The sequence below is a fragment of the Anolis sagrei genome, chromosome 1 (assembly GCF_037176765.1).
Source record: "Anolis sagrei isolate rAnoSag1 chromosome 1, rAnoSag1.mat, whole genome shotgun sequence".
NCBI classification, from domain to species: Eukaryota; Metazoa; Chordata; class Lepidosauria; order Squamata; family Dactyloidae; genus Anolis; species Anolis sagrei.
Window position 1 is genome coordinate 101,484,462 of NC_090021.1, and position 72,089 is coordinate 101,556,550.

At 38.7% G+C, this 72,089-nt stretch overlaps 1 protein-coding gene across 3 annotated transcripts; it reads right to left on the minus strand.

The window, feature by feature from the left end:
- Nucleotides 1–9,697: 9,697 nt before the first annotated feature.
- MANEA (mannosidase endo-alpha) lies at nucleotides 9,698–36,557 on the minus strand. Of its 3 annotated transcripts, XM_060753054.2 has the most exons (6): nucleotides 36,309–36,557; nucleotides 26,126–26,696; nucleotides 24,729–24,838; nucleotides 22,631–22,707; nucleotides 20,511–20,554; nucleotides 9,698–18,837 (listed from the first exon to the last, which is right to left on the minus strand). In XM_060753054.2, exons 2-6 carry the CDS (start codon nucleotides 26,661–26,663, stop codon nucleotides 18,833–18,835), a joined length of 774 nt encoding a protein of 257 aa, XP_060609037.2. In that variant the 5' UTR covers nucleotides 26,664–26,696; nucleotides 36,309–36,557; the 3' UTR covers nucleotides 9,698–18,832. The 3 variants fall into 3 exon arrangements, with proteins under 3 accessions (XP_060609037.2, XP_060609034.2, XP_060609035.1); XM_060753051.2 differs by having other exon boundaries at nucleotides 9,698–20,554; XM_060753052.2 differs by lacking the exon at nucleotides 36,309–36,557 and having other exon boundaries at nucleotides 9,698–20,554; nucleotides 26,118–26,204.
- Nucleotides 36,558–72,089: the final 35,532 nt, after the last annotated feature.

Below are 72,089 nucleotides of genomic sequence, written 5' to 3' on the forward strand. Positions count from 1 at the left end.
AGCAATAGAAATAATATGATAGGTATTTGAAAGAAATATTAACATTACAGCAGGGGATGGGGGCAATTTGATAAACATAACCTCTGTCAAGGGAGCCCCCGGTGGCGCAGTGGGTTAAAGCACTGAGCTGCTGAGCTTGTTGATCGAAAGGTCGCAGGTTTGATTCCGGGGAGCGGTGTGAGCTTCCGCTGTCAGCCCTAGCTTCTGCCAACCTAACATTTCGAAAACATGCAAATGTGAGTAGATCAATAGGTACCACTCCAGCGGGAAGGTAACGGCGCTCCATGCAGTCATGCCGGCCACATGACCTTGGAGGTGTCTACGGACAACGCTGGCTCTTCGGCTTAGAAATGGAGATGAGCACCACACCCCAGAGTCAGATATGACTGGACTTAATGTCAGGGGACTACCTTTACCTAACCTCTGTCTATTGGTAGTCAGATGGGCCCACTGGTGCTGCAGTGGGTTAAACCACTGAGTTGCTGAATTTGCTGACCAATAGGTTGGCGGTTCAAATCTAGGGAGTGGGGGGAGCTCCTGAAGTTAGGCTCAGCTTCTGCCAAACTAGCAGTTCAAAAACATGCAAATGTGAGTAGATCAATAGGTACTACTTCTGCAGGAAGGTAACTGTGCTTCAAGCAGTCATGCTGGCCACATGCTCCAAGTGTCTACAGACAGCTAGTTTCGGGCCAATGGAAGACAGAAGTGTAATCTAGTTTTGATCATTTGATTTGTACATGGTGATTATTAGGGGGGAAATCAGTCTTCCAATTTTAGGAAATCCTTGTGGTTTGCCAAATGTGTTTATTCTTTAATAGTTATGTCTTAGATAAAACTTTATCCTATAATGAAGACAAGGTGCATTGCCCTCTGAAGCAATTCAATGGGTTGGGATGAAAGAACGGAAGAAAGAAATGTTTCAATGCTTCCAATTCAATTTTACACAGTGCTCTCTGGACACCCAACCACATGCAAAATTACTTTCAAACTTCTCAAATTCCCCACAATGGGCATACAAATTGCCTTGTAGTCCCTGCCCAGCATGAATGTAAGTGTTGTACAAAGTTCTTACTATTTCAAGTAAGCATATTTTCTTTTTTGAAAACAACACATTTTATTCTGCATTACTTTGGAAGCACCAATTGAATGAAAAGGGTTTAACTAATACTTTATAGACTGTAAAAAAAACAAAAACAAACCACAGGCAGTGTATAGTGCAGTGATTTTTAACCTGTGGGCCGCAGACCACCAGTGGGCCAGGAGGATTAAAATATCCTTCCTCTTTATTTATTTTATTTTATTTCCACTCCTTTGTGCCACTTACAACTCCTTCCCTGTCTCTGACCATGGTATATGTTCTGTATCAGATACTAGAACTGATGCGGTCTATCCAATGCAATTTTCTGAATAAGCCCCCAAACCAAATCTAAAGTTGACCAAAACCTGATTTGTAACCCTTTTGGTACTAATGTTGGAGAGTGGTCCCTGGTCAATGTGGTCAAAAAAAGTTTGGGAACCACTGGTATAGTGGTAGGCTTATTACTGCAGCTTCCATGAGCCTAGTCCCTGTACTTCGAAACTGAAGTGGGTGAATTATAGCTCTCCAGATGATGTTCAACTATAATGTTCATCATCCCTGGCTTTGTTGGCCAGGGATGATGAGAGCTGAAGTTCAAAAACATTAGGGAGTGGGGGAAGGTTGTCTATATTTGCTTTAAATAGTAGATTCTGGCAATTTAATCATTACTAGGATTGCAACATGTAAGGAAGGTTTTTAATACTTTCATTTTTCAGGGTCAGTGGCATATTTGTTGGTTATAACTGGGGTTTTTTTCTGTCTTGAAACTCAATGTGTACCAACAGACTAAGGCCTCTTCTACAGAGCTGTATACAATCCACATTATTTGCTTTGAACTGGATTATATGGCAATGTAGACTAAGATAAACCAGTTCAAAACAGATGTGGATTTTCTGCTTTGATAACCTGGATTATCTGGCAGTGTAGAAGGCATCCAAGGTTCTCATATCTCCTTGGTATAGGGACCTCTTTAGATAGTTATCAGGCTGTGTTTATTTAATTTTAGTTGTTAAGTTATAATTTGTGTTTATATGTTGGGTTGTTTAAATTTTGTTATTATTGATGTATTGTTGTTTTATTCGGGCACTGAATGTTTGCCTTTTGTTTGGAATCCGCCCTGAGTATTATTATTATTATTATTATTATTATTATTATTATTACTACTACTACATAGGAGACATTTAGTTTCCAAGATGCAAAGAGATTATTTTACTTCTATGCTATGACTCCCACTCCTTCTTGATGTTTGATCCTAGTGTGAAGGCAGAAACCAGGTTCTTTAAAGAGGGTTGAGGGAATTTGTCTCTTAAGTGAATTTCAAATCTTTGCTTTACTTTGATTTTCTTTGAGGATAGTTGCCTTTCTTTCATTTATATTTCATAATTTTGGTTCCAAGAGAACTCAAGATCTTAGGAGGCCAAGTCCTCCTTAACATTCGAAGTGCAGAAGGGAGATGAGCAGTTAGAAAGCTCACAGCGCCGTTCTGAGATCCAACAATACATTGATTATACAAATTAGGTCTCACGCTCAGAATGTAGTGGGAATTCATAATGAAGGAAGAGGGGGAAGGCATCATGTCTGGATAACTATACAGGTTGCTTGCAGATAATTGGTATAATTTCACTTCAGTATTGCAGAACTAAATGGTTTTTTAAAAAAAGTATAATGGAGTGCACCTCTGCCTTCCTCTGTGAATGAGAGAATATGACTTGCACAAGGTCACTCAATGGGTTTCCATATCTGAGTGGGGATTTAAACCCTTTTTTCCAGGGCCATAGTCTAACATTCAAACTACTACACCACACTATCTCAACCTCAGAGGATGGCAAAGGCAATCTCTCTCTGACAAATCTTGCTGAGAAAAGCCAATGAAAAATTTGTTTTAGGTTCACCATAAATTGGAAGAAACTTGAAGGCACTACAAATGCAGTGCACAAACCTTTTTAGATGGGGCCATATTCTACTAATTCATAACATTTTACTAATAGCCCTGGTGTCTGCATTTGCATCTTTTGGGTACATTTGCTTAGATATTATTGTTTTCTGCACCTCCTTTTCACTTTATTGTAGTCATAAATGCTTTGAAGATTTTGTAGAAGTAGTTCCCAGTAGACATGGGTCTGAAATGTGTCCCATTTGTTCCATGCGTGTTTCTGTTTCATTCCATCCATTCGGATGGCATGAAACGGAAAGGCCCCTCCTGAAATGAAAATGCAATCAATATGAAAGGCAGGCGGGCCTGCTTTTTGGATGGATTGTGTGGGGCCTGGCAGAGCCTACAACTGAGCGCCGAGAAAGGAGTGCTCCTTACTTGGTGCTCGGCTGCAGGCGGCCTGGAAGGGCCTGCAGCCAATTGCCGAGTGAGGAGCTCTTCTTACTCAGCGTTCAGCTGCAGGCCCTGCCAGGCCTGGGCATGTAGGCCAGGAAGCCTGCACCTGTAGGGCCAAAGCACCAGGGCCTACAGGTGCAGGCTTTGGCCATATGCACCTCAGCCTCACAGGGCCTGCAGCCAAGAGCTCCTTACTCAGTGCTCAGCTGCAGGCCCTGCCAAGCCCGGGTGCATAGAAACAGCCCAAAGCCTGCACCGGTAGGTCCGGGCGTTTTGGTCCTACAGGTGAATTCCTTCCCCCACCCAATAATGAAAATGAAAATGAAAAACAAATATCCTACCTCCCAATTTTGGGAGGCTCAGGCAAAAACAGATTGGGCCTCCCATGAAAGCCGGGAGATGAAACAGATCAAGGTTAAGTCCCGAATGCACATGACTAGTTTGCAGACTGTGCTCCGGAAAATCATGAAATTTCTTAGAAGCTTCTCAAAGGTGCCTGGATCAGTTCATTCATCATGTGCATCGTTTCCCAAAATACGTTTTTGCCTTTCAGACATTAGACAGAGAGATGAATCCAGATGTTTTGCTGCCTGAGACAGTGGATAGGGTGTTTTGCCTCCATATTCCATATGTAGAAACTGACTGGGCGTGGACACTATATCTTCCATACTGCCAGTGAAAATAGTGTCTTCCCCCACCAAGCCTGAGAGAGTAGGTTAATTTAAGAGATCCATAAGAGATCGATGATAACTGTAGCTGTTTCTCCAGCAAAGAGGAATCTTTGCTGGAGAAATAGTCAAAGATGGAAATGGAAACCTTTGTCTTTGTTTGTGTATTGTATGTCATTGTTGTCACTGTATAAAAGGCATTGAATGTTTGACTATATATGTATATACTGGGGGTTTTTTTTCCGTGTCAGGAGCAACTTGAGAAACTGCAAGTCACTTCTGGTGTGAGAGAATTGGTCGCCTGCAAGGACGTTACTCAGGGGACACCAGGATGTTTTGATGTTTTTACCATCTTTGTGGGAGGCTTCTCTCATGTCCCCACATGGGGATCTGGAGCTGACAGAGGGAGCTCATCCACACTCCCCCCGGATTTGAACCTGCGACCTGTCAGTCTTTAGTCCTGCCGGCACAGGGGTTTAACCTACTGTGCCACCAGGGGCTCCTTGTATATACTGTAATCTGCGTTGATTCCCCAAGGGGAGATAGAGCAGAATATAAATAAAGTGTATTATTATTATTATTAGTTGGAGCATCCAGGAATCCATGACCAGTGCCCCCCAATATCTGGTACTTGAGGCAATTGCCTGACTCTCCCTAATTGTAGCACTGGCTATGAAGTCAGAAGATCTGTAGGACTTAAGGTCAGGGCGAGTATGTATACATGAAATGGTTTAGTCTCATCACAAAAATAGTAATGCTCATTTTATCTGCAAAGCAAGCTGTGTTCATATAGCCTCAGGTTTTTTAAGAATTAATCAAAATGCCATATTAATCTGTGTCTTCAGAACAGGCACCAGAATATTGAATTTCACTGGGGAAAAATTCTAGGATATAAGAACATAAACTCCCTTTAACTCATGTCTGTATTGGGTTTACAACGAGCAATTTCTCTACAGATCTCACAGGAAGACTCTTGCTTGCTTTTGTGTGTGTCAGAAGCGACTTGAGAAACTGCAAGTAGCTTCTGGTGTGAGAGAATTGGCCAACTGCAAGGATGTTACCCAGGGGATGCCCGGATGTTTTGATGTTTTACCATCCTTATGGGAGGCTTCTGTATGTAACTCAGAATAAAGAGAGGTTACAGTATTATTTTCACAGCCCGAAAACCCTACAACAACCCAATTATTTTCACTGTTATCAAATCACCTGAAACTAATTTCTCAAACTTGCTAAAAAACATTTTTATGGCATTCCATCCCTCTTTCCTTTAGCTTTGAATAAAATATCTGACTGTGAGACTAGAGGTTTTATTAAGCCTAGCAGATATCCAACTAACAAAGGTGTTTACTTTTAGAGATACCACTGAAGCATGGAAATACCTGCATTTGCAAGTCTGACCCAAGCCTCTAATGTAGAGGAAATGACACCTCCCTGCATTCAAATCAAATCTTCCATTTACGCTCTCCCAGCTGAGCGCTATTAATACTCGCAATAGGGCAACATTTTAATTTTTGCTGTATATTTCCCCTGGAGCAATGGAGTCCTTGATTTGTTTGCTTGTTAATTTTATTTTTTCTGAATCATCTCACTGCTGTGTCAGGAAGCCAGAGATTTGAGAAGCCATGCTGTGTTTCCATAGCAATGGCTGGAGTCTCGATGCATGGCTCGAAGGGCCATATCCCAGTCAGTCAGCCATGCAGTGCACATTCCCCCCTCCTTCTCCCTCTCAAACATACACATAAACATATATACATCAGTTGACTTTATGTAAGAACAAGAGGAAAACCCTCATAGATGGCACAATCGAAAATGCAATTTTAAATTCTTCATTCTTCCACACAGTTAAATATCAAGGATTGTCTCGGATGTTGCAGTGCCTGACTTGAAAAACATAATATATTCCATGTACAAAAATGACCAGATTGATTCTCAAATCTTACTTTTGCACAGGAGATAAGATAGCATCTTCCATGACACCAGAAAATTGCAGACTAACTTAAGTGTTGCAATGTTGCAGACTGTGCAACACCCACACATTGATTGGCTATCTATCCATCAGCATTTTCTGCCTGAGGCAGCTGTTTCACTCTGCTTTATTTCTTTCTTTACTGACTTACCATATTTATACCCTGTCCTTCTCACCCTGAAGGGGACTCAGAGAGGCTCACATACATAGGCACAATTCAATGCCACATAAACATACATTTGACAAAATAACATATATATTAAAAACAACTGCTAAAACATCTTAACAATTAAAATCTATTCACTGAAATCATGTAATCCAATATCATAGTCTGAGGCCATTCTAGTTGTCATTGCACTATTTCACGTTCACTTATTGCATTGCAAGATTCCTATCCAAACGCTTGGTCTCCACATACACATTTTAGCTTTTTTCTGAAGGCCAGGAGAGGGGGAAGACCTGATTTCACTAGGGAGGGAGTTCCACAGCCAAGGGGCCACCACTGAGAAGGCCCTGTCTCTCATCCCCAACAACCGGACCTGTGGAGGTGGGACCAAGAGCAGAGCCTCCCCAGAAAATCTTAATCTCCGAGATGGTTCATAGAGGGAGATCCATTTGGACAGGTAAACTGGGCCGGAACCGTTTATGGTAGGAGGTAGGGCTGATCCTACTAGGAGCCTTCTACACAGCCATATAACCCAGGACATCAAAGCAGATAATCTACAATATCTACTTTGAACTGCATTATCTGAGTTCACACTACCATATAATCCAGTTCAATGTGGAATTTATATAGCTATGTGGAAGGGGCCTCAATGTAGCAAATCAGTTTCAAATTTAACATAAAATGAATAGAACATGTCAGAACCTTTCAAAGACTTCGACCCCTTCTACACTGCCATATAATCCAGATTATTGCATCAGATAATCCACATGATCTGCTTTGAACTGGATTATCTGAGTCCACACTGCCATATAATCCAGTTCAAAGCAAATAATGAATAAGGTTGAGAGAGAGTATGCCAGTATCAGCCCAATAGCAGTGTTTTTGAACCTGGTTCTCACCAGACCAACTGGTGAGCCCCGGTGGTGCAGTGGGTTAAAACCCTGTGCCGGCAGGACAGGAGCGACTTGCAGTTTCTCAAGTTGCTCCTGACATGACCAAAAAAACCAGACCAACTTTATCTACATGTCTTTGTTCTAATTTTGCACTGAAGAACAGCATACAGTTAAGACTTCTACATTCATGGAAGCTAGGGGTTAAGGATCCCATGAAAGCAGAAAAAAATGAATTGAATGTATTGTTGAAGGCTTTTATAGATGGAATCACTGGGTTGTTGTACGTTTTTCAGGCTGTGAGGACCTCACAACCTCTGAGGATGCCCACCATAGATACAGGCGAAACGTCAGGAAGCAATGCTTCTAGAACATGGTCATACAGTCTGAAAAACCTATAACTCAGCATGAATTGAAAATTGCTGTTTTTTCCTGTGGGAGTACCTCTTTAGCTACCCTGGGTCCTCTCATGCAGGAGGATCTAGAGATCCTCAGAGAGGTGCCCTCACAGGGAAAAGTAGCAAATTTTAATTCATTTTTTTTTCTGACTATGGCAGAAGACTGCAGAAGTTGACCATATAATCATGCTGGAAAATCAAGAGAATCCTAGAGAGGAGTTCTGAGTCTGCTAGTGTGACTGTGGAAGACTTAAGCAATTCCTAAAGAAAACATTTTAATTCAATCTGCAAAAGTCAAAACCACAAATGTAGAAGGCTGACTGTAATTAATCTTTGCTGAAGGAGAGCTTGAACTGGGTTTAATACCTTCTAAAATATCTGTAGGTCACAGATTCTCTTCATGATTCTGTAGGTCACAGACAAATGACCAAGTTGCCATCAACCATGCTGGGATCAAGGGATGCAATGAGCTGTTTTCAATGTCAATGCATTTTAAAAACCAAGGCTATTCTATTTAGCATGCCAGAGCAGTTTCTTTCCTCTTTTACCTTTGCAAACATTCCATCTCATTTAGTTGGACGATTTCAAAGTATGAAGGCTGTCCCTCGGGAAATTATCTCCCACAATAATAGCATTACCCATTAGGAAGTTTTCCCTGATCTTCCCCCTACGTTTTCTTTTTAATTTCACATATTAGATTCCCATATAATGCTATTTACCTCCGTTCAATAATTCACTGTCATTTTAATGTGCCCAGGTATATGCAGACCTGTTTTTCTCTTTCATAAGTGACAAACAAAAGGTTGGGCACATTTAAATCCATTCTTCCCGATTAAGCCAAGCTGACAACCCCCAGCTCCCTCCAGTCTCCCTGTTTTTCAACTAGTGAAGTCAGCTTGAAACTTCCAGATATATCAGTGAATTATGTCATCTAAATAGCGCATCATTTGTTAAAATTGTCAAGCCTTGCACTAACAATTCTTAACTGAATTCTTTTCTAATGGTCTTAAGAAAGAAATCATCTACCCCCCATATCAAACAGGTCTTTTTTTAAAAAAGAGCTTATGTCAGTGGATCTCAACTTTTCTGATACCACAACCCCTTGTGGTGACCCCCAACCATAAAATTGTTTTTGTTAATACTTCATAATTTTAATTTTGCTGCTGTTATGAATTGTAATGCAAATATCTGATATGCAAGATGTATTTTCATTCACTGGGCCAAATTTGACACAAATATCAGATATGTCCAAATTTGAATACCGGTGGGGTTAGGGGAGGGATTGATTTTGTCATTTGGGAGTTGTAGTTGCTGTGATTTATAGTTCACCTACCATCAAAGAACATTCTGAACTCCACCAATGACGGAATTGAACCAAACTTGGCACACAGAACTCCCATGACCAACAGAAAATACTGGAAAGGTTTGGCGGGCATTGCCCTTGAGTTTTGGAGTTGTAGTTCACCTACATCAAGAGAGCACTGTGGACCCAAACAATGATGGATCTGGACCAAACTTGGCATGAATCCTCAATATGCCCAAATGTGAACACTGATGGAGTTTGGGAAAAATTGACATTGACATTTGAGAGTTGTAGTTGCTGGGATTTATAGTTCACCTACAATCATTCTGAATCCCACCAATGATAGAATTGGGCCAAACTTCTTACACAGAATCCCCATGACCAACAGAATACACTGTGTTTTCTGATGGTCTTTGGTGACCCCTTTGACACCCTCTCATGACCCCCCCCCCCCCCAGGTTGAGAAATGCTGGCTTATGTGATAGTTACTTCTGTTGCTTCAACCTTCATATGCAGTTTCTCTTATACATGTATTACTGTTATTTCCTCTCTGGGTTACAGGACTCCTGCCCACTATACTCAAAGGTTCTTTAATCTGTCACCAATACGGTATATCCATCATTGCCCAAGTTTGCATTTTTTGTGTGGCTAGTTTTTTTCTTCTTCCTTCCTTTTCTTCTTCTCTTGCTTTCCCTTTTATTTTATTTTCTTTCTTTCTCCCACCCCCCTTTCCTACTTTTGTCTGTTTTCCTTCCTTTTTTTGTCTTCTTTTTCCTTCCTCTCGCTTCCCTTCTTTTTCCTTTTTTCCATTCCCTCACACCTTCTCCATTTTTGTTTTTCTTCCTTCATTCACCCATTTCTAGGAAGCTACTTTAGATGAATATTACAAGGCCACAAAATGATAGAAACACATCTACTTTATTTGTTAAATATAGCCTGGAATTGATGCAGTCCTTAGTTCAAGTTTACACTGTAATTACACATACATTATGAGATTACAATTCAAAGATTTTTATGCAAGATTTTACCATTAAGTGCATTTTATGTAAATTATATTTCCTGAGACATGCAGAGTGCTTTAGAATTCTAGAAATTGAACACAAATTGTAGATATCAAAACATTATACAAGTATCAGTGGTAAGTATGATCAGTGGTGCACAAAAAACGAACACGTAAAATATATTAGCTCTGTAATATTGATAATGTTGCACAAAAACATGATACAACAAATGCAACTTGCATTTAAAAGCAAATATCCTTTGAACAATATAATGTACAATCCTAAAATATGTTTATAGAGCCAATATTAACTAAGAAATAATTTTATTCTTTTTGAAGATCAACAGTTATAAATGAGAGAGAAACAAGTGGAAACATATCCAAAATGAGGTTTTAAAATACAAACTTGTAATGTTATGCTTCTAACTGGACACTGCTAAAATTGTGAAGGTGACACAATTTGTTTCGGTAGCTTGTAGGAGAGGTAGGAACACCATCAAGCCTCAAAGCAGTAACTGTGCTAGGCAACTGACATCCATAAGAATAATCTCCCCTTCAAAAATTCTCTAGTTATCACTGAGGGGCTGAGAAAAGTTCAAGTAGTTCAGTGGAGCCACCAAACCCTCAGGATCTCATTATAAAATCTGTAAATTCAGATTTCCATGAGTTACATGGAAATGCTTTTACATATAGGAAAATAACTGGTATGAGAATCATATATGCATTTTATGTGCCTTGTTTGTTAATGTAATGTACATGAAGTCAGATGTGTTGTCTAGAATTTTGCAATCCTAGGAAACCATGTATGTAGTGTAACATTTTAAAAGTCTTCAGGAAATCTTAGGCATTATCAAATCTAATTCAGCCTTAAATTAAATTTCTTATAGTAGCATCAACCACATTCTTTCAGCAGTCTCGTCGGTAAAAATCTTCAGTCTTTACTATTTACACGGAGATCCCAATCCTTAAATTTAAATGCCATTTAACATTTGTTAAAACTCCCATCTCTCTGGGACACACTGAATTATTTGTAAATGATGCATATTCTCCAGCAAATAGCTGTGTCAGCTCCCTCCTTATTTTCTTTCTTAATGCCTTAAATTTAAAAGCTGCCAATACAATCCTATCAATGTTTACTTAGGAACAAGCATTCACTATAACAGACTAAGAAGTGTAAAATAAGTTTAGTCTACTTTTACTAGATAAAGTCCATAAAAAAGCTAATTCCTGGCGGTCGGTAAAAAACATTGCATGGGAAAAATCCTACATGAGGGAGACACTTTAAAATGCAAGGGTAAACGGTAAGTAGCTTTTATTTGACACCATTCTTTGGTTCCCCATTGAGATTTCGGAAACGTAGACACTGAGATTTATTCAGCTAAACCTATAAATTGTTTAAGATAAGAAATGTTATTGTTATACCCATTGCCTTTGTTTTTAAGGCACATAAACTGAACAGGAAATACGTGAAAAGGGATTTCAAAATAAATCTATACTACTATGAAAGTCAATAAAGCAGATAACTTATAAGATTAAACTCTAGTTCAACCTTCTCATGCTTCACATGGTGTATTCAGGTACAGGTACCCAAATATAAAATATACATTTGGCTCATCAACTGTGATTAGTGCATATTATTCCCTGTAATATTGAACAGAAACAGAGGCCTAATATTCATCCGTGACACTTTTATAGTAAACAAGTGATCTTAACACACCTGGTCCATTTGCTGTTGATGTACAACTCGCATAGGCTTTTTACTCAATGATACATACCACTTTACAAAGGTAAGAGTATTGGCTATCCAAAGAAAACAAAACATTTATAATTATTAATTACATAAGGAAACATCTAGTTATATGTGTTATATGTGTGTGAGAAAAAGAGAGAGAAAGAGAAATGCTCTCTTAACAGGGAAATGCATTGCAAATACAACAATAGATAATTTAAACATTTTGAAATACTCAAATTAACAACGATGCAAACTATTATCTGTAAAGCAAACTTTGCCTCTTTTGCTGAACAGCACTATTTCAGACTGCTAGTTAGCAAACTAGGAATATGTGTGCACTCACAAATAATATCTACTTCCTCCCAACTCCCTACAAAACCTTTTATATTAGTTTGAGGTTCAGCCCATGTTTGTCCTTAGAATCCCAGCTTTTAATAAGTATGAGGCTGTTTAAAGCACTGACTCAATTACAATCTGAAGCAGTACAGTTCTGCAAGTGGTATCAACTGTCGCATTGTTTTACAAGTTAAATCATGTAAGATGGCTAATTTTACATTTTGTCTTGGAGCTTTAATTGGAACACTAATTAAAGAATTGGTCATGCTTGTAAATTTCCATTTATCAGCTACTGAAAATGGTGCAGTAACATTCTGCCAGTACCTACTACTATAATGAACATCATTGTGAACAAAATCATGCATTCATGTATCTGTATTCAGCTGCTAATTCAGTGATATTCCTGCACAAGACAACATGTAGCAACTCTGTCAATAGCTTTCCAATTAAATGTCAGTGGATTAATTTCAATCTCTGAAATACAGGATATGCAGACAAGTATAAAGAGAGAAATAAAATATTATGGCAGAAATAATAATAATAATAATAATAATAATAATAATAATAATAACCTCACCAAATAAAAAGATGATAATTGCAGTCATTTGGAACTTTTTTATGAACATAATTATAAGTCTTCATCTCAAGCATCAAGAAAAGAAATAAACTTACATATATCTTTCCCAGTCAGTAGCAATATATGAAAATGTCTACAAAACCAATTGCACTGTCCTTCAACAGGATCTTATACAACATATCAACTTCTAATTTAATAAACCCATGAAAGATCTTGTTGCCCAATTTTGTAAACTGTACATGTTAATATCAAGCTGGATGTCGAAATCATAGAGTTGGAAGAGAACTCGTGGGTCGTCCTGTTCAACCCTGAACATGTTACGTTCAAACTGATATGTTTCTTCACAATATATTCTTCGTAATATCTCTTAAATAGATCAATAGATAAATAGATTAGTCCCAAGAAGAAAGTGGTGGTTGGTTGGCTCCATAAAGCATACAGTAGAAAATTTAGCAGGCTTTGTGAATATCTACAAACATTTTAAGAGCAGGATTAACTAACTTAACTTGTACGTATTTACAAAGTTATTTTTAAATGGGGAGGTTTTTCAGCTCATTACTGGGGAGGGGGAGGCAAACAAGTGACTGTAGCTATTAGTTTTATCCATTTTTTTACATAACAGAAACTCATTTGCAAGACACATCACACTTCTTGCTGAAATATTGCACAGGCAAAAATATCTTTAGATAGCTTTGACAGTTCAGCTTCTTAAAATGTGATCAAAATAATATGTGAAATAATAAACTCACAACTTCACAAACTGAATTTAGCAGCATCAGCATGAGCAAACAGTTCACAAGGAAAGGGATCAAGTCTCTCTCTTAAGATATTCAACATGCTTTTTCTACTGGAGCTCAAGTAAATTATTTGAAGAATGAAAGACTATTAAATAGTAATATGTACAAATATACATACTTTTAGAACTTTTAAACAACCCCCTCCCCAAAAAAACCCAGTGTTTTCGAATTTATTTTCCTTTTATAAAGTATTTTTGTGCCCACTTCGCTTTTTCATTTTAAAGGTGTACAGAATTGCCTTTAAACATTATATCCACTTATTGATGTTAATGCTATGCACATTCATTAAAAAAAATCTTTTTATATAACAGGATTACACAAATAGTTTTTTCTTAAGTACGTAAATTAAAAAGGTTTTTTGTATGCCAGACCTTAATACATTTTTGAAAACCTTTTATTATACCATTGACTGAAACAACTATTCAGATACTTACTTCATACAGAAGAAAGAGAACTGAAGTTTTAAGCTCATCTGCTATTTGTAAAAACCTGTCACCTTATAGCGGAGTCGTTAAGCTCTGAATCAACCAATCTGGAATGCAGGTTTTTCTATCTTGTTGTCACTGTGTGACAGCGGCTTACTATTATATGACTCAGAAAATGATGTCTATTTCTTAGCTCCTAGCCAGAAGTATTAGTAAAATCTCTATGCAGGTTTTTAAAAGATGACTGAAGCCAGAGCCAGACTTATAACTGACTTGACCCTTTTCCAAAGAATATTAACCAATGTTGTTCAGAACAGTTGCCTGTCAAATCCATTACAAATCTAACAATGTAGGTGACTCAATTGGTGCTATATGAATAAATCTTCAAAGGTAATTAGTTTGTTTTATATGCTTTCCAGACATGTACTCCTTCGAATTTATTTATCGAGGAATTCAGTTTTTTGCTTAAGATCTGACACAAGCGCTGCTGAGCCTATCTGGAGAACAGGGTTCAGAATACTAGATAGTCTTGAATACTAGAACATTTGGTCTGAAACCTGCAGCACGTTTACCACTCCATTAACAGGGATAAAAATGCATGCTATACATTATTCCGCACTGAATTTCTGCATGGAAGTGTCAGAGGTCTCTGCTTTCTACTGCTTGATCCACAATTCAAACATTTATTGCACACTAACCACATATCCAGCAATAGGAGGAAAGCTCAGGTGGCTTAGATTGAGTTCTACCTATTACGCTGGAATTGCTATACAGGTTGAGTATCCCTTATCCAAAATACTTGAGATTTAAAGTGTTTTCGATTTTTGTTTTTTTCTCTCCAGATTTTGGAATATCCCATTTGCAGATATGCGCATAATGAAATATCTTGGAGATGGGACTCAATTCTAAACATGAATTGTGTTTCTGTTTTGCAGGCACCTCATACACATAGCCGAAATGATAAATTATACACTATGTTTTGATTATTTTGTTTGAGAAACAAAGTTTGTGTACACTGAATCATCAGAAAGCAAAGGATTCACTTCTCAGCCACTCATGAGAAGAATGTTGTATTTTGGAATATTTCAGATTTCAAAATTCTGATTAAGAGAATAACGCTGAGACCGGTTGCTATAAAGGAGCAGTATACAGAATACATTTATTCTCCAGGAATCTTTGTAGTCCCTCAACTCTCTAAGCTTCATCTAGCAAATCTGGCAGCATGCTGGTATTGAAACAAAACCTTATAGTTTTAAGAGTGATACTTTTTGGGGGGCGTGCCACCAAACTTTGATGGAAAATTGAGAATCCCCTTTAAATCAAAAGGAAAAAAATTGCAGAAACACAGCTATATAACAGTAGTGCAACCAACTGCCAATTCAGATTGGGTGGGAATTGGAAATATGGAACCTTTGAAACTGCTCACTTCTGCTATAGATTGAAACAATCCCATTGATACTGCTGTCTTAAAATGAGTGTAAACTCTCTGCTACACATTAGCAGAGATTGCAAAGAAAAGTCAGAGACAGAAGAACTAGGTCATTAAAAACATACTACTTCAGCAACCCCTGCTTTCAAGACTCCAACTTCTGAAGGAAAAGGACTGCCACAAATTCTTCTGACACCAGAACTATTTTGCAGGTCTCCTGAAGCCTGGAGTGTACAGGAGAGAACAGTGCTTGTTTAACTGGAGTTTTCTTTGAAGTCCAAACTGTATCTGCCTACTGGACAAAAAATACAAGCCACTTTTCACTTTGAGATGCAGCCTACCACTTTTCAGATGCTGCAAGTACTTAACTCAGTTTGATCCCAGCTCTGAGCAGGAGAAGTGAAAAGACAGAAAAAGGTTTATAAAAACCTTAGGTTAATGTCACTCATTTGATCAATTGTATCATGTATATGCAAACACTCCAAATCACTGTATTTATTTCTTTCTGGCTCTTGCAATAGGCTGTTCTTATAATCAATTTACATAGTAATTAGTAAAATGATAAAAGTAATAAATAATAATCAACTTGACTTCTAGAAAAGAATGTTAGCAAAGCTCTTTGATATCACCTGTGAAACAGTATGTTTTACATTTAATTTAAAAACCTAGCACTGTTGTCTCTATTTATTAGCTCAAAAATATGGTCAATTAGGAATAAATAGAGTGCATAAAAGAGTTTCAGTTCACCATCCATTTGACTTGCTACAGCTTTTAAGATTATATAGCAGGGAAGTAATCTTCATCTCTCCCTGTTCCTTTAATGCAAGGAAATACACAACAATGTTTTTGGATTTAATGATATCCATTAATAGTGGTTTCAGTCTTTGAAACATCATATGGCCTGAGATCCCAGTACTTGATCTTGACCTTTCTCACCCTATTTTTGCTCAAATTTTGAAATCAGTGTCTAGAGGCGTCTTACAGTTTTTTACCTGTGTAAGTCTTAAAGGGTGGTGACAAGGAAGGGGAGACAACCTTTTCAATTTTGGCTCCTGTTTGTAGAAGACTTTGTCCAGTTAGTCTACTTAAACCTTGATGTAATATTTTGGATTGAAACCATTCTGGCTGATGTTTCTAAAATGGCAGCCTTATGACAATTGTTTATCCCTATGTTTCTCTTGTGTCTCTTTTTCAGTTTTTATCATTACTATTAATGTAATTTTATAAGGCTTTAAAAATATCTCAGAGGGTATGTCATGAATCTTTTACCATGGCTTAGAAGGCAGGGATGTTAATATATTCAGAAAAAGCAACCATGTAGTTCTGCATTTGTTATTTAAAAAATGGCAGTGATTAACCCACTTCAGTTTGGTTGATGCCCGTCAATCTGTATTTTTAAAAGAAATAAACCCTCCACTGTCAATTTTTGACAAGATCTCTGGTAAAAAAAATCACCGAATATGATTAATTTCTATTTTTAGGGCAGCAAGAAAATATGGATTTCATCTGCATTAACTCCTAAAGGATTTGTCAGTAGCTGAAAGAAAATGAGGGGTGGAATTTGCAGAAATCAATAGGATTTACAGTATAATTTGTTCTTTTCTGGATTCTCTCTCACTTCTTGTTTTTACTTAGTTGGCCTAGCAGGAGGAAGAGGAGGAAGAGGAGAAAGCAGTCTCAATAAATCTCTTCCAGATTATTCATATGACATATACTTTCCTGGTCACCCTAAAAAAGACAAATGCCAGAGGAGAAAGAGAAGCCTCTAGCAAATCATTCTTGGAGTAGTCATACTTGCAGCTACCAGTCCAGGAAAAAGGGGAAAGGCTGCAAAGAAGAATTTTTTTTGGGTCCTATTATGTTTCTGACAAGGTCATCAGAAGACCAATGACTGGAACCTGGATTTAAGAATGGGTTCCAAATAAATCAGATTATCTGTTACTTTCTAAAGAAAGCGATTTGGTTTGTCATTGATGTTAAGTGCCTTTAGGTCAACTCAGATTTCTGTCAATTGCACTCTAGTGGTTCCTTTGACAAGATTTATTCACAGGTTTGCTGCTGCCTTTCTGAGGCTGAGGGAATGTGGCTTGCCTAAAGTCATATGTAAGTTTTATATGACCAAGCAGGGATTTAAACCCCGATATCCTGGAGTCCTCACTCAACACTCAAATCATCACATCACACTGATGGTTTGCAACGCCCCGTTCCAAATCATGCAGTGGGAAGAAATTTTTATCCATTGCTAGCCAAATGAGAAAAACACCAGCCCTCCTTCATAATGAATACTATGTGTTGTAATAAAGTTCTGAAAACTGCAAAACCAAGCTCATGAAATATACATTGAATTATGCTGGAGGGTTTACTATTAGTTTTGTGTGTCAAGGGAGCTCAGTGAAGAGGCACTTTGAACTTAGACATCATAAGGCACTCATTAAAAAACCACATCCTATAGTCTGTTATTGAAAAGCACAGATACTCTTGTAAAACAAGCCTCTGTACTGAAAAACAGGATTTGAATGGGACACTAAGCCAAAAAATGGCCCATATATGAAACTTAAGTCCAAGCCAAAAACTTTAAATTCCAAAGATTTGTTTTTTGAGTTACTTTTTTATTAGTATGCACTAGGATGGGACATTTTAGACCCTGTTAAAATTGAACAAACAAATCTACTTCAAGGTAGAGAAAGATGGAGTATAAATAGGGTAAATAATAATAATACTGATTTCTGCCTTTGGATACTCCGCCACCCCTGCTGTAACATAGAAGGGTATATTCCACGATATTTTTCTCTCTCTATCTAGGTATATCATGATAACAGTGAAGCAGATGACATGTGCTGCAATTGTCAGTGGGCTAATTCCATTCTGAGAAAATTAACATAATTTCTTCCATTGGGAAGACAATGGATTTCATCTGTATCAGTATATACTTCACAACATAAGAGGTTCTTTGTTTTATTTTTATTCTGCCTAATTCTTTCTCATTTGAGAGTGTGGGTGGAATATGTTTGATTTTGTAACACTCCTTTGGATATGGGGTATTTTTATACTCCACAATAAACTGAAATTCTCACTGGGATCAAAATACACCCAACTTTTAAATTCCTGTATATGAAGCTAAATATATTTATTATTGACATCATTTTAATAAATCACTTTTGAGACATTACTCAATGGCAAAGAGTATATGGGGCATAGATATGAGGCAGTTGCATGTGAGCAATCTTCCACCTAAATATTGAAACAGCACACTCATGGAAGAGAAGATTGAACTGCTAGTATAAATCTGAAGGTGCTTCAATCTCTTTTAATAAATCTGTGCCAACAAAGATTGTAAATGAAGAATGTGCATGTATTACTCTAATATGATTTTGGCAGCTTTAATCTAGGTTACTCTCCATTTATTCAAACTAACTATCATCATTTTAATGCTTTGTACTTTGACCACAATTTCATATTTTTCCAGAAGATTAATTTTTAGCCTGCTTTTTAAAAAGCCAAATCTTGCTAAAACATGTTCTTCTTCTCTGAAAATAATTCAAGTGCCTAATAAACCTGTTAATGGCTGCTACGTTTGCATCTTGTAACATTTCCACTTCAGTCCTCACCCACATGTCTCAAATGCCTTCAAATTGGCATCTTGTCAACAACCAGGGAACTAACTTATTAGGAGCTGCTAACCTGTGAGGGAACATTTTCTCCTCTTGTGTAGAGCAGGGATCCAAGCAGGTTGTCAGCCTAAACTAAAAAGATATATTTTTAGTGGTAATAAATTATTTCTTCTTAAGGACTTAACTCTATTTGCTAGTTCTAGTTATGCTAGTTAGTAGGCAAAGCCATTACATAAAACTGATTGTTTGCTTCAAGTTTTAACATGAGGCATGCAACATTGCCAAATATTTGCTTTTAAAAAGCCTCACTAAAACTATTAGTAACTATCAGTATCACAATTTCACATCACTCATTTTTACCAAAGTAAGAACAAACTTAAAGATAACACTTTTAAACCTCTATGTAAAATATACACTTTGGACACCTAGGAAATATTAAAAATACACAGCATGAATATCAACCACTAATTTTGGCTGTATGCACCTAAAAGAACAGGGCTGGCACAGGAAAAAGTCTGTGCTCTTCTAGGGCTCCAAGTTGAATTTTAAGTGGCTCTTGAGAAAATCCTACTGCATTCTGTTCTTTACCATCAAATAAAAGCTGATTTGTAGTTGTTTTGATTAGTAGACTTCGAGAACTAATCAAATATTCTCGACAGAGTACCCGAAAGGACATTTTTCTTCACAGTCGTTCTGAAACCTGATCCAACAAGTTGCCACGAAAGGGTTTTTAGATGAACACCAAAGTTTTAGTGTCTGGCTACATCTACTCATATTACATTGGAAACTGCTTCTAAATTTGCTTAACTCTGAGAAGCAACTGGAGGGTTCTCTTCTAGAAAAGAAACACTCAGAAGCCTAGCTGCATGCAGAGAGCCTATATAATCAACTGGGTTAAAAACCCAAAATATGAAATGGAAGTAAGTTCTGTATCATTCCACTAAAATAATTAATCACATATTCTTGTGGTGTACTTGAAATACGCAGAGTATTAGTATGTACAGTATTGTATTGCTACCAGGATATTCTCCATATAATATAAGAAACCGAGGAGTTAGTATTGCTTGCTATTGTCACTTTTACTCTTTTAGTTCTGTCTTAGCAAAGCGATAGCAATAGTGCAGGTGCCACCCTCACACATCACAAAGCTCTCAGTTTACCAGTGAGACACAGGGAGGGGCTCATTGTGGAATCGCCAAACGCAGTTGCATCTCATGTAAGCCACTGTTCCTTCTCCTTGCTATATTCTTCAGACCACTTTCGAGTGAGCTCCAGATAAATATTTGGTTTATGCGGCTGATAGTCTAAATAAGCTGTCTTTCCGTTCTTCTTTGGAATGGCCTTTTCAATCTGCGTCCCTTCATGCCATTCGTTAAATGAGGTGATGGAAATTATTTCAGGCCGCACTAGTAGCGCTGCGCTGAACGCTGTCTCATAGTACTTGCCGTTGACACGGTTCCGCGTGTTGTGGTTGTTCCAGGGTCGGATGCTGGTGTCTATGTAGCCCGGACCCACGCTTGGAATAAACATTAAGTTTTTGGTGTCACAAAAAGCTTTCAGACTGGGCCAGTTGTGATGGCTTGAGCCGTAAGAGAATCCATTTGTGGCAAAATATGTATAAATTCCATCGAAGCCACTTCTATAGACTTCATGCTTGTGTTTTTCTTCCACAAGAAGGGCAATGAATAAGCTATCATAAGGTGTGTTTCGGATACTTTGGGATCCTGATATAGTAAGCAGATTTGCCCATATTTCAGGAATTGTTATGTAAGAATCATAAACATAAAACATGGGAAGGGTTCTACCTGTGCTGACTTTGTGTCTGTAAAAAGCTGGATGGCTTCCATATCTACAAAGCAAAGAAGATAAAGAAGTAAACATTCTTTCTATTACTTTCAAAGTACTAGAAGCTGTTGTTTAAACCCCACACTCTTCCATCTGAAATGTGGAATCATCACTAGCATTAGAGAATAATTTATGTTGTCATATAAAATAAATTCTAATTAAATAAGTCTTCCTCATTTAATGACAATAAAGTTACTCTACTTCTAATTCACAAGTCATTATCTTTCACCTACTGTATTTTCCAGCATATAAGATGACTGGACGACCTCCAAAATTTCCAGTTAAAATATAGAGTTTGGGATATACTCGCTGTACAAGACTACCCCTCTTCCAACGCACACCATTTTTTAAAAAAAAAAAACCCCAAAAACCATCAGATTTGATATCAGTATGATAATTTTCCTATTACCATATCTCCTTCTCTGCCCCTCAGATCTTGCGCATGCGCACCTGTGCTGCTTCTCTGCAGTCCTCAGGAGCGAGATCTGAGAAGCAGGGAAGAAGGTATGGTTATAGGATACAAGGGTGGGGCAGACGGGTGAAAGAGGCATGCTTTTCTGGGCACAGCGCCGCTCTATCTCTTTTTTTTCATACACCAGGCATCCCAGATGCCTGCAGCTTGCTCTGCCCTTCATTTACACCTTCCCAGTGAGGCGCCCCCTCACCTCATCATCAGGACTGCGTTAAGCCACTTGTTCCCATGAATCCTGGTGAGTGGATTTTCTTCTACCATACTTGTACAGTGCCGCCCATGCTGCTTTCATACAGTTGCCGCATATGGCGGGGATGTGGCCATGGCCATTTTTGTGCTTTTCCCACCATATGCGGCAACCGCAGATCCTCCAATCTGGCTCAGAAGTTTCAGCACCCACCCTATAAGACAACATCCAGCATATAAGACAACCCCTGATTTTTGAGAAGATTTTTCTGGGTTAAAAACTAGTCTTATACGCTAGAAAATACAGTAGTCCAGGCTCACTAGAGATCAGGGAAGGCAGATAACATGAAAGATAATGATATATAAATACAACAATAAAAATACCAAATGTTGGCTTTCAACAAGAAATTGTTAATGTGATTTAAGTGATATTCTGGTCTGTGTACAACACCTAACGCAAAAACACACAAAATGCAAAATGAAGCAATGAGTGATATGGATTTTCAGGAAAAGGGGAAATGGAAGGTTTTCCAGAAAATTGTCCAATGGTCTATGATCAGGTTCAAAACATTTGGTTTTAATACTGCTTTCAAACACATTCAAAGATTTATGTAGAAATTATTTCACTGGAATATTTGTAATTGAGTACGAGAATATTATATACGTCCTTTATATTTGTTTAAAAAAACAACTGTAAGAATACTATGGCTAAAATTCTGTTTGTAATTGTAAGTCTGCCTTACATTGTTGCAATTCACAATTATTCAGTAACCAAATGTCCTCCAGAAAACATACTTATTCAGCAGCACATTCCCCTGCAACTCTGCCATTGAAAGGGGGTGAATATTTCATTCCACTAACTATGTATGGCACGGTTTACATTTTGTCTTGACTACTTGGACTTGTGACTGATTGAAATGCAAAAGATCTTATGAAATAGAAACAAACTTAGCAGTGCTTCCACTGTTCCTTGAAGCACTAGGCTTGTCAATACCTGTCTTTGTAGAATATTAACTAGAAATTCCCATTCCATATCTACCCTATCTCAATTTTTCCCCTATGACAAAAACTGAGTGTGGAAGTTTTACCTTCACTCCTAAGAGGGTGTTTTATGCCTTTTAAAATTGTTGCTTATTAAAACTCGCCTCCATTACTGATGTTTTTTGCTTGAACAATAGATCTGGACCAAACGTGGCACACATACCCATCATAACCAACTTCAACATCTGGTGGGGTTTGGGGGCATTGACAGATGACGATGGGAGTTGTAGTTTACCCACATTCTTAAGCATTTCCTAATGGGATCATGCATAAAATCTAAAACACAAAAATCACTAGTTCTAATGTTTATCATTACAAAATTCCTAACTGGAGTATCACCAGTTTCCTAAGCTAATATCAAATACTTCTGAAATTTCTTACTTGTCTATGATGTATTTTATATTGGTGTACATATTGCGATCATCTCTGTCTTTGTATGGCTCAATATGAAAAGTGATCTGAAAAGTGAAAACATTGATAGATTATTTTTAAAAAGAAATAAACTTGAAACAGGATATCACAATAAAATTAGCACTACCCAGTTTATTCTCTCTGTTTATGAGGTTCAGAAAAAGAGGTGGCTTGAAAAAAAGTCTTTCTGGGAAGTGGGTTTAGGGGAACTGTGGCAAACCTGCCCTCTTACACGGTCTCTATTTTTTTAGGTATTCTCATTCTGTTTCCCCGGAATCTATTCAAAATAGCTCAAAATTATTTTCAGTTGCCCAAAGTGGAATCCCTGGTGGCACAATGGATTAAGCCCTTGTTCCAGCAGGACTGCTGACTGAAAAGGACAAGCCTCCCACAGGATGGTAAAACATCCAAATATCCCCTGGACAACATCCTTACAGACGGCCAATTCTTTCACACCAGAAGTTTCTCAGTTCTGCAGTTCTGCAGTTTCTCAACTCACTCCTGAAACACACACAAAAGGCGTGGTGCCCAAAGTGACCACCACACTGACGCACCACTCCCTTGTAAAGCAGTCAAAATCAGGAAATATCATCTTACAGATTTTAAAAGTATACCTCATCCTAGTTTATAGAAATGCAAAAAGACTTTGGAGAAAAATCTCAATGTGTTCAGGGTGGCTAGGCAACTGCTACTTCAAAGAGAAGTGAAAGTCCATTCATGCAGTAATCATCATCATTATCTTTATTTCTATCTATTCTATTTATCTCTCTCTCTCCCCAGATGGACTCACGGCAGTTACTGGATGTACTGTATGACTTTGGCTACAGTACGAGCCAATATACATCTATTCAGGGAAATCTATTTTACTGCAAATCAACCACTACTGCAAATGGATACAAGAGGGGGTGGCAACATCTTGAAAAAAAAAAATAAAGAACAGAACTGATATAATCTCATAATCCCTAAAAAATAATAATACTGGTATGGTATGCTACCAAAAATGACATGGAAAAATCTCATTTGCCATATACTAATAGCACAACCTGAAGGACATCTACTTGAAACCAAGCACCACTGAATTCAAAGAAACAACTCATTGAATTTAATGGCATAGGTAACTGTGTATAACAATGTGCATACTGGAATAAGTTCTCCTGGGACTAATGGGACTTGTCTCTGATTAGATATGCATAGATTATACTGAAGATTGCTTTCATGTTTCAAAAGTACAAGGTCCTCTATTAAATTTGACCAAATGGACTGAACCGCCTTGGAATCAATTTGCATATTGACAACCCCATGAATTTGGATAGGGTTTTCTTAGGCATCGAATACTCAAGAGGTGGATTTGATAGTTCCTTTCTCTGAAATACAGTAGTTTCCCATTCAAGTATTAACTTTATTCATCCCACTTAGCTTCCAAGATCAAACAAGATCCAGTGCATTTTGGATATTTAGACTTCACAAAACATAAACCACAGGTTCTTAAACTTTCAAAGCAGAGGGCCGGTTCATGGTCCCTCAGTCTGTTGGGGGGGGGGGGGGGGCTGGACTACAGTTTTTTAAAAAAACACACCATGAGCTATTTCCTATGCATACTGCACATATTCTTGTTTGTAGTGCAGAAAACAAAGAAAAAACAATACAATATTTGAAATGAATAGCAATTTTAACTAATATAAACTAACCAGTATTTCGATGGGAAGTGTGGGCGTGCTTTTGGCTGATGAGATAGTCAATTTAATTAGGATTGCTGTTGCTGTCTGCCTACAAACTGTTTCTGACTTAGGGCGACCCTCCAAGTGGCCTTGGAGGACCACATCCAGCTCAAAGGCCTTAATTTGGGAACCCCTGACATAAACATTTAGCACTACACAGCTAAAGTGCTTTTGCTGAAATGAAAAGATACATGACAGCAACGTCCATGGTACAATTCTATATATACTGTATATTTTTCTTGAGACACATACCTCAATACATTCTGGGATAAACTGATATAAGACCACAACCTAAATTCTGTTAACTTAATATACACATTTCATCTACAGTTTTATCAGATGAAACTGACCTTTAATTTGTACTTATCTGCAATATCCAAAATAGTTGGCACCAGAACATCAGCAGGTTCTCCGTTTTCATCAGCCATATTGGGTGGATACCAAGAAAGAGCCAGCACCCCTAACAAACAAAATATGTAGTTACTTTTCCTATGTTACAGGTCAACTGGGTGCCTATTGGCAGGGAAGGGGATCCAGCAGCTATAGTGGCCCTGTTCCATGTGCAGAAACTGCCTTGGGTGGAAATTCTATGGCAGTGCCCCCACCACCACCAATATTTGGAAGGCATGGACCTTCTGGTATGCCAAAGTAGAATTCTTGCCCGGGGGGGGGGGGGGGGATATGTAGTATATTAACCTCATCCTGAGATTTATCCTCAGGTGGATGAATAATGGGACAAGTATACACATCATGCCTAAATCTCTGGCTTGGGGCTTTAATGTACAGAGAACACCAGAGAAGAACATGTCTTCAACAAAATAATTCCCAGAGTCACTTTTTTTGGTGAGATGGTAAATTTTTCAGTCACTGGCATGCGCACTTCTAAGAATGTATGTAGAGTCAAGAGGTACTGATTGGGAAGGTAATATATTTCCATATAGGCTTAGAGGCAATGTTGGCATTTTGTCATGAAGACCTGGGTATATTGCTATATCTTAAAAGCGGAGGGAAATAAAAAGGTGTGTTTCAATAACTGAATAGTTGCCATATGTAAAGCTGCCTTGAGTCCCCTTCGGAATAGAGAAAGGGAGGATACAAATAAGTATTAACTTTAAATAAATAAATAAATAATTTACAAAGATGAATGTAGAAACATGGTACTTATTGTCCTTGGAAAATCATCAGCAAGCAATCCTTATGTCAATTAAGTTCCTCCCAACCTTCCCATAAGCCAGTTTAGAAGATGGGCATTCAGCCTAGTGACGGACAGACAATAAAGAGTGGGAATGGGGAACAAATCTGTTGTTAAGCAGAGTGGTGGAGTGAGGCAGGGCAAAAAGGGTCACAACAAATTAGGATCTGCAAATTTGAATGAAAATACAAACTCCACTTAACACAAGCTGTGAGTGATAAACCAGCTTCAAAGTATTGTCAGTGTGCAAAGAAAATATGCTTAGCAAGTTAGTTTGGGTTCAAACATATTAACAAAACATGGTTTAGCTAAAGTCACAGGGCAAATCTAACATAACTAGATAATTCATAAAGTTACCTTCTGTATGGTTACCACAAGACATTTTTTACTCAGCCCCTGAACAAGAGACAGTTGTGATTTAATGAAGAATCAGATAACAGATGGGTGAAAATTAATAGAGAAATAATAATACAGGAAAAAATCTTCCCTTATAGCTTCAATGTATTGCAGAAAATACAGGAATTTACTGAAAATGTCTCAAAAATACCTATTTACCAATGGAGGCTGAGCGAATCTGCCTCATGTGAGCATCAATGACAGTAGGATCTCTGGAGCTATATGGACCAAGTTCAGGATAGAAGCTAGAGCCAATATCTTCTGGAGGCGTGTGTCTTCCTTGTGGATAACCACTTGCAATTTTGGGATCCCAGTGTGTCAGCAATGGGTGGTTCCAGTGAATATATTTCCCATCAAACTGTGGAGTCCCAAACCAGCTATAGTAAAACACATGGAAGTTGTAATTTGGAGACGGCAGCTCTTCATCCACTCTTCCTGTTGGCATTTTGTCATTCATTATCGGAGAGCGTGCATTTTTGGCATGTGTGAAGCTATCTTCCTTGGCTTCCTTCTGTAGACTGAATTTATTTTTAAAATATTTTGTTTGCTGCTGAAAATCTGGCAAAAGACCAATACCAAATGGATCTCCAAATCCTGCTCGTTCAGGTCTCAAAGTTTTCAAGGCCATCATTATGGAGCAAATAAATAAAATAAACAGCAACAAAATGACGCATGTTCTCCGGCGAAATCTTGCCATGATGTCATGTTAGTTCATGTAGGAGGCTTCTACCTGTCAATAAGCAAAATAAAAATAAAAGTGAATACTTAATAATCTTCACAAGAAAATCTAAAAAGGTTCAAACTATACAGATACGAAGAGATGAGGCAGCTCCTCTTCACAGGTTGCAGGTATAACAGTGTAGCATAATAATGATTCTAAAGGTAACAAAATGGGAAGGGGGTGTGCAAGAAGGCAACTGAGCAGCTTAAATGGAGAGAGGCCAGATAGCTTCTTTCTTGATTTTTTCTTGTGGGGAGGCAGACCTTTTTGATCCGAGTCTTAGATAATTAATTTCAGGGATGCTTGTATCTCTTTTGCCTGTACTATAAGTACTCCCGCTTTGAAGTTCAATGCCATTTTGCTTATTATATTGGTAATTCTTTTATGCCTGATGATGGGAAAAACAGGAATCAATGAATCCAACGTGTGTTCAAAAAAAAAAAAATCACACATACTTTGCTACTCCCTCTGTTGGTTTCAGAGGGTACAAGGTAGAGAAAGAGAAGGAATTGTCAGATCTTTCTATCTCCTCTAGGGAAGGTAGTTCTGTTAGATGGATTACCACCTAGAGCAGTGGTTCTCAACCTGTGGGTCCCCAGGTATTTTGGCCTGCAACTCTCAGAAATCCCAGCCAGTTTACCAGCTGTTAGGATTTCTGGGAGTTGAAGGCTCAAACATCTGGGGACCCATAGGTTGAGAACTACAGTTCTAGAGAGACAAGAGGCAAAGGTAACAGATGCAGATGTTTTTTCTCTATTACACTGGCTTAGAAAACATTTACCCAGTTGAAAAATAATGCATATGGTCAACCCGTGAAAACATTAATACTAGAGATCAGAACTGGTACACATTAGCTTGAAATGTTTCGATATAAGTTGTATATAAATATGTGTTAATAATAAAAGAAAAACTAAAGTATAACCACATTTTTTCTGACTCTAAGCTTAAGCCAGCATGCACTGGATTTCAGGCAAAATTTCTGTGATGCCGAGAACAACATGTATAAACACCTGCCCAGATGCTTTTTATTGGGCAAAAATATGATAGCTGGGACCCTATGCTGGTTGCGCACCGCAGGTCAATATTCATGAAGGAAAGATGTGCATGAGACAGCACAGTGAGTGAGAGACGCAGCTGCGAGAGAGGGAGGAGGAGGAGGGGTCTATGGCTCACATGTCCTGCCCTCCACTGTTAGAAAGCGGGCGGGGAAAAGCAGAAGAGGGGAAAGGGGGAGGGATCTGGTTCCTGCCGCTCTGTTCGCACTAGGGCTTTGTAAATACCTTCCCCGGCTGCCAGCACACTTTCCGCCCTTTGAAGAAAGCAGCCCCAGCAGCTGGGAACAGTCCAAATGGACTTCCCTTCATATTGTGCAACTAGTGTAGGGTTCATAGGGTCCCAGCTATAATACTTTTGCCACTTATTGGGGAGCAGAACTCATTGGCTAGCAGTCTGTCAATTAGTCCCAACTAGAATAGACCCATTCCAAAAACTGCTGAATGAGGAGTCAACACATAGGTAAATTTCACTGATTGAAAGAATCTGTTCTACATAGGAGCAAGAACATGGTTTAGGCCTTTGTGAAAAAATATACTGTCTCAGGATGCAACTGAAATCTATAATGCTCTGGCTCTCCTGAGTTTCAGATATGTATCTATGACTAAATAGATCTTTGGGATATTTGTTGTTATTATTATTATTATTAATGCCCCACTTTATCTCCCCCAAAGGGACTCAAAACAGCTTAGCATAAAAATGATAGCACCGCATTTAAAATATAAAAATATTAGAACAGAATTAAATATAAACAGTATTGATTCACAGTTAAAACCATTCAAACATATTTGATGACAGTATTATGTACTGTCATATGTAAAATATGCTGAGTATATTCCACAATAAAACACATTCAGAAAAAATTGAAATTTAATACCAAATTCTTATTCCTAGTCTTAGAATTATTTGAAAAATGCCTTATACACTATCTTATATCGACTCATACATAAGTCATGCTGTATTTAATGAGACTTACTCATGACTAAATGCTGTAGGACTACAGCTTTAGCCTCGGGCTATCAAAATAAGATGGAGATAGTGGGTATCTATACATATAATAAAAGTCAAAACTTGTATGTGGCGGATGTGTGGCGGTGTGGCGGGAGGAGTATGTGCCAGCGTTTTGATTGGCCAGCCTGAAAGTTCCAACATTCGGATTGGCTGCCGCAGTGGTGCTATTTGCATATGGTCTCTGATTGGCCAGCTTCAAGAGGAGCCCCTGGTGGAGAAAAGAGTTCATGGAAGAAACGGGGACATGAGAAGGAAATTTGCATATGGTCTCTGATTGGCCAGCCTCAAACCCAACATTCCGAGATGACAAAGAGAGGAAAGGAAAGGCCAAAGGGGGCTGGGTCAGAACACTCCCAATACAGACCGAAATAGGCACACAGAGCCCCCATGACCCACTCCACATCCTACTGCAGTTTGGAGGAGGATGAACCATGGATGATGGGACTTGCGGTACCATCACTCACATTCTGAGACCGCTGTTAACCTCATCCAATGACTGATCAGGACCAAACTTGGCACATAGACCTCTCATGCCCCACTTTACATCCTGGTGTGGTTTGGTCGGGGATAGACCTTGGATTATGGGACTTGCAGTACCTTTGCTCAATTCTTGAGACCACTGCAACCCTCATGCAATTACCGATAAAGACCAAACTTTGCACACTGAGTCTCCATGACACACTCTACATCCTGGTGCGGTTTGGGGGAGGATGCACCATGGACGATGGGACTTGCAATACCTGCACTCCCTTCCTGAGACCATTACAACTGCCAACAGTGATGGATCAGGATCACAATTCGCACAGAGAGCCCACATGACCCACTCTACATCCTGGTGCAGTTTGGAAAAATATGGAAATGGATGATGGGACTTGAAGTCACTTCACTCACTTCCTGAGACCACTGAGACCCTCGCCAATGACGGATCAAGACCAAACTTGGCACACAGAGTCCCCATGACCCACTCTACATCCTGGTGCACGTTTGAGGAGGACAGACCATGGATGATGGGACTTGAAGTACCTCCACTCCCTTCCCAAGACTGCTGCAACCCTCATCTAATGTCCGAACAAAACCAAACTTGGCACACAGAGCCCCCATGACCCACTCTACATCCTACTGCGGTTTGGAGTAGGGCATACCATGGATGATGGGACTTGAAGTACCTCTACTCGCTTTCCGAGACTGATGCGACCCTCAACAATGACTGAACAACACCAAACTTGGCACATAGACCTCTCATGACCCACTTTATGCCATGGTGTGGTTTGACTGTGGATCGAGCATGGATTATGGGACTTGCAGTATCTTCGCTCAATTCCTGAGACCACTGCAACCATCATCCAATTTCCGATAAGGACCAAACTTGGCACACCGGGTCTCCATGATGCACTCTACATCCTGGTGCGGTTTGGAGGATGATGCACCATGGACGATGGGACTTGCAGTTCCTTCACTCACTTAGTGAAACTACTGAGACCCTCATCCAATGACTGATGAAGACCAAACTTGGCACACAGAACCCCCATGGCCAACTCAACATTCTGGTGAGGTTTGGGGGAGAACAGACTATGGATGATGGGATTTCAAGGACCTCCACTCACTTCCCAAGACTGCTGCAACCCTCATCTAATGACCAATCAAGACCAAACTTGGCACACAGAGCCCCCATGAGAGACTCAACATCCTGGTGCTGTTTGGAGGAGGACGGACAATGGATGATGGGACTTGCAGTACCTTCACTTACTTCCTGAAACCACAGTGACATTCATCCAAATACCAATAAAGACCAAACTTGGCACAGAGAGCCCCCATGGCCAACTCAACATTCTGGTGATGTTTGAGGGAGACTATGGATGATGGGACTTGCAGTACCTTAACTCACTTTCTGAGACTGCTGTGACCCTCATCCAATGACTGATCAAGACCAAACTTCTCCATCCTGGTGCAGTTTGGAGGACGATGGGACTCACAGTACCTTCACTAACTTCCTGAGACCACTGCGAGCCAAACACCAGCCTTGATATACAATTCCTTTCTCTCATAACCCGGGCAGCGCCGGGTCCCCAAGCTAGTCATTAAATAAAAAAGCCAGGGCAAACTCCAGCTCTAATCCTGTACATACATTTACTTCTTATGGGGCATTTTTATTGCTTTGGAGTAAACATACATATAATTACATTGTATCTAGAGAATAGGACGTCACAACTCTTGCCCCTTCCAATGTGTGTCTTTGAATTGCCTTTGGTGTCCTTGTGAATTTCATAAGGTTTTAAGGCAAATACTCAGATGTGGCTTTGCCAGCTCCTTCCTCTGTAGCTACAGGGCAAGCTAGTTAAACCGAATGATAGCAAACTTAAGTATGTCCGTGGAAGGGACACACAAGTTGTAGATTGTCTGCTACTCCCAGAGGCCTGGCAGCTGGGTATGCAGAAAGGATTTTTTTTAAAAAAAAGAAAATCCTCTGCATTTATACTGGATGGGGCAGCTTATCTATAGTACTCATAACTGAGGAGCCATATCTAAGAAAATAGGATGATTGACTCCACTATAGGCATCTCCTACATTTGGAGCAGTCTGGTTGAGGAACACAGTGGTACATGAGTACAGCTGAAAAATCTAAAGTTCCTCATTTTAGAACAGGGGTCCTCAATCTTTTTAAACAGAGGGCCAGGTTACAGTCACTCAAACTGTTGGAGGGCCGGATTATAATTTGAAAAACACATTAATGAATGCACACTGCACATATCTTATTAGTGCAAAAAACACTTAAAAACAATACAATAATTAAAATGAAGAACAATTTTAACAGATATAAACTTATTAGTATTTCACTGGGAAGTGTGTGTCAGCTTTTGGCTGATGAGATAGATTGATGTTGTTGTTGTTGTTATGTGCTTTCAAGCCATTTTAGACTTAGGTTGACCCTGAGCAAGGGCCAGGTAAATGACCTTGGAGGGCCACATCCAGCCTCCAGTTTGAGGACCCCTGTTTTAGAGGGTGATGCTACCCTTTCCTAACCACCTTCTGGGATCAGGATTGCTATGTGGTTCAGAATTTTTATTTTTGTTGAAATGAACAAAATCTTTATTTAACTCTCAGCTAGATTTTTTTTTTTTTACAATTACAATTGCACTAGAGTTTATCAATCTAGCAATTAAGTTAAGGAGTTGCAGCAGAAGTCATTTTTTATTTTTGAAATTACTACTATTTGATTGCGCCAGGTGTCCCTTTATCTTGTGATGACTATGTGATGTTGTTTTAAGCATGCTCCCTGATAAAACAACAATAAACAAACTGTGACAAATGAAGGCAAGTCTATAGGGATGAAACTTGATAACGGACTGGTGAGATAACAATGGAGCAATTTATTCTGTGTGCAGAATAAGAAGCATCACAAATGTTAGGCAGACTTCTAAATATAGCCCTTTATCATTGAGGACACAGGGAAGCTTGTGACAAAGAGACAGACAACATAAAGAAGTACAAGACACAAGTAATCCATCACTTGCAAGCCCATCTATTGTCTGTTAAGACCGGAAGAAAGTCAGTTAAGTAGATAGAAATTGAGCATTCTCTATCTCAGTATGTGCTCTTAGCTATTAAAAAACAAACACAAACCGGGGGGGGGGGGGTGAAGTTGGTTTGAAAGTTTATTTATTTATTTACTTATTTACTGTATTTTAATATTTCATGTTCAAGTTCTGGTTTCCTACCTTGCATCTAATTTCAAAAGGATTTGGAGTGAGAATGAGTTCTTCGAGCCTCTTTTGCTTTCCAAGTAATAGGATCTTTGCAAGATTAGTGCTACAACAGTCTTCACCTTAATGTATATTCACAACTCTAAAATTTTCTCTATGACTAATCAGACTGTTCATCAGTTTTCAAAAGCATAGGCTGCTGGAAGTCAGAGGTTTAGTCATGGCTGTGACTGATTTGGACATGAACAGGCTGTTTTCTTATAACATTACGGTAACAGAATCTGAATTGGCCATCCACATTTGCAGGTTTAACTTTTGCGGACCAAGTACCTGAGCCTCTCAGGACCTATCTACACTGCCATATAAAATCCAGATTATCTGCTTTGAATTGGATTATATGACAGTGTAAACTCATATAATCCAATTTAAATAAAATAACCTGGATTATATAGCAGTGTAGAAGGGACATCAGTATGAGTGCTTTGATTGTGGTTTTCCTGAATGGCAGGGGGTTGGACTGGATGGCCCATGTGGTCTCTTCCAACTCTATGATTTTATGAAACATGAAGAGAAACTCCATTTCTAAAAGTTATCTTATACAGTGGGTCCTTGATACCCAGTGGATATCATCATCTGTGAATGTTCATATCCCACTATATTCATAAAATGATGTGGTAAAATCAAGGTTAAACCCATGAATGCATAATCTGTAGATACAGAAAGTCAACTGTATTCTGTTTGTGTACACATTCACACTTCATTCCTTAAAGGGGTGTAAGAATTTGTCATTGGGTAAGTGCAAGAGTTGATCTTTCCCAGAACAGACCGTCTCACAATCTTTTTTTATTCCCATGTATACATCAACTTTTATTCAAGGCACTTAAAAATCCTGAACACATTTATTTTATTTTATTTGGTACACTTGTATACCGCTAATATCTCAGCCTGTGCGGCGACTCATTTCTCCTACATCTGCTGTTGCGAGCTTTCAAGTAATTTCTGATGCATGGTTGTCCCTAAGGTTTTATTGGCCAGATCTGTTCAGACAACATTTCCTTTTGCTTTAGGTCAAGAGCGTGTGACTTGCCCAACACAGGGATTGAAAGAAATTTTCAGAGTAGATCTAACCTCAAATCATCTTTATTAATGACTTAGAGGGTTAGAATGCATGATAATCAAGTTTGCAAAAGACACCAAATTGGGAAGGATAGCTAATACTCCAGAAGATAGGAGCAGAATCCAAAACAACGTTAACAGATTAGAGAGATGGGCCAAAACTACCAAAATGAAGTTCAACAGGGACAAATGCAAGATACTCCACTCGGGACCCTTCCACACAGCCCTATATCCTAGAATATCAAGGCAGAAAATCCCACATTATCTGAGTGTGGCTTCAAACTACAGGAAAGGAGATTTCACCTGAATATGACGAAGAACTTCCTAATAGTGAGAGCTGTTCAGCAGTGGAACTCTCTGCCCCAGAGTGTGGTGGAGATTCCTTCTTTGGAGACTTTTAATGCTTCTACGTTGAGACTGACTGAAAGCAAGTACAGATTGACTACCCCTTATCCAAAATGCTTGGGATCTGAAGTATGAGAACCATATTTAAACTTGAAATTCATTGATATTTCATGTATGCCTTATAAACATAGCCTGAAGCTAATTGCACACACAATTGTAACAACTCTTTGCTTGAAATAAAGTTTGTGTACACCGAAACATAAGGAATTGAAGGTGTCACTGTCTCAGCCACCCATGTGGAGTATTATGTATTATTTATTTGCGACATTTATAGACTGACCTTCTCAGCCCGAAGGGGACTCAGAGCGGCTTACAAGTTATATGTACATACAATATATTGTATTATTAGCACAGCACAATATTAGTATTATGTATTACTATACTGCACTATACCACTATGCTGCAATATTAGTAATATTACATGTAATACGAAATATAAAATTATTATATTGTATAATTAGTATTGTATTGCTACATTATAATATTATCAATATTATACGTGTATACAATATATTATATTAGCATAGCACAATATTGGAGCCCTCGGTAGCGCAGTGGGTTAAACCCCTGTGCTGGCAGGACTGAAGACCGACAGGTCGCAGGTTCAAATCCAGGGAGAGGCGGATGAGCTCCCTCTATCAGCTCCAGCTCGTCATGCGGGGACATGAGGGCAGCCTCCCACAAGGATGATAAAAAACATCAAATCATCCAGGCGTCCCCTGGGCAACGTCCTTGCAGACGGCCAATTCTCTCACACCAGAAGCTACTTGCAGTTTCTCAAGTTGCTCCTGACATGACAAAAAAAGCAAAGAAAAAAAAGCACAATATTGGTGTTATATATTACTATATTGTACTATAACACTACACTGTAATATATTTAGTAATATTACATGTAATTTGAAATATAAAATTATTATATTGTATTATTATTAGTACTATTCTATTTTACTACATTATAATATTATAAATAGTTAAAGGTAAAGGTTTTCCCCTGACATTAAGTCCAGTCGTGTATGACTCTGGGGGTTGGTGCTCATCTCCATTTCTAAGCCAAACAGCCAGCGTTGTCCGTAGACACCTCCAAGGTCATGTGGTCAGCATGACTGCATGGAATGTCGTTACCTTCCCGCCGAAGTGGTACCTATTGATCTACTCACATCTGCATGTTTTCGAAAGGCTAGGTTGGCAGAAGCTGGGGCTAACAGCAGAAGCTCACGCCCGCTTCCCAGATTCGAACCTGCGACCTGCAACAAGTTTAGCAGCTCAGCGGTTTAATGCACTGCACAACCATGGGCTCCAATATTGTATTATCAATATTATGTGTGTATACAATATATATTATTAGCACAGCACAAGATTACTATTATATATTACTATATTACACTATACCTCTATGCTGTGATATTATTAGTAATATTACAGGTAATATGATATATAAAATTATTATTATTATTATTATTATTATTATTAACTTTATTTGTACCCCGCTAACATCTCCCGAAGGACTCGGTGCAGCTTACAAAGGCCAAGGCCCTCAATAAAACAACAGCATAACAAATACAACAATAAAACTCATAAAGAAAACCAATAAACATTAAAGCAATAACAGTAAAACATCGAAACAATACATAATGACACATTTAAAACTAGGGCCGGGCCAAATGTAATGAATAAATTAAAAGTGCTGAACATGACAGGTGAAATGTAAATGCATATATATATATATATATATATATTATAATTTATGTATTTATTTATTATGAGGTATGCTCAACCTGAATTGAAATTTGTAGTAGGTTTTAATTGTATTTTTACTAATTCAGAAACCTCCAAATACATTAAAAACAGCTAAAATAGTGGAGGAGTGTTTTTTTCTTCTTGTTCATGGCAAGGCTGTTATCCAAACACTTAGCTTAAAAGTCCACTGCGCCAATGTTTTGGACTTCAACTCCCAGAATTCCTCCTCATTGGCTAAGGCAGCTGAGGCTTCTGGGAATTGCAGTTCAAAACACCTGGAGGACTCAAGTGTGGAAGCCACTGGCTCCAGTCCTTCTGTGTTGATTGGCAGAACGGCGCCTGAAAGGACTCTTCCATCCACACCAAGGTCAACGGAAGGGGGGGGGGCGAATATAGGGGGAGATCGCGAGTGCGCATGCGCCGCCTGTCTCCCATTGCCGAAGACCCTCCCCCGGCCCCTCTTTAGGGCCGTTTGTGCAACTGTCACCCTCGCGCGCTGCATCACAATGGAGCGCACGAGGCGCCACTGCCGTCGCGCGCGCGCGCTGCCAAGTCCTCTCCCTCCTGCACCCCCCTCCCTCCCCGGTTTTAAACTCACCCGTCCGCACAGAATGGGAACCTAGGCAAACTATAAGGAAGACAACAATACCGTCCCGGGTGGGTATTGGTGGGAATACGCGCAGCTGCGTCGGAGGGAGGGGGCGTGTGGTGAGAGAGCAGCCAAAGGGGGTGGACGAAAATGGAACAGTCAGAAAGGAGCAAGGGGAATGTTTAATCAGGCTCCGTAGCGATTTTGGGCTCCCCCTAGTTGTAGCTGAGCTTTGCGGCGTCCCTCCTCGGTGTGCGCATGCGTAGACGCCAAAGGTGAAGCTATGCAGATACCCTGACTGTCAGAAAGAGCAAGCAAGGTTGTTTGAACATAATCGTCCTCTTGGAGTGTAGTGTAACCTAACAGCAGAGTATAAAGTTGTGCGAAGACTTCTGACTCTGCGCATGCGCAGTGCAATTTGAGTGAAATCAATGTGTTGGGTTGTTGTGGGTGGTCTGATCCTATTCAATGCTGATGATATTAAAGTACATCATTGCAGCCATTCCTCAATTACGGTGTATACGTGCCATTAAGGTTCTTTTAAAAAATTCTGTTGCCTTGAGGCATTGAATAGTTTTCTATGCTGAAATATTAGTAATATTACATGTAATATGAAATATAAAATTATTATATTGTATTGTTGGGTTGTTGTAGGTTTTTCGGGCTGTATGGCCATGATCTAGAAGCATTCTCCTGACGTTTTCATGTATGTTTGCAACAGACCTCACAACCTCTGAGGATGCCTACCATAGATGCAGGCAAAACATCAGGAGAGAATGCTACTAGAATATGGCCATTCAGACTGAAAAACCTACAGCAACCCAGTGATTCTGGCCATGAAAGCCTTCGACAATAAATCAATGTGTTCTATGCATTTTTCTGTTAGAAAAAAAGAAATAAATGAAAGAATGTATTTGAAGGCACACAGCAACAACAACCTGTATTAACATTACAATATTTTGAAGAATTAATCAATGTAGTGATATGTCCATAACATTTAGAGAATATTATCTCTGGCTCTTCATGCTATCTAATAAAGCATATCATGTCTGGTTATTTTAAGCCTTAAGTCATAGATGCAATTAGTTGGGAACAAGTCCCACGGGATTTAATTCTGGTAGAACATAGTTTTATATTATATGTTAATGTTTTTAATTGTATTTTATGGTTTTGGGGGCATTGAATCGCTGCTGACTGTAAACTGCCTTGAGTCACCTGTGGGCTGAGAAAAGCGATATATAAATATAGTAAATAAATAAATATGCATAGACATTTGTTCCCAGATATAAGGGTAAAAAATTTCAATTTAAAAATAAGACAAGTTAATCAAATAGTTAGGATTGGACAGAAAGTGATGCAGCATTGGCTCATAAAATAACTTGGTCATTTTTATTTCTTATCCATGTGTTAAGTTCACATACAGGCAGTCCCCGAGTTACAAACATCCGACTTGCAAATGACTCACAGGAAAGAATGGGTGAAACAATGGAAAGTTAGAGAAATCCAGAAGGGAAATTCTCTTGTGGAAGAGTTATCATGAGGAAAAGGTGTCTCCACTGAAGCTTTATCGACAATCCTTGTTTCCACAACAAGCCAAATTTTTCAGAGTCCAGTTGTCGAAAATAAGGTGAAATCTTCTGAACAGCGGCGTGTGTGTGCGCGCACACTTTGGGTAGTATAGGGAAGGCTTAACACCCCCGTGGTGTTTGTTTTGCTGCCTATGTCTCTGTTACATATGTACATACTTGGCTGGAGTTACACTTAAAAATATTCCTGTTCAGACTTACAAACAAATTTAACTTAAGAAAAGACTTACTGAACCTATCTTGTTCATAACTTGGGGACTGCCAGTACTGCCTTCGAGGAATGAACAACAAATCCCCGTACCTTGACCAGCTCAGTACAAAATGCACTTTATCTCTTCCTTCAGTGAAATTAAATCCCATTGTTTGTCCCATATGAATCTCCCACCAGATACATTACAGATACAATCCTATCCTTTGTCATTGGCCCTGCCTACTTGGCTCAATTTTTGGTTATTTTATGTTATATACTGTGTTTATTTTATATTATTTTCTTTTGTTATATTTTATTGTATTTTGTTCGATGTATTATTGTATGATTGTATGTTTGTATTCTTTTTGCCATGTTGTAATTGCTGGGCTTGGCCTCATGTTAGCTGCCCCGAGTCCCCTTGGGGAGATGATGGTGGGGTATAAATAAATTATTATTATTATTATTATTACTATTATTATTATTACTATTATTATTATTATTATTATTATTGGCAAGTCTTCTTGACCTAAAATCCCCCAAAGTGGAAAAACAAAAACAATCTCAGAACAGTAAATAAAACAAAAAGAATTGACAATTTCAATATGAAAATATTTTAAAACCGGTAATAAGACTGATGAAAAAACCCTAAGAAATGCCTATAAGATAAGTGTTACGATCTATTGATCTACCACTTTACTTATGCCCCCCCCCCCCCCAAACTTGAAAGCAAAATATCTAATTATATAAAAGGAGGAATCTAGGTGAAATTTCCCAGAGACAGTGACTTGAAGGCACACACAACCACATTTTTTACCACATGTTAATTTTAAGCTGATTTTTGTTTAAATTATTTTGCAACATGGCTTTAAAAAAAACACCAAAGTATTCATTGACTATATATTGTCAAAGGCTTTCATGGCCGGAATCACTGGGGTGGTTTCCGGGCTGTATGACTGTGTAAATATGTTGACTCTTCTGTTCTTTTTTAGTGACATTCAAATGGAAAAAAGATCATTCCTTCTTAAAAGGAAAGAAAACAGCTCTGCTAGCAACAATAATCTTGAAGTGCTTGTATCTGTGCTAATTTCCTCCATCTGGAATCACACATTTGCAGCATCTCCTATACTATCTTTAGAATGTAAAAATCTGTTTTTAGTTTCTTTTTTTCTTTAAAAGCTGCTTGTCATGTGACATTGGAAGAAACAGGTGTGCTATTGTGGAGCAGAAAGATAATGATTTTCGTTTGATGAAGGATTCTGGTTTTAGTTTTGTGGGTTTTTTTGTGTGTGGTTGATATTGATCTTTTATAAAGTCTGAACTTGTGCCACTAATCTTTACATGCGTAGCGCAATACATTGAAGACACCGGAATGAAATGTGATCTGTGAGAAGGGAATGGTAGACATAAGGATGTACAACAACACCTGCCAGCTTGTTACGGGGGGTGCATCTACACTGTAGAATAAATGTAGCTTGGCACCACTTTAACTGATATGGCTCAATACTATAGAATCCTGGGAGCTGTAGGTTTACAAGGTTTTTAGCCTTCTCTGCCAAAGATTGCTGGTGCCTTACAAAACTACAACTTTAGGATTCCATATCATTGAGTCATAGCAATTAAAGTGGTGTCAAACTGCATTAATGTTTGTACTTCTTCTGGTTTGGCATGCTACAGCCTAGGATGAATCAGAGTGTTTGCAGAAGCGTAGGACTCTTTATTGTGCAAAAATAAATGGGAAAAATAGGGTGCAAAAGTAATATATGAAAAATAAGAACATTGTTCATAATGTTTGCGCAAAAAAGGACAACATTTTGATAGAAAGCAATATCAATGTTACTATTTTGGGCCATTTAAATATTTAATTTTTTTGGTTTATATTTTAAAAAATGAATAACTGTAGATAAATAGCAGATTACCTGCTGCTTGCGGCTAACACAAAAGAAGCAAAACCTTTTTTGTTTTGTTTTCATGTGTGATGTTTCCAAACTTAATGTCAACAGTAAGAGCTCTTTCTAATGATATATGTAACCGTGGAATTTCTGGTTGCCTCTCAAATGTTACGGTGTGTCTTCAAGTCATTTTTGACATACGGTGACCTAAGGCAAGCCTATTATGAAGTTTTCTTCACAGGATTGCCTTTGCCTTCCTCTGAGACGGAGAGTATACCTTCCCCAATGTCACTCAATGAGGGCGCATCCAGACAGCCACTTTATTGAGGAAACGTCCACAATAAAAAGGGGGCTGTCCAGATGACATCCTGGACAAACCCAAATTAATTCACCACAACCAGGAAAACCCTGGTTTGTGGTGAATTAATTTGATAGTGGGTTCATTCCGCTCCTTCTGGAAGGTGCAGGATAAACCCACTACTTGTGGTGTCTGGATTGCAGAATACTGCAGTCCAGATAGTATTCCCATGGTTTTCTGGGCCAAATTAGTCCGGAAAACTGTAGGAATACCAACCCCCTCTCCAAAAGCCTCCCAAAACAGAGTAAAAAAAAACAAACAGAAGAACTCACCTGGCCCCCATGAAGCAGCTGCCTGAGTTCTTCTGGGAGGGGGCTACAGTGTCCTGGTGTTCTCCCGGGCAGTCCTGGAAGAACATCTGGATGCCCACCCCAGAAAGCGCACACTTTCTGGGTTGTGTTTAGATCCGTGTTTTTTTAAACGCGGATTCTCCTGGGATAACGACAGGGCTGGAAAGACCCTGAGTTTCTATGGCCAAGCAGGTATTTTAATCCTGGTCTCCCAGTGTTGTGTAAATGCATGTGTATTTTCAACCTGACTGTCAACTTATGGTGACCCCTTGGATTTAATAGGCAAGGCTGATCCTTTTTAGCTTCCAAGATCAGATGGGATCTGATACCTTTTAGGTATTTAAGCCAGTTATTGCTGAGTATACTTTGGTCTTATTGGCCATTTTGGGGGAATGTAAAGGACTCCCTTTCTCCACATAAACACTTCTGCAAGGCTTGGGTGTCTTCTAGCTTTGTTGATCCCAATCAGTAGTGGACAGCTCATAAAATTGAGATTTTATATTTGTACCTGAAGAGGAAAGCTGTAATTTTACACACTAGCCATAGGCACTATCACTGTAGAACTTCACTTGTTGATGTTTAATGATAATTTTAATTTTTTAAATCATTTCCCTCAAAGCTATTGGTCAGTTAGCCCACACTCTTTGAAGAGTTATTGTTTCTGCTGTGACTTACATGATGAAGAGACAGGTGAAATAAGCATTGCTGACAAGAAGTAGATCTTGAAAAATAAGAAAAAGAAATGATAGAATGTGTCTAAATTCAATTAGGGTATATATGTGCTTTAACAGCTTATCAATTTAGTTTATGACATTTTGATACTGCATAATCATAATTTCCTGATTCTGAATTAACATCAAGAAAAATAATTGAATACTGTTTTATCACATTACCATGAGTCATCAAGGACTTTCAATTATTGCTCAAGCAATAAACACATATATAAGCTTCTGCAAAAGAGTGAATAAAATAAGGCAGATATCCAAGTGACATTAGAATGCAAGAGAGGGCCCTTCCAGACATGGGTACATTCTGGGAGGAACTTGGATTTAATCCATACACCTACCTCAAACCCTTCCAGAATTTAATCCACACACACACCCCAAACCTCAGGCTTTCCCTGTGTGTGTGTGGTTATATGTCCTCCCAGGTCAAACTGGAAATCCCAGTTTACTCCTGATTAATCTGGGTTTACCTGAGGTATCATTTGGATGCCTCAGGTAAACTTGTGACCCATTATAGGTTTTAGGGCCTTTGCAGAAGGACCCTGGGAGCTGCAGCCTTAAAGATACACTGAGGCTGGAACTACACTGCCATATAATCCAGATTATCAAATCAGATAATATAGATTATCTGCTTTGAATTGGATTATATGAGTTTACATGGCCATATAATTTGGTTCAAATAAAAAAATGATTTTATATAGCAGTGTGGATGGGGCCTGAGGCTGGATCTACACTGACATATAATGCAGATTATCAAACAAATAATCCAGATTATCTGCTTTGATTGTATGAGTCTGCACTGCCATATAGTTTAGTTCAAAGGAAATAATATGGATTTTATATAGCAGTGTAGACTCATATAATCCAGTTCAAAGCAGATAGTCTGGGATCAAATACTGGATTATTTGGCAGTGTAGATCCAGCCTGAGACTCATTTCACAAATATTTGAAAATCCAAACTTTTTTTTTACTGGAGGGATGGGCAGCTATATAAGCCTAAAGACCAAATTTCAGCGTGGGAAATTTCCAGGGACTTCAAAGACTGCAAAAATTGCTCCCATGAAAAGTTACATAAAATGAGAAGTGAAAAAAATTCACTTCTGACTTTGATGAGTAGAATTTTTTTTAAAAATGGCAAACAGTATATGGGGCAACCAGAAATGCCATTCCCAGAGGCTTTCAGGAGAAACAGTGCCCTCTCTTCTGCCACAAAATGGGTGGTACAGGGAGTCTAGAAGGCCACTTATCTTTGACCCCAAAGTGTTCATCTATTGAATTAGTGGAAGAGTAAATCATGGACAGGAGAGTCTAACGTGGAATGATGTTCTGACCTTGAGCCAGGGAACAGGTTAGAAGATACTTTTAATGAGAGCATATTCTTTTCTATTCTTTTATAATTTTTATTGCTATTTATAAGATAATTGTTTGCTTGTAATATTTACCAGTTATGGCAATAAAAATGTAAATATTTAAAACACTACCTGTGCTGTATTCTGGGTGGGTCAAAGACTGGCATGTGCAACCATCCTTGCTAGCTTTGAAGTACGCATACTGCCAGGGCGAGGATGAAGAGAATCCTTTAGCTCTCTCCAAATCATTTGGTGGTCCCGGGTGGTTCTTTTGGGGAGTTCCAGTAAAAATCTGGATCCACTGATCTTGAGGGGAGCAGAGGGGACGGTTGGATATGTTGCAGTTAGGAATGTCAATTATCACTTGCTTCATTCTTGCATTTTGGAGGAGGACGAGGACAATACTTGTTTTGTGCCAAGGTGAGAAATTTCCTGGGTGTTATGAAACACAACAAACTCTCTTGACAAAAAATGATTTTTAAGGTTAAAAGCCTTGAATGGTCCCAGACCTCAATACTGATATTTAATAAGCATACATTTATGTATCATACAAAAATCCTTGATGATACCATGCGATTCTGCTAAAAAATGATAGACCCTTATTTTTAAATGCATCTAGAAATATCTGTGTATTTATCTATCTGCCTGTTGTTTAAACAATAAGTGATGAGTAGCAAGCCACAAAGACAGCCTGGGAATAAAGCAGTCACATTTGTGAAAGGTCATGAGGCTGTAAAATCCAGTGTATGTAAATGTTATTTCTCTAATCAGCCTCTGGTGGCCTCTATACAAAGAATCTTGTGCCACATAATGGCATTCGTCAGACAGATGCCACCGGCAGTCTCTGGCAGCCTTTCTATGCTCCTGTCAAATGGTCCCCATCACCTGCTTTTCCTTCACACCTTCAGCTGTCAGGCTTGTGACCTTCCCTCCGGTGAGGAGACACTTAGAAGACTCTGGAATTTAAGCGTCATAATTTGATAGCCCAGCAACATCTCTCCAGTTAAGTCTCTCTCCAGGCTATGGGCTTTGTTATTTACCACCTCCTTGCTGATCATCAGATCTTCTTACATCCTACTAGGCAGTTCAGGAAATGTTTAATGGAACATTTTATTCTTTCTTTCTGCAATGTCAAGGAAACACTGACCTTGTCTAAGCCTTTTCATTGTCCTGGGAACCCCGGCTGAGCAGCTACATAGAGGAGGGCATGAATGAGACAGAATGTCACAAGAAAATCTTATTCCACCTTAAACATGCACAGGAGTTCCCCAGCTCATCTATCCCCATGTAATATGATTGAAAGTGCATCTCAGATGCCCATCTAATTTGGGCTAAGTGGCTTCAACATTCATTTAAATTTACTCATCTGCATAAACACTTTCTGAGATCATCATTCCATCAGCAATGTAAATAAACTGATGATGCAAAACAAAGCATAAGAAATATCTAAAAACATTTTACCACTAAGTCATGGAAAGAAGAAGTAAAAAACAACTCAAGTTTGGTAATAACTGTAACTGAAATTCAAGAGGGCATCACAAAGCAATCGGAATTTGTACATTCCACAATGTTTAGAATAATTTACTGGGGTGGTATGAATAATGTAATATACAAAACAAAAGTTTCTGTTTCAAAAACTGAAATAAAAATACTACTCAAAACTTTTTGTTGCCATTTTCCTTACTCCTTCCTTCTTTCTCCCTCACCAACATTTCCACAGTTTGCCCCATCTGACTGGTCTTAAGTCCTGTTTTGCAATGTTCCATGATAGTCATATTCTTGCTCCCAAGGTGAGTTTTATTGTTTGAGCAGATAGGTCATTGCATACCTAACTTCTAACCCCCCTCCCAAACAGAAGGAAGAGTGGCGAACATTCAGCTCTGGTGACCCTATGGTCTGCCTCTGCAGATCCTGCAGATCACTCCCACAATACAGTGGGCATCAGCCACTTGTGTTTTCCATTGCATCAAAACAGTGTTTCTGGAAAGTTCAGGACTGTTGTCGATTTTAATTTACAAAAGTAATCTAGGGTTTTAAGCCAGTTCAAAGCCACACTATTTATTTATTATTATTTATTTACAGTATTTATATACTGCTTTTCTCATCCCTGGGGGGGGGGGGGGGGGACTCAAAGCGGTTTACACAAAAATAATGGCAAAATTCAATGCCTTACATACATAAATTAAAAAAAAAATCTCAAATCAACAACGGAAGGAATTCACCAAAAGATAAAGGGACATTTAAAACATGAAATATAAGAATAAAACACTGAATAAAAGCATAAAATCACGTTATCAATTGATAGAGAAAAGCCTGAATCATAAAAATGCAAGCACTTCTGTACTGAACTATGACCTCATCGCCATTCGTCACCTTATCTATGAACGCTATCCACAGTCATAAAGATAGACTTTCTGTTGTTAGACTCTGAAAAAGTAAATTTTGCTTACTGATAACCTAGGATGTCATGGAGTTGTCAACTTACAAACAAGGAAGCTCTTGGGACTCTGTGTCCCTAAATATGTGTAGAGGGTGGGGAAAACCCAATGTGAAAAAAGTCCTTCAGAACTATTTTAAGGGCATAGTATAGAGCATGTGCAAGTGCCTTCAATTTGATATAAAATTTCTTGCACCCTCATGTACTTTACTTATATCAAACCCCAGTAACCCTAGACATTATGGTACCTAAGAAATGTGAAAAGCCAAGAAACTAAGGGCCCTTCCACATAGTCCTATATCCCAGAATATCAACGCATAAAATCTCATACTATCAGAGTGTGGATTCAGATAACGCAGTTCAAAGCAGATATTGTGGGATTTTCTGCCTTGATATTCTGGGATATTCTGGGATATGGGCTGTATGGAAGGGGCCTAAGTCTCTAATAACTTCATCCCGCGGGGGGCGGGGCGGCGGCGGCGGAATCATCATTATCTGTAGAATCATGTTCTTTACATGGCATTTCATGAACAAAGGGTAGTAAGTCATGAGGAGAATTGAAATGTCATTATCATAAAAATGCTGAAGCAGTAAAAATGTACTTGAAGAAGGTACTTCTTGTACTTCCAAGATTTTCTAGCATCTTATTAACTGAAGCCTTTTAACTATCCACATATGATATGAAGGAGATGAATTCTGACTAGTTATCATGGCAATTGGATTGATACTAATTGCAAACTTCATTGTTCCTCTACAGCCAGACATCCTTCCTTATAAAGGTAAGCTTCATTGTGTTGGTTAATGACAAAAGATTTAACAGTGAAGTTCTCACATCACAACAGATACATTCTCCTAGCATTGTTGAAAAGTTTCCTTTGGTTAGTGTTAGGTTCCACCTATGCTACCATATAATTTAGATTATCAAAGTAGTTTCTATGAGTGTACACTGCCATATAATCCACTTCAAATCAGATAATCTGGATTCCAATATTTTCTAGTATCTTATTTTGTTTGTTTGTTTCTGTGTTGACAAAAAATGCAGTTGTGCAAATTCTCAGTACAAATTCTGAGCAATGTGGGGATCTCTTTGGGCCCTTCTACACTGCCATATAATCCAGAATATCAAGGCAGATACTCCATATTATCTGCTTTAAACTGCATTATCTAAGTCTACACTGCCATATAATTCAGTTCAAAGCAGATAATGTGGATTTTATTCAGCTGTGTAGGGGCCTCAGACATGGGATAACACCACTGTACAATCCATAACACTGGCCAACACACATTTTGTTGCCCCAAATGTTAGCTCTGTTTCTGGGTATATTTGATCTACTGATTCCAAAAATTGCACGACTTTCCCCCTATCACCTCTAGTTTTTGAGATACAGAACATATGCCATCTACCAGTAGCTATCTTCTCATCCATAGAAAATCATGATAACCATACCTAAGAAATGAGAGCTGATTTGGTCTATCCAATGCAATTTTCTGAATCAGTATGGCAAACAACCCCAAGAATAGGCCTAAAAACCAAGACACCAATTTTTCTGTTGGGCTATATAATTTGGCCCCAAAACTTGTGTTTGGCCTATACATGAGGTCAATTTTTATATAGATGCATATAGTAATCTCATTTCAAAACCTGAGTAGAAGTGTGTGTGTTTTTTTCTCTCAATACAATAACTAGTTCTTCAATTATTATAACATTAGTAAATAAACTAGACAGTACTAGCAATTGGTTAATTTAAGAGCCAGCTTAATTAGCATGCGGTTTCACAGTTTCAGCATTGTATCAATTAGTAAAGTGCTGAAAGAAGTGAGAATCCAGATTGCAGTTTTGTACTGAAGTCCATTAGCCTAAAGAATAATGTCAAGACTTTCTTTGCTCAAGTCAATGAACTGGAAAATCACTATCAAACCCCATTATGGTATATATTTTTGGCCTCAGGGTACTGAAAGTTCTCATGGGTCTATGACTTCATTATACCATTTGACATTACTTATACTTATGTCGTTGAAAATGCCTATACTGTGTAAATGTAGATTTGAAATGCTAAACATTTTTCTTAGCCAGATTATTATCTTTAATATATTCTTGCAGTTATTCATGGAGAGTTTTAAAGTGGAATGGTTTCTCTGAGCTCCCCCCCCCCCCCCCCCAGTTTTAGGTTCATTTCTTTTCATTTCTGTCTCTGCTTGCAGATTTTCCCCATGAAGTTCAGCCAGTAAATTCATATGTATTTTTACATTCATATTTCTCTAAATATACCTGAAATAAGTACCGAGAAGTGATCCACCCTGCTACTGGCATCTTTTTGTACAGGCAGTCCTCGCGTTATAAATAACCGACTTACAAACGACTCATAGTTAAGAATGGAGGTGAGACAACCAGAAGTGAGAGAAATCTATCCCTTGGAAGGGAAATTCACTCCTAGAAAAGTTACCATAGGAAAAAGGTGTCTCCACTGAAGCTTTATTGTCAATATTTGCTTCCACAACAAGCCACATTTTTCAAAACGTTTCAATCATCACAGAAAGTGAGGCAAGATCTTCTGAACAGGAGCACGGACAGCAAAAGAAACACCACACAGGTGTTATCCCTTCCTGATGCTATCCCAAGGAAATGTGTGTGTGTGTGTGTGTGTGTGTGTATGTATGTTCCAGCTTATAAAGAAATTCAACTTAAGGACAAATCTACAAAACCCGTCTTATTTGTAACTTGGGGAATGTATTATGTTTATGTCATTATGCATGTTTATGCACACTATCTCATAGCATACTTATGTAATGTACTATATACTTATTCTTTTGGAAGTCTCTGTTTTGGACTACAATTTCCACACTCTCCTAGCCAAGGTAGCCATTTTGATTAGAGAATTCTGTGGGCTATAGTCTAAAACAGGGGTCCTCAAACCTTTTAAACAGAGGGCCTGGTCACAGTCCCTCAAACTGCTGGAGGGCCGGATTATAATTTGAAAAAAACATGAATGAATTCCTACGCACACAGCACATCTCTTATTTGTAGTGCAATAAACACTTAAAAACAATGCAATTATTAAAATGAAGAACAAATTTAACAAATATAAACTTATTAGTATTTCAATGGGAAATGTGGGCCTGCTTTTGGCTGATGAGATAGGATTGTTTTTGTTGTTGTTGTTGATGTTGTGTGCTTTCAAGTCATTTCAGACTTAGGTTAACTCTGAGCGAGGGCCAGGTAAATGACCTTGGAGGACCGTATCCGACCCTCGGGCCTTAGTTTGAGGATCCCTGGTCTAAAAATAGTAACTATCCATGCTTGGAACAAGTATGTGTTTAAATGAGAAATAAATTACTTTCTTAACAACAGGGAATGGATATCATGAAGGGCAGATTCTCTTTGCCTGAAAAGGTGGATGTGATTTGTTCTATCATTGTATTCCAATGCTGAAAGAAATTTCCACTTGCTGGTTGTATGCCTTGTTATGATCACCAGCCCAATAATTTGGCCCCAAGGTGGTATGCCAAAATTTGTAACTAAAAGCAAGTAGAGGAACGAGTGAATTTTACAATTAAACATTTGTTCATTTACAGGTCTGGGAAACCTTTTCCTTTCACTCTTCAGCCAACAAGATTCCTAGAGCAGCATACATTAAACCAACAAAAGCAAAAAAAAAAAAAAAAGTGCAATATTTATCAAAGACAAGCAAGTAGTCAAAAAAACAAAAACAAAAACAAAACTCCATTAAGTCCAAGATCTAAAATGGATTGAATGCATATGTGTTTGAAGTGCTCAACTACATATTTAATTCCTAAGCCATTCAGGCTTTTAAAATCTTAAAATGTACAATTTGTATTTTGTGAAGAAATAGATTAGTAACAGTTTCCAAAACTGACATCATATAATTCATATACCCAGCTATTTTGCCCTAATTGTTGTTTTAAAATGGTCTTTAAAGGTAGAACGCATCACATTAGTTTAAAAGAAATGCTATTACAAAGAATTGCAGTCAGGTTGTCTCCATTCCGAACCCTTTCAACTGGCACATCAATGAAATATTTATTTATCAGGTGTTATTTTGGACTTCCACTAAAGGAACATAAAATATATGAAGAGCAATGATGGATAAGACTAAAGGCCTCTTGAGTCCAACATTTTGATTAGACAGAGGTCCACCAAAATTATTTGTAAAAGCTCATGAGAAGGGTGTCATATCTGTATTCCTTGAGTTTTTAAGTGCTAGACCAAAAAATTGTCTGCTTTCTGTATATAAATACCATCCTGTGTGGAACACAAAGGCTGGTGTCTTCTCTTGATGATAAAATATATAGGAAGAAGTGCCATGGAAATTCTCCTTTCTCCTAGGTCAATGGAGATCGAAGCTGAAACAATACCTTGATTATTCTCTATTGGAAAATCCTACTGTTAAAAATGCTTGAAAAATTAGGATTTATCTAAACCAGGTGTCCTCAAACTTTTTAAACAGAGGGCCAGGTCACAGTCCCTCAAACTGTTGGAGGGCCAGATTATAATTTGAAAAAAACCATGAATGCATTCCTATGCATACTGCATATATCTTATTTGTAGTGCAAAAACACTTAAAAACAATACAATAACTGGGTTGTTATAGGTTTTTTCGAGCTATATGGCCATGTTCTAGAGGCATTTCTCCTGACGTTTCGCCTGCATCTATGGCAAGCATCCTCAGAGATAGTGAGGTCTGTTGCAACTAGGAAAAAGGGCTTATATATCTGTGGAATGATTACAATAATTAAAATGAATAACAATTTAAAAATATATAAACTTATTAGTGATTAAATGGGATGTATGGGCCTGCTTTTGGCTGATGAGATAGGATTGTTGTTGTTGTTGTTGTTGTTGTTGTTGTTGTGTGCTTTCAAGTCATTTCAGACTCAGGTTGACCCTGAGCAAGGGCCAGGTAAATGACCTTGGAGGGCTGTATCTGGCCACTGGGCCTTACTTTGAGGACCCCTGATCTAAACTGTTTTATGACACAAAACAGCATCAGGCAATGATAATACCTTTTCAACTGTTTGGGCTTATAGTTGCATTTTATCATATTGTTTACTGTCTTTCTTGTTGTTACCTTACAACAATGATAAGACTTGGAATCTTTAAATAAAAAATGGGATAGAAGGGTGGAATAGGTTAAACATTTTGTGAATTTTCAAATCTTTAAAAGTGAACATTCACATAGTTCTGCTTTTAGATCAGGTTTATTTATATTGATTGAGATTTTGCATCAAAAAGTATGATGTGTAATGTAACAATGATGGAGCTATGTCACCAACACAATACACAACCCTGCAAGTCAATTTATTTATTTACTTCATTTATATACCGCTTTTCTCAGCCCTTAGGCGACTCAAAGTGGTTAACAGCAGCAATTTCAATGCACACATTACAAAACCATTGAAGCATTTAAAAACAATAGCATAACAATATGACATATGAAGAATCAGGTAGTGCACAAGATGTTGTAGTGCACAACAAACTCACAATTTGAAACATGCTGTTGGCTCCATTTGCACAGTGGTCCCAATGGTGCAGCACAATATCACCATCTAGGGGAAATGCAGGGAATAATCAAAACAAGTGAAAGAGGAAGGTGACCACAACATACAGTTATGGCACCTCATTTATGCAAGTTATGGCACTGCTTTGATTCCCCTTCGGGGTGAGAAATTTATTTATTTATTTATTTATTTATTTATTTATTTACTGCATTTGTTGACCGCCGTTCTCAGCCCTAGGGCGACTCACGGCGGTGTACAACATATAAAAACAGTTTACAATAAGGCAATAACACAACAAAATATCAACATAACTATCAATAATATAACAATAATACAATTACACTAAATCATCCGCGCCGTCTCATCGTAGAATCATAAACCAATCTCGTAATCCATATTCCGTTCCAGTCGTCATTGCCAATTGTTGTAGCACTTAGTTAAACGCCTTCTCGAATAACCATGTCTTTAGGCTCCTGCGGAATGACATAAGGGAGGGCGCCTGTCTGATGTCTACAGGGAGGGTGTTCCACAGCCGGGGGGCCACCACCGAGAAAGGCAGTATACAAATACTGTAAATAAATAAATAATAAATTTAGGGTCTCGATCCATAGTATAAGAAGCTCTGGTCCAGCCCACATTTTACTAGCATCTTTGTGAGAAGACATGATGGACCCTATCTCCTTCTAAGAATACAAACATTGTGCGATGATTCAATTCAACTTTATGTCATCTTAAACTGATTTACGATTTTGTACTATCCCTCAGTGGTGCAGTAGGTTAAAGCGCTGAATCCAGGGAGTGGTGTGAGCTCCCACTGTTCACCCCAGCTTCTGCTAACCTAGCAGTTTGAAAACATGCAAATGTGAGTAGATATATAGGTACCACTCCAGCGGGAAGGTAATGACACTCCATGCAGTCATGCCAGCCACATGACCTCAGAGTTGTCTATGGACAATGCCCGCTCTTTAGCTTAGAAATGGAGATGAGCACCAACCCCCAGAGTCGGACACAACTGAACTTAATGTCAGGGGGAAACCTTTACTACTATCCCAGGACAATGCCAGCCATTATTTTGCAGTTTTTCTGTCTTTCAAATAATAAGTGGTTCTTCTTTATATTTTTACAGTTTTGCAACATGATATTTCTGCAAGTTCTTTTACAAGCCTGCTGAAGATTCAAAGTATTCAGTTGTCCCCTCCACATCTGCAGGTTTAACTTTTGTGGATTTGATTATTCGAGGATTTGATTAAAATGTTCTCTCTAGGAAACTTTAGGTTCTTCAGTCCAATTCTTAATAACATTAATGCTTAATTCTATTGTATATTTTTGGGGTTTGAATTGTATTGAATTTGTTGTAAGCTGCTTTGGGTCTTGTTTCTTGAGAGATAAAGCAGGGTATAAATCAGTAGTTCCCAACTTTTTTTTTATCAGGGACCACTTTGACCATGGACCACTCTCCACATTAGTACCAAAAGGGATACGAATCAGTTTTTGGACATATTTAGATTAGGTTTGCAGTGCTGATTCAGAAAATTGTATTGGATAGACCACATGAGCTCTAGTTTCTGATACGGAACATATGCAATAGTCAGCAACAGGAAAGGAGTGGCAGGTGGTGTGAAGTTGGAGAAACCAATTTCCCATATGTTTCACTTCTCCAGCTTGAAACTGTCAGGAACTTCTTCCATGCTCAAACAAAAATATCAGAGCAAGTTTTTTGCACTTAGCATTCATGAGCATTTGAAATAATATCTGTCTCTTTGGTCTCCCACTACATATATTTCAGTATTTCTGCTTGTTTGCAATTGCTACGCCTTCAATATGCCCAATTCGTAAGCTCTCTTAGCCATTTGCTACAGCTATTCCGTTCTTATGGCAAAGATGGCTGCAGCAATGCCTTAAACAACACTCTTTCCCTTTTTGTTTTGTATTTCTCCTGTTCTGGTTGTTTAGGCAGAAGGGGCAGACCAACAGTCCCCCTGTTTTTATGGGCACATAAAATCTTCCATAGATTCCTAGAAGATGGAAACTTGGAAGATCAATCAATTCTCAGCCTCTTTGTTAGTGTTGCTTTTCAAATACTATTGATGAGCAGGTGGTTTTCTAGCCACAAAATGTTTCAGTTGAAGAAGATAAAATGTTTCTCGTTGTGAAAGAATTTGATGGGGATCTTTTCAAAGAAAAAACCTAGACAATAAGTATTGACTTACTACTTTAGACTTTTTAGTTATCCATCTGGAAAAACTCAGTAGGAAGTGATCAAACATTTTCTGAAAGATATATTTTCAGATAATATATCCAGAACACAAGGAAACACAAGGAGAGAAGTGCTAGCTGCTTGTCTGTGCAGAAAGACTTCACGGGGCTATAGATTCAATAATGATGGGGACAATGGAAGCATGGATTTCTAAATGGCTTGGAGGACCAACAATAAAGCAAAAATGCCTATTTTTTATATTAAGAAACTATTATTGGCCCATTTTCAAAATTAGATATTCTGTAAATAAGAATATGTGGCTATAAAATTTTTAGTTATATATTTTATTATAAATGTAATATTACTAATAATATTACAGTATTATGTTATAGTACAATATAATATATAATATTAATATTGTGTTATGGTAATAATATAATATATTGTATTTGCTTTTTACTTGTAAGCTGAATCCCCTTCGGGGTGAGAAGGGCGGTATATATATATATATATAGAGAGAGAGAGAGAGATTGTGAGAGAGAGAGAGAGAGATGAGTAGGTATATAATTGCACATTATTGCTCAGCCTCAAGTTCTATCATTGGAGTATTCCTCCCCCCCTTGTGGGAAAGCCTGTTTCCACAACCCCCCCACCCCATAATGAGTTCTCCTCTGCAAACTACCTACTTCCTTCTTTAATCTTGCCTGATTAGTTTTAATCAGTTTGTCTTTTAATCATTACATGTAGCCTGCCCATTGTTATTGTGCGTGTGCTTATTGTAATTTTTACATTGTTATGTATGCATATGTTTTATGTTAATATGATGTTATTGTTATTGTTTGCGTTTTCGGTTTGTGTTTTGGTTTTTTCTTTATTGTAATTGTTATTTGGGTTTGGCCTCATGTAAGCTGCTCCAAGCCCCCACCAGGGAGATGGTGGCAGGGTATAAATAAAGATGATGATGATGATGATGATGATGATGATCATCATCATCATCATTATATAAATGTCATAAATAAATAAATATAAAATTGATAAAAAAAATTTTTTAGAGAAAGTCAAAAGTTTTTAAATCTATGCAATAGCTCTCTAAACAAAATTAGGGAAGAAATTGTAGGATGGCAAGTTCCATCGGTCCCAGTCAGCAAAGCCAATAGTGAGAAAAGCTGATATCTGAAGCCTAATATCTCCATGATTCTTATTAAATCCAACATTTTTTCTGCCTAGAGGTGTTAATTGTGATTACCCATTTTTCATTAAATTAAATGGAGCTGGTCTAGGTAGAATTACTGCTAGTTTTAGCTCATTATGTTTAACTGGCAATTCTCTCCCCCTCCCCCTCCCCTTTCACCCTGGTTTTCTTTATATTCCTCTGCTCTCCCTTCTTACTTGTTAAAATCGTATCCTTCTGTGTTCATCAAATACACAGGAGAATTTTGAAAGTAGAAAATTTATGAAGACATTCCTTCTCTATTTTCATGTGTGTTCAGCAGCCTTTTGAAAATATTGCAGCACAGTAATACTACAAATTATCCAATGAAGAAGCACCAAATATTCAAGACGAACCCTTAGAGTCATAGAATAGAATCATAGAGTTGGAAGAGAACTTGTGGGCCATCCAGTCCAACCCCCTGCCAAGAAGCAGGAAAATTGCATTCCAACCACCCCTGAAAGATGGCCATCCAGCCTCTGTTTAAAAGCTTCCAAGGAAGGAGCCTCCACCACACTCCGGGGCAGAGATTTCCACTGCTGAACGGCTCTCACAGTCAGGAAGTTTTTCCTCATGTTCAGGTGGAATCTCCTTTCTTGTAGTTTGAAGCCATTGTTCTGCGTCCTAGTCTCCAGGGCAGAAGAAAACAAGCTTGCTCCCTCCTCCCTATGACTTCCTCTTACATATTTATACATGGCTATCATATTTCCTCTCAGCCTTCTCTTCTTCAGGCTAAATATGCCCAGCTCTTTAAGCCACTCTTCATAGGGCTTGTTCTCCAGACCCTTGATCATTTTAGTCCCTCTCCTCTGGACACATTCCAGCTTGTCAACATCTCCCTTCAATTGCACTGCCCAGAATTGGACACAGTATTGCAGGTGTGGTCCAACCAAGGCAGAATAGAGGCGTAGCATTACTTCCCTGGATCTAACCACAATACTCCTATTGATGCAGGTCAAAATCCCATTGGCTTTTTTTTGATGCCACATCATATTCTTGGCTCATGTTTAACTTGTTGTCCGTGAGGACTGCAAGATCTTATTCAAACGTACTGCTCTCGAGCCAGGCATCCCCCATTCTGTATCTTTGCATTTCATTTTTTTTCTGCCTAAGTGGAGTAGCTTGCATTTGTCACTGTTGAACTTCATTGTTTGTTAGTTTTGGCCAATCATCTCTCATTTTGAATTCTGCTCCTGTCTTCTGAAGTATTGGCAATCCTTCCCAATTGGGTGTCATCTGCAAACTTGATGATCTTGCCTTCTAACCCTTCATCTAAGTAATTAATATTCATGTTGAATTTGTTGTGAACTGTGAAATAACCATCATTGTTTTCTAATGAAACATTAGAATAAAATATATAGTGTTTTTCACATTTCTGTTTGTCCATCACCTTTTGGGCTCCTGGTAGCACAGCAGGTTAAACCACTGAGCTGTTGAACTTGCTGACCAAAAGGTTGGTGGTTTGAATCCAGGGAGCAGAGTGAACTCCTGCTTTTAGCCCCAGCTTCTGCCAACCTAGCAGTTCGAAAACATGCAAATGTGAGTAGATCAATAGGTACCACTTCTGCTGGAAGATAATGGTACTCCATGCAGTCTTGTTGGCCACGTGACCTTGGAGGTATCTATGGACAATGCCGGCTTTTTGGCTTAGAAATGGAGATGAGCACCAACCCCCAGAGTCGGACACGACTGGACTTAATGTCAGGAGAAACCTTTTCCTTTGCTTATCATCTTTCAATCTTTTGTCTTTTGTGTCTTGATTTTTAAAACATGATGTTAGAAATATTTTTATAGTCAGGACTTTGTTCATGCCACCAAAAGCAATCACTTGTGAATCTTTCCCACAATTTTGACCAATCATATTTGTTGGGGAATTGTTCCTCTGTGTTTTGTTCTATATACAGAGATTTCAATTGCCTTTATTACAATGTGTCTGTGCTGACATTTATTTTCATTTCAAAGGTACTAAAGGGACAAATGATGCATCATAAATGCATTCCGGTCACTGCTGTTCTTCAGTGAAAAGATACCTTCTGTTCTATTCTTTTTTATTTAACCCGAATGCATGCAAATAAGCTCATTATCACCTTTCTCTGCTGAATATCAAACAACCTCGATCCCTATAACCCATCATAAAAACATGGCATTACTCAAAATGATTGGGACAGAAAAAAGAGCAATGACTGAAATTTAAATGGGTGCAAAAACTACAGCCAATTACTTCATGTGGACTCGATTCCTTGTTGAAGCTTCCACCAAATGTATTGCTGTAATTGATTGAAAATTGCATTGAATAGTAGACAATCCTATAAACTGCAGCAAAAATGAAGTGGGTTGAATTAACTTGTCCCTCCAACACACCATTGCTATAACAGCCATTTTTTGAAATGAAACATAACACTGGAGACTATTGTCATTTCCTGGAATGGTGAATCTAATGCCATGGTCCATCCGAGGATAGGGTGGAAATGGCCTCTGCCTCCACTAGCACTTGCCCACTCCTGTATTGAAACAAATAAAAGAAATGATACTGATAATCTAAGATGGAACATTAGATTATATTAATAACTAAGATTCTACATTGTGCCTATGAGGGTATAAATGTGTATTCACATAGTTATGCATCAGTTTGGCTACAGCATCCTTCTGAATATTGACATTGCATAGCCACCAGTTGCATATCTGCTAGTGTACTTGTTTATTTTTCTGTTTTGCAATGTGGGATGCAGTGGTTGATTTTGCAGGAAAGTAACATAGTTATTTGTGGGTTTAACTTTTATGATTTTGTTTAATCTTTTATGAGTTTTTAACTTTTTAGATTGTTTTGTATGTGTGGGTTTAACTTTTATGGATTTTTATCATTCACTGATTTGATTAATACAGTCTCTAGGAATCTCTAGCTCCTCCAGCACAATTCTGTGGTTGACCTTTTAGTCTCAGAAGAAGGCAATGACAACGCTCTTCTGAACAAATCTTGCCAAGTAAATCTTGCCAGTGGATGTTGACCATAAAGTAGATGATCTAGAGATTCAATGTGAAGTATTCTCTGAGATTTAACAAACAGTTTTTAAAATCTCCTTTCCCCAATTTTGCAGTAGTTCTTGTTCCCCTAATCACAGAGGACTTACTGTATATCGAAGGCACTGATTAATTATTCTGTAATACCCAATACAACTGTGTGGCTCAAAATCCTGTTGGCTATTCCTCACTAGAATAGACCCATTGGAGGTGCAATTACACTGTAGAATTAATGCAGTTTGGAATCACTTTAATTGTTATGGCTCAGTACTATGAAATCATGGGAACTGTGGTCTGGTGAGCCACCCATACTCTTTGGCAAAGGGTAAAACTTCCATAGCATTGAGTTCTCACAGTTAAAGAGTTGTCTAGCTCCATTAATTCTCCAGTGTAAATGCAGCCTAAATCACCTTTGAATTGTCTGGGAACAGCTAAGTAAACCAAATTGATTTAAGTATTCTGCTATGATTGAACTACCAAGAGGATTTATTCTGATGAGAAATTGTTAAACTGGCCTCCAGGAACTGAATATGTCCTTGCACAGTGGCCAAAGAAGTATGAGTCCATGGATAAGGAAATAGAGACATGCATGACAACAGCAAGATTGTAGTCCTAATCCTCTAATGATTGATCCTTATGTCCGCAGCTTTTAAGAAGTAATCTTAATCTCAATTCACCCATAGAGAACTGTTTTCTGTTTCCCTACTTATATCAAGAGAAATGCATGTCATTCATGCTGTGCATTTAACTGTCAGCACAGCTCTTAAAAGTATCTATTTACAGTCTTTCATTCATTGCCCCATTGTCCACCATATAACCTACAACAGATGTTTCAAACAGGATATCATCTGGAGTGTGAATTGCAGGATCTATTACTTCTCTAAACAGTATTTTCTGACAGAATAAAAAGGGGGGAAAGTAGTAGCTGTCAAACATGATGATGAACTGCTCATTTCAAGAACTAGGCAGAATTAGCTTTTAAACCTAAAGTAAGATTAAGTGCTCTGACAGATCATTTGTAAAATAAAAGTGTATTGGTGTAGACATAATATCACACGGGTGGTCTGATCCTATTCAATGCTGATGATATTAGAGTACAGCCTGGGATTTGTACTTCAACAATGAAGCAAGACAAAGACAGAGTTGTGCAGCCATTCCTCAATTATGGTGTATACGTGCCATTAAGGTTCTTTTTTAAAAAAAAACCTGTTGCCTTGAGGGATAGAATAGTTTTCTGTGTACAAAAGGCTTTAGGTGGTGTATCGCTAGCATTTTGGTCTTCTGGCTCAGAAATATTTTTTCTCAGATTCATGGCCCCTTATGGATTTGGTAGGATATGTAGGGAGACTGACAGTACATTCATTGTTATTGTAGTTTGTGCACCCTTGTGGTCAGTGTACCAGGGATGGAATCAATGAGGGGGTTTGGGAACTGTGTTAGTGACCTGCCATGGATAGGGTTGTTCCTACAGAGACTGTGCATAGCTTGGAAGTAGTTCTAGATCCTCTGAATAAAGTTTTTGTAAAGAAAACCTGTTAGGGCTGCTCTAGAGCAGCCCTGTTGTTTTGATCTCCAACTCTCAGAAGGCCTAGCCAGCTTGTCCAATGGTCTGGAATTCTGAGAGTTGGAGAGTTGGAAGCCCAAACAGCTGGAGGGCTGCAGGTTGTGCAGGCCTGCCTGGAGTCATTACAAGTGAGAAATGACTTGAAGGCACAAAAAGCATCAGCAATACAAATGGCACTGATAGACTACTTAAGTTCATGCTATATCTGGAGCTACCCTTGAATATGCCCCTGAAGTTGCAAGTTATTGCAGAATATAGCAGTTAGACTGATGACAGGAACAGTTTATAGAAACTATTTGCTTTATATTGACCTTGTTTATTTGGTGGGTTTTTTTGGACTTATGACATGATCCAAATACATAAATAAATAGTTCAGACTAATAACTTATTTCCCGTGGCTGCACCTTTTGTATTAAATAAGTTGGCTATATGTTTAATATTGTATCGTATAAGCTGCAAAAAACATTTACCTTTGTGATTTATGTACTAGGACTTGTAGTGGATTTTTGTGTGTTGTGATTCTGGGAATCCATTGTCTTTTGTAGTAATTATGTGGACTCATTTTATGTCATGTTCATTTATGTTGGTTTGTAATTTACTGATGTGTTCTTGATTTGTTTATTGATTTGTTTATTGATTTGTTTACATATTACTGCCGGCATTGAATGTTTGCCATTGTGTATTTTGTTGTGAGCTGCCCTGAGTCTCTTTGGGGAGATAGGGCGAGCTATAAATAAAGTTTAATTTCATTCAATAATCATGAGAACATTCCTAGCACAACAAGACAGGATGGCAGCATTCACTTTCAGCTTTTTTGTCCTTTGCTGGTAGAAAAAGATAACTTATTATCAATATCTGTCCCTGCTATTTCCAATGCTGTGTCATTTCCCACACCTATCTGTTCTACAGCAGATTCCCATAATTCTCATCTTTAAGGTCACAACTCTCATCACTCCCAACATTATCATATGGTAGGAGTTGTTGTTTAGATATGAAGAATGTCAAATTGAGGATTTTGATTCTATGCAAAAACGAATGTGATTTCAAAGTTTTCTGGTAGTATTCTGGCAGCTGGTAGTTTTCTACACACATTTATAGGCAGGTTAAATATATATTTTCAAAGATTTTAGGATAGAGTGGGAAAGGGTGCTCTGCTCAGTTGCAAAGGCCCACATTATGTCCTTCATTTAACTTTGAAGCTCCAGATCCTTTATATATTGAAAACAGTGGAGACAAACGTTTTTACACCTGTCTGCACTGTCATCCTCACAGCAATTTTACAATATGATTCTTTGAATCTAATGGATTAAATTGACTCAATGTATTTTAAATCTTCCTTAATCACTGGCGCTTCTGCATATTTGATTTACGCATAAGTACCAGATGGCTTAAATCTACATATGTATTATTTTAGAACCCTTCATGGCACTAACGAAAGAATTGTTTCTATTTTGCATCAGTCACAGCATATTTACACAGTGTGATCTGAGAATATCATAATTCCTCTTGTCTTCTTCTCTCTTAAAACCTTTCAGTGAAAATGAAATGAAAATAAAGTGAGCTGCTTTTTAGCTGAGTGCATGGAGAGAGAGAAAGAAAAAAAAACCTTTGGAGACCAGATCAAAATAGATGAAAACAGATCTACTGAGAGAAGCTGCATTTTATGCCGTTGTCTGGGTACACAGTGTCCCCGTGAAGCTTGTCATGAGCATATGCAAAGTATGGAGGAGAAATGAAATGCACATGTCTGTACTTGCCAAGGAAATGGGGTGCCCTACATGGCATCCCGGAGTAATTGGCAGGGTTCTGTGCTTTGGCAGGACCCAACAAAGATGCTACGTTTTTGCCTGAAAATGTTGCTTAGTTTAATCTCCCTAAAAGTTACAGTCCCAATTATTCCTCTATTTTCCACTTTTAATACGCTTTTCAAATGTCCCATTTTTCTCCCTTTCTCCTACCATCTCCCTTTGTCCTTGTCTTACTTCAATGGCTGCAAACTGAATTCAGAGTGCAAAAGATGTGTACTACTTAACAGCACCTTTCGCTCTCAGAGCTCTTCCCTGCTACCATTCTGCAGCATAGCACCAACTCTGTCAACTCATTCCTGGAAGCTTGAAGAAAGCAAAAACTGATGACCCCTGTCCAGATAAGTTGAGAGGTCATGGGTTCAGAGCCATTCAAATCTTTTGAAAACCCCAAAAATATTACAAGCTCTTTTTCTCATGCCTGACAGTAACAATTCAATAAATAGATAACTAACAGTTGGATGCCTCTTCATGACACTAGGGGCATTTCCACACAGCTGAATAAAATCCCAGATCATCTGCTTTGAACTGGAATATATGGCAATGGGGACTTAGATTCCCTAGTTCAAAGCTGACATTGTGAGATTTTCTGCTTTGATATTCTGGGTTATATGGCTGTGTGGAAAGGCCCTAGGAACTTGGAAAAATGTCCAAATACTTGACAAAAAAATTAAAAGTTTCTTTATTTGTCTGTGAAAACTCTGAGAAGGAGGATCCTTCTCGAGACCCCCCCCTCCCCCCGCCCCAGATCAAATATGGTTGAAGATTACTCCTACCCACTCTTACCTATTTTCTGTTCCACCCAAGGTGAGAGGGGCAGGCGGCCCAATGAGGAGGATCAGCATAAGATGTATTGAGGTAGCAGGTGCATGATCACAATGTATGCATTGTATTAAACCAGCCATTATAACACATATAGTGGGGACATTCTCTTTGCTCAACAATGGGAGGGGAAGACAAGAGTCGTTTATAGTAGGATATAGTTCCTTCATCCTCCTGATGTAACGTAGGGGCCATAGCCTTCTTGAATCTTGTTTGGCTTCGGCCTGCCCTCTTGTTGCAACAAGGAGTGGGAAGGACCTGAGTGAGGATCATGGAAGGCTATAAATTATAGACCTTTTCCTCCTACAAGATACTATAGTTTTCAAAGAAGAGGAGAAATGAAGAAGTAAAGAGAAATTATATTTGTTTGTTTGTTTGTTTGTTTGTCTTTCCTTTGGGAATAAATAGTTTAACAAGAGTACTTCCCTAGATTTGCTGTTGGGGGTGGCTACCTCACTGCCTAACAAAGGGCTTTCCTTGGATTTCAGAATTACAGAGAAATCGGTGCCTTACTTTGTTTAGTATTGGATAAAAAAGCAAAAAGATCAGCAACCTTCAGCTTGTCATGTAAAAATATTTCAACTACAATTTAGCTTGCCAATTCAAAATAAAGTAAGTAAGAGATAATGTAGAGTAGATATAAACATATGTGACAATCGACCTCCGTTTTGACCTTAACTCTTTAAAAGCTTTGAACTTTTTATATCTGTCCATTAGTCCATCTGGTCCTAATAGAGTAGTCTCTCATTTAGACCTGAAAGCTGTGATTCTAAATACACTTGCTTTCTTATTTCTTATTAATTATGAAGGCTACTCCATTTCTTCGATGTTCCTCTTGTCCGCAGTAGTAGATCTGGTGGTCATCGGATGTGAAGCGGCCCATTCCAGTCCATTTCAGTTCGCTGACCCCCAGAATGTCTATCTTTAGTCTTGATATCTCACCAATAACAACATCCAATTTGCCCGGCTCATAGATCTTACATTCCAGGTTCCTATGGTGTGTTGATCTTTAGAGCATCGGATTCGTCGTTCACCTCCAGTACCGTCGGCCGCTAGCCTTCCTTTCGGCTTTGAGCTAGCTGCGTCATCACATCTGGGGCTAGTTGAACTTATCCTCTGCTCCTCCCCAGTAGCATTTTGGCCATCTTCCGACAAAACAAGTCATGCCAGACTAATCTGATCTCTTTCTTCGATAGAGCTACAAGCTGGGTAGATGCGGGGAATGCCGTGGATGTAGCGTACCTGGATTTCAGTAAGGCCTTCGACAAGGTCCCCCATGACCTTCTGGCAAGGAAACTAGTCCAATGTGGGCTAGGCAAAACTACGGTGAGGTGGATCTGTAATTGGTTAAGTGGACGAACACAGAGAGTGTTCACTAATGCTTCCTCTTCATCTTGGAAAGAAGTGACAAGTGGAGTGCCTCAGGGTTCCGTCCTGGGCCCGGTCCTGTTCAACATCTTTATTAATGACTTAGATGAAGGGCTAGAAGGCATGATCATCAAGTTTGCAGACGACACCAAATTGGGAGGGATAGCCAATAGTCCAGAGGACAGGAGCAGAATTCAAAACGATCTTGACGGATTAGAGAGATGGGCCAAAACTAACAAAATGAAGTTCAACAGTGACAAATGCAAGATACTCCACTTTGGCAGAAAAAATGAAATGCAAAGATACAGAATGGGGGACGCCTGGCTCGAGAGCAGTACGTGTGAAAAAGATCTTGGAGTCCTCGTGGACAACAAGTTAAACATGAGCCAACAATGTGATGTGGCGGCAAAAAAAGCCAATGGGATTTTGGCCTGCATCAATAGGAGCATAGTGTCTAGATCTAAGGAAGTAATGCTACCCCTCTATTCTGCTTTGGTTAGACCACATCTGGAATATTGTGTCCAATTCTGGGCACCACAATTCAAGAGAGATATTGACAAGCTGGAATGTGTCCAGAGGAGGGCGACTAAAATGATCAAGGGTCTGGAGAACAAGCCCTATGAGGAGCGGCTTAAGGAGCTGTGCATGTTTAGCCTGAAGAAGAGAAGGCTGAGAGGAGATATGATAGCCATGTATAAATATGTGAGAGGAAGCCACAGGGAGGAGGGAGCAAGCTTGTTTTCTGCTTCCTTGGAGACTAGGACGCGGAACAATGGCTTCAAACTACAAGAGAGGAGATTCCATCTGAACATTAGGAAGAACTTCCTGACTGTGAGAGCCGTTCAGCAGTGGAACTCTCTGCCCCGGAGTGTGGTGGAGGCTCCTTCTTTGGAAGCTTTTAAGCAGAGGCTGGATGGCCATTTGTCAGGGGTGATTTGAATGCAATATTCCTGCTTCTTAGCAGGGGGTTGGACTGGATGGCCCATGAGGTCTCTTCCAACTCTTTGATTCTATTATTCTATTCTATGAAAACAGTGCTTTGATACAACCCAAAAAATGACAGAATGATCTCAATTCGAGTGCAAGGAAAGCCTTTCAACATCACAGTGATCCAAATATACACCCCAACCACAGCTGCTGAAGAAGCAGAAGTAGATCAGTTCTATGAGGATCTGCAGGACCTACTGGATAATACACCAAAAAGAGACATTATTCTAATTACAGGAGACTGGAATGCCAAGGTGGGAAGTCAAATGACAACTGGGATCACAGGCAAGCATGGTCTGGGAGAACAAAATGAAGCAGGACGCAGGCTGATAGAATTTTGCCAGGAATACTCACTGTGTATAACAAACACTCTCTTCCAACAACCTAAAAGACGGCTTTATACATGGACCTCACCAGACGGTCAACACCGAAATCAGATTGACTACATCCTTTGCAGCCAAAGGTGGAGGACATCCATCCAGTCGGTGAAAACAAGACCTGTGGCTGACTGTAGCTCAGATCACGAACTTCTTATTGCTCAATTTAGAATAAAACTAAAGAGATCAGGGAAAACACACAGACCAGTTAGATATGATCTCACTAACATTCCTAGTGAATATACAGTGGAAGTGAAGAACAGATTTGAAGGACTAGATTTAGTAAACCCAGTCCCAGAAGAACTATGGACAGAAGTCCGCGACATTGTTCAGGAGGCGGCAACAAAGTACGTCCCAAAGAAAAAGAAAACCAAGAAGGCAAAATTGTTGTCTGCTGAGACACTGGAAGTAGCCCAAGAAAGGAGGAAAGCAAAAGGAAACAGGGATAAGGGGAGATATGCCCAGTTAAATGCGCAATTCCAGAGGTTAGCCAGAAGAGATAAGGAACTATTTTTAAATAAGCAATGCATGGAAGTGGAAGAAGACAACAGAATAGGAAGGACAAGAGACCTCTTCCAGAAAATTAGAAACATTGGAGGTAAATTTCAGGCAAAAATTGGTATGATAAGAAACAAAGATGGCAGGGCCCTAACAGAAGCTGAAGAGATCAAGAGAAGGTGGCGAGACTATACAAAAGATCTGTATAGGAAGGATAATAATATCGAGGTTAATTTTGACGGTGTGGTGAATGAATTAGAACCAGACATCCTGAGGAGTGAGGTGGAATGGGCCTTAAGAAGCATTGCTAACAACAAGGCAGCAGGAGACGACAGGATCCCAGCTGAACTGTTTAAAATCTTAAAAGATGATGCTATCAAGGTGATGCATGCCATATGCCCGCTGTAATAAAGATAAATGACTGTGACAAAGGGGGAAAGACTCTCTTATCCCACCTCCGTAATAATACTATTGAGTGACCAACTGTGATGTAGTTATTGACCGATCTAATTAGGTAGATTCGCTGCCACCACCTCACTTAATGTCTGAGGAAAACATAAGTGTGAATGTGAAATTGGTAATTTAGGTTCAAGCCCTTTGTTCTTCTTTTACAGCTGCTTCTTTCGCTGACTGGACTGAATTTAAGTTGTCTTTAGGCTAGCTAAGATCTATTGATTGTGACAGACCGAGGCAGACTCCAGTTTAAAGATAAATTAGAAACAGGTTTATTGAAAACTTGATGAACAAATCAACTCTTAATAAGAGTGGTACAAAAGCGTAATGCAGTTACTTGAGGCTTAGCTGGTGAAACAGGCAGTCTTCACTCAAGACTTTAACTTTTGTTCCCTGTGAGTTCCTTGCTTCACACTGTTCACTAACTCTGACACAGTGTGTCCCTGAGAACAGCCCACTGACTGCCTCACAGAGCAAAATAGGCTTTCTTCACTGACCCTTCTAAGTACAGTGAACCAGGAACCTTTGCCTTTCCTATGCTCTAACTACAAGGCTCACTTCAAAAGTTCTCCCTGTCTAAATTCCTCTCAGCTCCCTCTCCCTAAAATACTTCTTCACTCTACGATGTTTAAAGCTCTTCTCTCCAGCTGGTCAAAAGACACAGCCTTTTTTCCCTCTAAAAGCTAACTCCGCCTCTGACTGCTCTAGCCAATCAGGAGCCGGCTGACTCCTCCCTCTTGCCTCTTAGCTCTCCTGCCTATCTCTGAACATGTCAGCTACTGACTTTCCAGGCTTCGACCTCCTGGCAAAAGGTTAGATTCACTACACCCGCAAATATGGAAAACACAAGAATGGCCATCAGACTGGAAAAAATCCACTTATATCCCCATACCAAAAAAGGGAAATGCGAAAGACTGCTCAAACTTCCGTACAGTGGCCCTTATTTCTCATGCCAGTGAGGTAATGCTCAAGATCCTGCAAGGAAGACTCCAGCAATACATGGAGCGAGAGTTGCCAGATGTTCAAGCTGGGTTTAGAAAAGGCAGAGGAACCAGAGACCAGATTGCCAATATCCGCTGGATAATGGAGAAAGGCAGGGAGTTTCAGAAAAACATCTACTTCTGCTTCATTGACTATTCTAAAGCCTTTCACTGTGTGGATCATAATAAATTGTGGCAAGTTCTTGGTGGGATGGGCATCCCAAGCCACATTGTCTCTCTCCTGAGGAATCTGTACAAGGACCAAGTAGCAACAGTCAGAACTGACCACGAATCAACAGACTGGTTGAAGATTGGGAAAGGCGTACGGCAAGGCTGCATACTCTCACCCAACCTTTTTAACTTGTATGCAGAACACATCATGCGATGTGCGGGGCTTGATGAATGCAAAGCTGGGGTGAAAATTGCTGGAAGAAACATTAACAACCTCAGATATGCAGATGATACCACTCTGATGGCCGAAAGCGAGGAGGAGCTGAGGAGCCTTCTAATCAAGGTGAAAGAAGAAAGCACAAAACCTGGGTTGCAGCTAAACATCAAAAAAAACCAAGATTATGGCAACAAGAATGATTGACAACTGGAAAATAGAGGGAGAAAATGTGGAGGCGTGACAGACTTTGTATTTCTAGGTGCAAAGATTACTGCAGATGCCAGGAAATCAGAAGACACTTACTTCTTGAGAGGAGAGCAGTGTCCAGTCTCGATAAAATAGTAAAGAGTAGAGACATCAGACTGGCAACAAAGATCCGCATAGTCAAAGCCATGGTATTCCCTGGAGTAACCTATGGATGTGAGAGCTGGACCTTAGGGAAGGCTGAGCAAAGGAAGATAGATGCTTTTGAACTGTGGTGTTGGAGGAAAGTTCTGAGAGTGCCTTGGACTGCGAGAAGATCCAACTAGTCCATCCTCCAGGGAATAAAGCCCGACTGCTCATTGGAGGGAAAGATACTAGAGACAAAGTTGAAGTACTTTGGCCACATCATGAGGAGACAGCAAAGCCTAGACAAGACAATTATGCTGGGGAAAGTGGAAGGTAAAAGGAAGAGGGGCCGACCAAGGGCAAGATGGATGGATGGCATCCTTGAAGTGACTGGACTGACTTTGAAGGAGCTGGGGGTGGTGACGGCCGACAGGGAGCTCTGGGGTGGGCTGGTCCATGAGGTCACAAAGAGTCGGAGACGACTGAACGAATGAACAACAACAAGATTTGTTCAGAAGTAGGTCTGGCCAAGTTAAATAGAATATACATATTGATAGTTTGGGTTCTGCTTTACACCCAAATCTTGAAAGCTTATAATTGTTTTAATTGTGTTAATTTTAACTGTGTGTTTTAATGTATTGTTTTTAGCATCTAATGACTGCCTGCTGTACGTCGTCCTGAGTCCCTTTTCGAAGGTGAGAAGGATGGGATAGAAATACCCGAAATAAATAAATAAATAATGTTCATTCCAGACCTTATACCTTAATATTTATAGGCACTGAAACAATGTCAAATACAACACAGAGTTTTGTTTATCTCAGGATACAAAACTGTGACCGTCTTTCCAACCAAATCCATCCAGCTCTTTGGGGCTACAACTTCCTTCAGTCCCAAAATGTTTGGCCAATGGCCAGGGATAATATTGTTGTCTAAAACATTTGAAGTGAATCCAATTGTGATAGGCTATGTTATCATTTCTTACATTTTTCATGCCAGTTCCTTCTAAAATAGATGCAGTCCATTTTGGATAGCAAAATCTATGGAGGTTCATTTTAAGGCCATCACTTTTATAGAAAAACGATTCCCCCTTCTTATAAATAATGCATGCCTTAATGAAAAAAGGGGAAACTGTACTAGCTTAAATAAATGCTTTTTGTCTGACAGCTGTCAGGATGTATTTTTCTGGAAAAGAAATGCTTTTTTCTTTTTAAAAAAATCTTAACAGTACCTCTTTGTACTAAAAATATTAAATAACAGTGATTTTCCTGCAGAGATATGAGAAGGGAGCAAGGATGTGGCCGAATCATTCAAACCTGAAAGCCCCAGAGAATCAGTTTGTGTGTGCCTTGACATCCCCCAAGTTCAATTCCCTTTGGGCAGCTGACTTTCCTCCCTTGAAGTAGATAGTGCAAAATTACATATTACAGTTTTTAAAAACAAGATATTAAAACAGAGGAAATGTCTTGGAGGGCAGTCAGATATTTGAGCTATCGACTTCCCAGTTGACATACTATTTATCATGCTACCCCTAGAGTGAAAAAAGTGTTCAGGAAAGACAAATAATAAAGGCTTCCGCATCATCCACTCTCAAAGCAGGAGAATCCATTCAAAATTGAAAGCACTCTACTACTAAAATCCACTTGCATGAGGAAATCTGTCTCATCAGAAAGGAACATTATCCATGCTGGGCTATCTCTACAAATGAAGAAGTCCAGGCAGTCCCTGAGTTACAAACTTCCGACTTGCAAACAATTCATAGTTGAGAACAGGGGTGACACAACAGAAAGTGAGAGAAATCTACCCCAAGTTTTGTACCAGATTTACTTTCTTTTTATTCTGAAACAGTCTACCTAACTGAAATCACCAATTCACCATGATTCTGACAGGCCATTCCAATCAAAGATCTCCAGTCAACCAGCTACTAAGCTTTGAAGTTATATTTTAGCACAGCATCAGGTTGTGTGGGTGTCCTTTTAGAGGCTCTCTGTTTTTCTGTGCAATAATTTAGTACAATAGGTTTTTGATATCCATTTGGGTGTTGTTTTAGGACCCCGAAATAAAACTCATTGATTTTTAAGTCCCATTATATACATTGGAATAGTAAAATGGTCGTCTATACAATGGCAATTGAAGTGTGCTTAATGGATTTATATATTCAACCCATGGGTGCTTGAATCCATGGAGAAAGACTCCATGGACATGGAAGGCAAATTGCATATCTCCTCCTGTGTCCATGATAGAGAAAGCACTTCCCCAAGGTCCAGGTTTACCATTAGACAGTATGAGACATTTGCTTCAGATGAATGGAACAGGGGAGTGGCAAAAAGATTGCAAAGCAGAATTGTGTGTGTGTGAGCATGTGCTGTGTGTTGCATGTTTATTCTAAGTCTGTCAACCAATCCATCTCCCTTCCAACCTGATAAACTTCCATCAGGTATAATGGGGAAAATACTTTTTTGGTGAAAAAAATATTTCATTTTCAGTTACTTTGGCTTCTACTTCTGGAATGATGGTAAGGAGGTGGGGAAACTTAGGCATTGGCCTTAGCCTTCCCCGATCTACTTGTCTAGACTCACTGCTTGTGTCAAGTTATGCCAATTGAAATGATTGCTATAGTAATTAATAGCTGATTGATGAAGGAGTCTTTTATTAACAGTCCTAAAATAGGTGTATTTACAATTTGCATGACATTTTTGCTATAAAAGTCCATATCAATAAAATTTACAGAGAAGAGAGTAACACTGCTGTTCTCTCTCAGCTGCAAATATATTATTATATTTATATTATATTATTTTTATCTAGTCAGTTTAAACTGCTTTATAGCTGTGGAAGATTGGGAAGTTAATTCTTTGGCCAGCAAGGTTTCCTTCCCTCAGGGATTTTCAGGGAGAAAATGGGAATTCATCAGGTTCTGAAAATAAGCGGTTTTCAAAGAAGCCAGACGGCTTTACAATACTTGGATAAATGTGCATCGCTGGTTGATGGATGATCTGGACAAAGTGTTGATCAGTCAGGAAACAATCAACCTACTTCAGCTGAACAACTGCTGGGCCAATGTTCATTTCTGTTAGTTATCTCCTCCCCTTCAAGAAGAGTAATTCATTTTAAAAAATACCCCCTACTTTTAAAAAATATTCTTATTTTGTATGGAAGAGCGAAGCTGACTGATAGAAAGTGTTAAAAATTCACCAATACATTATATACAATGGCCACTCAGCCTTCTGAATTTGAATGGAGTATGCCTGTTCTACTCTAAACAATCCGTGTATGCACTTTATTATATGTACTTTATTTTATTTTATTTCTGAGATGTTTTGCTAGCAGAGTCTGTACTTTGCTGTATCATCTGGGGGAAAGCAAGGCTACCTTCTCATTTCTTACCATCTTTATTGCTTCCTCCACAGAACAGCCCTTTTAATCTTTGGAGTTTAATTACTGGCCCAGACAATTCTCTGGAGTTTGGTGTGAGAGGAATAACAAGGCCTCAAAAAAGTTTTTTTCCGCATAAGATATTTTATAGTGAAAGTGAGGCAACAAATGAAACCATTTCAGAGGAAGATATTTTCTCTCCCCTGGCTTCATTGAGCCATAGTCTTGGATTTCTCAATTTACCCCAGTTATATATCTGCATCTTAATTGCCAGGTATATCCCCAGCTTAGTGTATATGCAATGGGCCCTCGGTATCTGCTAAGATTTGGTTCCAGGACTCTCCCACTCTCATGGATACAAATATCCGTAAGTGCTCAAATCCCTTTACGTCAGTGGTTCTCAACTTGTGGGTCCCCAAATGTTTTCGGCCCACAACTCCCAGAAATCCTAACCAGTTTATCAGCTGTTATGATATCTGGGAATTGAAGGCCAAAAACATCTGGGGACCCCAGGTTGAGAACTACTGCTTTACGTGCAATGTTGTAGTAAAATGGTGCCTCTTGTATAAAATGGCAAACAACTCAAACTGCTAGGTAGTGAAATGGCAGGAGACTACAGCAGGGTCTGCCAATGGCAGTAATCCAGTATTCTGAAATAAAATATCTATTTTCAGAAAATGCATTTTATCACATGTTATAAAAACCTCTGTATTTGCATTGGCACTTGCTAGTTTTGTAGTGAATACTGCTGCAATCAATACTGGTTCTGCAATAGGCTGTTTGAGGTTTCAGATTACCGAAAAAATTAAGATGACTGCTTCTGCATAATAGTTGTGAAATCTGAGAAGCATTTTGTGTTGCTAGTGTTGCAAGCATCTGTTAACTCATATCAAGACCCTGAAAAGAGCAAATCAGAGTATTATAATACTTAACATAGAACCTACATTTCTCTTGCTGACAGTTCAGAGGAAGAACTGATGATTTTCCTGTAGATGGTCTCACTTTTAGTAACTGCCACCTTCAGTTAACTGTTAATTACTTACCGTAGCAGGTGGTGGAAAAGACCTCTTTGCCCGAGAGTCTCTGACAGTCAGAATAGAAAGTTCTGGGGAAAATACCCTCCCTTGGATCCTATTATACTGAATAACTATGAGCCAATCTTAAATGTTACATTTTTTTTAGGCAGGGTGCTACAGCATGTGGTGCTTTCAACTCCAGGGGTTCCTGGACGATGAAGATTATTAAGATGTACTTAGATCTGCATGTCCTTTGCCTACTATGTTTGTCCCATTTGTGTATTGATTCCTAAACACAACACAGACGATAATAATAAAACTTTATTTCTACATTGCCCTCTCTCCCCAGGAGGACTCAGGGTGATTTACACATAAAAAAGGGCAAATATTCAATGCCTCAAAATGGGTACAAAGACATAAAATAATACAGAATAATGGATGCTAACAGCAGAAAACTTGCAATGAATGAATTAAAGTAAAATAAAACAGGAACAATCCATTAAGATATAAAAACTAAAACATAAGTAAACATTATAATGTACACCCTATAAGCCAATTAACAAACATTACATTAAAAATGGCTGGCATTATGCATTATTTTTACTTTGAGCTACTCGGCCCACCTAAAAAAACTTTATCAAATATTGTGCCATCTTATTTTCTATACCCTTATGTATAATTAGTTGCCACAGTAACAAAAAAGATAATCTAAATTTGACTGGGGCAAAGGAACAAACACAATGCTCCATAATATATAGTTTATATCCAAATTTTGTCTTTAACAATTTCAGCATCAGCTGGAGGAGGAGAGCAAAGCAGTGGGATAACAATTAACAATCTATTTCTTCCCTGTGATTTTCCCCTACTAATAGTCTATGGTGCTTTTCCTTCTGTGCAGGTAGTGATGGAATTTAAACTATCTGAGCCTCTGCACCAGGCAATACTCTTAATTTCAATCCATTGGAGATGTCCTGTTGTTATAAATCATTATTCTTATTAAAATAAAAAAAAAATAGAAGATAGGTTGGATAAGAGATCTATTTATCACATAGCAAATGACATTTGTT

What these genes read in the sequence shown, in the direction of transcription:
- MANEA (XM_060753051.2), bottom strand. Translation starts at nt 26,663, where the DNA reads ATGGCAAGATTTCGCCGGAGAACATGCGTCATTTTGTTGCTGTTTATT. An exon ending in GATTCGCTCAGCCTCCATTG is followed by an intron (nt 24,839 to 26,125) that starts GTAAATAGGTAT and finishes TTTGTTTGTTAG; the next exon opens with GGGTGCTGGCTCTTTCTTGG. An exon ending in CAGATAAGTACAAATTAAAG is followed by an intron (nt 22,708 to 24,728) that starts GTCAGTTTCATC and finishes TTCACTTTTCAG; the next exon opens with ATCACTTTTCATATTGAGCC.